Source organism: Bufo gargarizans, chromosome 2 (genome assembly GCF_014858855.1).
Source record: "Bufo gargarizans isolate SCDJY-AF-19 chromosome 2, ASM1485885v1, whole genome shotgun sequence".
NCBI classification, from domain to species: Eukaryota; Metazoa; Chordata; class Amphibia; order Anura; family Bufonidae; genus Bufo; species Bufo gargarizans.
In genome coordinates, this window is record NC_058081.1 from 224,216,232 (window position 1) to 224,288,320 (window position 72,089).

Sequence of the window (72,089 nt, forward strand, 5' to 3'; positions counted from 1 at the left end):
TCCAATTGAACTCATTGATCTACATAGATTATGTTTTGTGGGTGCAGGGCACAATCTTTTTACACTGCCCTGAGCCCAGTGACAGAGAAAAATAACTTTTATCCGTCTGTTAGTTAGGTGGGCGGCGGCGGCCATTTTATGCAAGCTCAGTGCAACAGCACTGCATATGTGCTTTTGTGACATTCAAATCCAAGTTTGAAATATTGCAATAATAATCTGTGTTTGCAGCATTAGTCAATGTGCAATTTAAGCTAGAAATACAGCTATAATTTTCTGGGTTTTAAAAAATACCCATGTTTGGCAATAACCTTCATCTTGGGCCTCTGCCGCATTAGTCAGTGTGCAATTTAAGCTAGAAATACAGCTATAATTTTCTAAGTTTAAAAAAAACACCCTTTTTGGGCACAATACTCAATTTTACAGCCCTTGCTGCATCTGTACGTGTGAAATTCAAGCGTTATATACTGCTGTCATATTCTGTTATTAAAAAAAACACCCATTTTGGGCAAAATACTTAATATTGCAGCCTTTGCTGCATCTGTGATTGTTAAAAACAAGCTTGAAATACTTCAATAATTTTCTGGGTTTTAAAAAAACATCCATGTTTGGCAAGTGTGTGATAATGGGTGAAATCTCATAGCAGCTCTCGGACTAGCTGATTTGACGCACATCCCTTGCCTGGCGCATGTGCTGAACTTGGTGGTGCAGAGATTCCTAAAAAATTACCCCGATATGTCAGAGCTGCTGCATAAAGTGCGGGCTGTCTGTGGGCGCTTTTGGCGTTCTCACCCTGCTGCTGCTTGCCTGTCAGCGCTGCAGCATAACTTTGGTTTTCCCTCTCACCGCCTCATATACTGGGCCTAAATATCTGACAATGGACTGTTACAGTGGTGGCTGACGTGAAGCCTGATTCTCTTCTATGACATGCAGACTGATTATCTGCTGACATGAAGCCAGATTCTCTGTTACGGGACCTCTCTCCTCTGGCTGGGTGCCTGGGCCTTAATATATGACAATGGACTGTTACAGTGGTGGCTGACGTGAAGCCTGATTCTCTGCTATGACATGCAGACTGATTCTCTGCTGACATGAAGCCAGATTCTCTGTTACGGGACCTCTCTCCTATGCCTGGGTGCCTGGGCCTAAATATATGACAATGGACTGTTACAGTGGTGGCTGACGTGAAGCCTGATTCTCTTCTATGACATGCAGACTGATTCTCTGCTGACATGAAGCCAGATTCTCTCTTACGGGACCTCTCTCCTCTGCCTGGGTGCCTGGGCCTAAATATCTGACAATGGACTGTTACAGTGGTGGCTGACGTGAAGCCTGATTCTCTTCTTTGACATGCAGACTGATTCTCTGCTGACATAAAGCCAGATTCTCTGTTATGGGACCTCTCTCCTCTGGCTGGGTACCTGGACCTAAATATATGACAATGGACTGTTACAGTGGTGGCTGACGAGAAGCCTGATTCTCTGCTATGACATGCAGACTGATTCTCTGCTGACATGAAGCCAGATTCTCTGTTACGGGACCTCTCTTCTCTACCTGGGTGCCTGGGCCTAAATATATGACAATGGACTGTTGCAGTGGTGGCTGACGTGAAGCCTGATTCTCTTCTATGACATGCAGACTGATTTTCTGCTGACATGAAGCCAGATTCTCTGTTACGGGACCTCTCTCCTCTACCTGGGTGCCTGGGCCTAAATATATGACAATGGACTGTTGCAGTGGTGGCTGACGTGAAGCCTGATTCTCTTCTATGACATGCAGACTGATTTTCTGCTGACATGAAGCCAGATCCTCTGTTACGGGACCTCTCTCCTCTGCCTGGGCCTAAATATATGACAATGGACTGTTCCGATGTTGGGTGACGTGAAGCCTGATTCTCTGCTATTACATGCAGACTGATTCTCTGCTGACATGAAGCCAGATTCTCTGTTACGGGACCTCTCTCCTCTGGCTGGGTGCCTGGGCCTAAATATATGCCAATGGACTGTTACAGTGGTGGGTGACGTGAAGCCAGATTCTCTGCTATGGGACCTCTCTCCAATTGATATTGGTTAATTTTTATTTATTTTATTTTTATTTTTATTCATTTCCCTATCCACATTTGTTTGCAGGGGATTTACCTACATGTTGCTGCCTTTTGCAGCCTTCTAGCTCTTTCCTGGGCTATTTTACAGCCTTTTTAGTGCCGAAAAGTTCGGGTCCCCATTGACTTCTATGGGGTTCGGGTTCGGGACGAAGTTCGGGTCGGGTTCGGATCCCGAACCCTAACTTTTCTGGGAAGTTCGGCCGAACTTCTCGAACCCGAACATCCTGGTGTCCGCTCAACTCTACTCTTCTGTTTGCCTCCTGTTGCTTCCTCCTCCTACTCCGCTTCCTTATCCTCTACTGGCTCCTCATCCGGTCAGCCTAATACCTTCAGCACCAACTTCAGCACAGCCAGGAGTAAATGACAGCAGGCAGTTTTAAAATGTATCTGTTTGGGGACAAACCCCACAACGCGCAGGAGCTGTGGACAGGCCTTGAATAACAAACCAATGAGTGGTTGGTGCCAGTGAGCCTCAAGCCCGGCCTGGTAGTGTGTGATAATGGGTGAAATCTCATAGCAGCTCTGGGACTAGCTGATTTGACGCACATCCCTTGCCTGGCGCATGTGCTGAACTTGGTGGTGCAGAGATTCCTAAAAAATTACACCGATATGTCAGAGCTGCTGCATAAAGTGCGGGCTGTCTGTGGGCGCTTTTGGCGTTCTCACCCTGCTGCTGCTCGCCTGTCAGCGCTGCAGCATAACTTCGGCCTTCCCTCTCACCGCCTCATATGCGATGTGCCCTCAAGGTGGAACTCCACCTTGCACATGCTGGCCAGACTGTGCGCGCAGCAGCAGGCGATAATGGAGTTTCAGCTGCAGCACGCATGGGTGAGTCTCTCTGCGGAACAGCACCACTTCACCACCAATGTCTGGGCCTCCATGCAAGACCTGTGTCCCTTGTTGCGCTATTTGGAGTACTCCACCAACATGGCAAGTGCCGATAACACCGTTCTCAGCGTTACTGTCCCACTACTATGCCTCCTTGAAAAAACACTGCTGATGTGGCACAGGAGGAGGAAGAGAGATAATTTCGTAGGTTTTCCGGCCAGTCATTCACAAGTGGCTCAGAGGGTGGGTTCCTGCACCCACAAACGGCAGGTACACAATTGTCCAGCCAGGGCACAGTTCTGGAGGACTATGTGGTGGTGGAGCAGTATGTGTGCACACGCCTAAACATACTGAATGACGGGTCTTCCCCCTTCAACTTCTGGGTCTCCAAATTGGGCACATGGCCTAAGCTTGCCCTTTAAGCGTTGGAGGTTCTGGCCTGCCCTGCAGCCAGTGTATTATCTGAACTTGTGTTTAGCATGGCAGAGGACGTTATCACAGACAAGCGTAGCCACCTGTCCACAGCAAATGTGGACAAGTTCACGTTCATTAAAATGAACCAGGCATGGATCCCACAGGACTTGTCCTTACCTTGTGCAGAATAGACATGTATACCGGCCTTAACCAGCCATTGTTATACTACAGCGCAATTGCTCATTGCTGTATTTTGGATATTTCACACTAAGATGGCTGCCATATTTATACATCTGTGACATGACAGGGCTGGCTGGCTGCTGATTGGCTGCATTCATGTCAGTATGGGTGATCCCTCCTTCCCAGACTTTCTTTCTCCATGTCCTCACACGTGCAGCAGACATTTTAGGATAAATTTGATTTGTTACTACGAAGCACGAGGAAATATGCATTCCGTGCAAATCAATTTTTTTTTTCTGAAATTCGCAACGAATTCCACTTCACCAGCTTTGATTTGCTTATTTGTAGATATTATAGGTGATATATTATTTAAATTTATAAAATAATATTACATTCCATCTGGCAATATGTCCAATTATGCATATCATATACGTGATATATTCACAGGTACTTGTTTTGGATCTGGTCAGGGTACCAGGTAGGTTGATGTAGTGCTCCAAATTAGTAGAAAATTATCTTAACGTGCACTGAGAAATCAAACTCTGACACACCCAGTTGGAGTCAAAGTGAATCTCTACTTTAATTGTAAGTGTTCACACAAAATATACCCTCCCGGTGGGAGGTGACTAAATATGGTGCATTTTTATTGGTTACTGGTTTAAGCATCCAAGGGGTGAGGTTATTGATGGTAAGTATGTGTCGCTGAGGCTGCTGCTCTCAGTGATGTAAATCCCGGAGGTAAATGGCAACCAGTGATGTTAGATTGCTGAGTTTGTGGTAGCTGGAATTTGGGTCCGGGATTTAGGTGTGACTGAATAGTTTGGGTGGGAAGGTCACTCCCATACTCCATCTCATGTGTCACCACCTCACCCAGCTGGAAGCTCATTTAAAAGACACACTGTCAGTGTGTGGGTGGTGTTGGTCTGCAGAGGACTTGGGAGCATTCCTCTATACAGTGTACCAGAGAAGGGAAAAGACAAGACTCTGCACAAAGGTGACTCCTGTATTTTTGCCTGTTTAAAAATCAAACTATTATATGACACATGAGGGCTGAAGATAAGGGCTTTATGTGAGTGAACTTTGATGGGCTGAAGCCAAGCCATCCTGTTGGAACAATTTTTGTTTTTTCCCAATAAAACCCTTATGTTGCATCCAATCCTGCCGACTGCCTACTATTTTCAAAGCTAACCTCCACACTGGTAAGCAATAGCAAGCCTTCAATTGGTTAATCATACACTTCTTTTTTATCAGGCTGACTTAAGACATCAGCAAGGAGCGCAGCTCCGCAGTCCCCTCACTGACATGTACATAGAGCTTTGTAATGCACTCCTTCTTCCCTCCTATCTTCAAGATAGTGGGAAAGCTGTGTGCGTGCCTGGTGGTACACCCAGGAAGCAGGATTTTTCTGCTAAGCAGTGCCTGAGCATTGTAACGCAAGTGTATAAAACAAGCTAGTATCTATACTGTTTGAATAGTCCATAACAGTCCCCCTTTGGAAACCTGATTGTAGGCTATCCCTAAGGCTGGGTTCACACCTGAGCGTTTTACAGCGCGTTCCTACGCGCTGTAAAACGCACAACAGGCAAGAACCAATGATTCCCTATGGGAATGGTTCTCACCTGGGCGTTTTACAGCACGTACGATCGCGCTGTAAAACGCCCGACGCTCAAAAAAGTGCTTGAGCTTTTTTTTGGGCGTTTGTCGCGCGTTCCCGCACATAGATATTCGGGAACGTGCGACAATGTGTGCACGCCTGTCTCTGTATGCGCGATTGTAAACGCCCGTACAATCGCGCATACAGAGCGCTCGTTTCAGAACGCTCAGGTCTGAACCCAGCCTTAAGCCTAGCGAATCCACTGTGCATACCCTTTGTATTCTCTTTACCTACAGTGGAAACAACTTATCTCTAATAGTTGAGCTCCCGGTTTCAAGGCTTATGGTAGTACCCCGGGATTCATCTTACCCTATATCTGCAGGCATAATAGCTGGGAGGGGGAACCGTGTTGAATGGTGTTTACTTTTGTTCTTCCTCATCGTAAAGAAGCATGATAGTTTGCGCATCAGTTTTCTTCATTCTTTTTGAAAGGCGGGTCACACAAGTAAGAACAAGCTTAATTACCATATATATCACCAATTGTATTAGGGCTATCTGTAATATTCCTTGGACAATTATCATGAGCCAACGCCCGTGTTAAGAAAGGAGAAGGCATCAGACCACCATATATCTTTATCAGCTTTCTGTGCGTCCAGCCATTTATCCCTTAGATCCGCCATTTTCTCTAGACCCACCTTAACTTGCAAATTACCCTTCGGGTCTATGCAATGGCAACAAGCGGGTCCCACAACCTGGCACATACCTCCATCTTTAGCTGTAACATAGTCTAGAACTAATGTGTGTTGGTTGGTGACAATGATCAACTGGTTCTGCACGATGTTCGAGATATTCATAAGTCTCATCACTTCCGATATTTGATCATCTAGATAATCTGTTGCTACCACCAAATGATCCCACATCTGCACTACCATTGGATATATGAAAAGGGTACTGAGAACTTTATTGGTAATGCTCATTTCTACAACATGTGGCTTACCGTTTAGTCTGGGAGATGAAAGATGTCTTGAGAAGATCATGGCCTATTCTGTTGACTGATCCCATCCTGACAAAATTGATAGCACCATATCCTATGGTGACTGCCAGGAGATCTAGAAATTTAAAGGATCACCTTGTACGCAGCCTGTTTGTAAAACAGAATCGGCCATTATTTCCAGGAATAGGAAAGCCAAAGTGGGGTTTTGTCCCTTTCTGGAAATGTATAGCGTGCCCAAACATGGAGAGGGCAACCTCTTTTGATGACACAACCAATACGAAAACCTTTAAAATAACACAGTGCCTCACATGCACTAGTACAGCAGTCGTGTATTATGCCAAATGTTCCTGTCCAAAAATTTATGTGGGTTTAACCACAAGAGAACTGAAGGTGAGGGTGCGAGAACACGTCAGAGACATAATGGCAGCAACAGATGAAGAAGATCTGTGCAATTTAAAACCAGTTGCAAGACATTTTAAGACATATCACGACTGCAATCCTGTGCATTTGAAGGTACGGGCGATTGATTGTGTCATGAAAAATATCAGAGGAGGTAACATAACTAAAAGATTGGGACAACTTGAGTGTAAATGGATTTGGAAATTGAATACGCTGCATCCAGGTGGTTTGAATGAATCGACTGGTTTCTCCTCCTTCTTGTAGGTATGATGGATCACATGGGTCTCCACACCCAAAAGGGGCATTTTGTGTGATTTTAATTTTATTTTAATCACTTTTTACCCCTGATCTTCTAGGGTCATCACTGGTCTGACTTTGATTCCCCACCTTGCATTCCTCAGTCCGCAATGCGCATGCGCCCTGGGGAATGTGATGTGGTGATAAATAAGTAGACAATAGGGACAGAGTAATTAAAATGTTCCATTATGGCACATACCTGGTATATGTGTTGGTATCCCCCCCCCACCTTTTTGGGTACCTTCCTGAACAACACAATGTGTTTTCTCTTTTTTTCTTCTTTTCCCCTTTCCCCCCCACCCCCCTTTTCCTTCTGCCCTTTTCCCACCTCCCTTTCCCCATTTCCCCTCCCTTCTTTTCCCTTCCCCCTCCCCTCCCCTTTCCTTTTTTATGAATTTTGTATAGGCAATATATATTTTTATACACTGTAATCACTTTTGATGTATATATTTTCTAATAGATTATGACTTTTATACACCTTAATGATTGTTTATGCATATTGCATACATGTATTGTTTAACAGATCATGAATTGATCATAAAGCACAATGCACTTTAATAATACCATAGGATCAATTTATATTATGTTACTTATGGTATATGCACATGAGTTTATCTATATATCCACAGTATGGAATAGGTTATAGGATTGAGATGCTGCTATATAAAATTGGGAAAAGCGGTCACGATAGGTGTTATTATTTCAAGGGGAGATATGGGATCTCATCATTTATTCATTTATTTTATTTTATTTATTTTTTCGTGTGCTGTCTGGTATTTGCAATGTGAATTATATCAGAATATAATGCGTATACCCTTGGATCCATATGTAGGTGGCCATAATGGATATACTCCAGTAAATTCCTCTGTCTAATATGTTTTTGTACCTCCTGATTAAGCGAGTATGCCAATATAATTGGTTCGATAGATGGCCGAATATTTAGGAAGGGAGGATGACGCCACGGGACCGCGACCTAGTGTGCGCGTTCAAGTGACGTCATCCGGATCACGTGACCAGAGAGGATCATGTGATCCTGGGCGGTTGCGCGCTCCCTCAGATGCCGGCAGTAAGGATGAACATAAGACAAGTTCCGGCCCAATATAATGACGGTCGAACCAATGATCAATTGGTATGTAATGATTGGCTGATATCTGTATTTAAACCAGGTCCTCCAGTGATGACGCTACCCCCAGACGAAGGTACGCCGAAACGCGCGTTGGGGTTGGCGCCATCCTGGAGGAGACGCAGTATGGGTAAATGTCCTATTGTCCTTCTTTGATGAATTTTCATATGCATTTTTTGTGAATTATCATGTTGAAGGGATAGGGACTTCGTCCACTGTATGCCTCCTCCAGTGATGCTGCTTTTTTATCTCCTGCACTTTTTTTCATATTTTTTTTCTCTTTTAATCATGTATGTCATTGTATTATAATGTTTTTTGTAATAAAGAATTAATGAATACCAGCGGTCTGGCATTTGTCTATGTAGGTTTTGTAGAACTAATGTGTGTTGGTTGGTGACAATGATCAACTGGTTCTGCACGATGTTCGAGATATTCATAAGTCTCATCACTTCCGATATTTGATCATCTAGATAATCTGTTGCTACCACCAAATGATCCCACATCTGCACTACCATTGGATATATGAAAAGGGTACTGAGAACTTTATTGGGAATGCTCATTTCTACAACATGTGGCTTACCGTTTAGTCTGGGTGTGTTTTCTTTGGCCCTACGGTACAAGGTGTGTTTAGGAATAGCATTTATGTCAATTTTACTGTAGAGTCTGGAACTATAAAGGTGGCAGGAGTAAGCCTGGCAATGGTGCACAGTCCTGTGACATTCTCATATAACCATTTGTACGGTTTGTGTCCACAAATTAAGTATATGTCCTCTGGAACTGCCACTACTGTGATATTGAATAATTGGGTAATTAATTTGGCCAGCTCATATGTTTTTAACTGATCTTCGGTATTGTTAGCTAATGTGCCTGTCAGAAGATCCTACACCAATACACTGCACGTGGCTCTTTGTTTTTGAGTCATTGCAACCTGAGTGTATGTGTGAACTAAATGTCATGCCTTTGGTTTGTACTTGGAGACAATAACAGTGTGTCCAGCTACAAATACATGTGACATTAGCCCAGTATCCCTCTTGCCAGGGGGTAGAACGTAGAACTATGATCTATCGAGGGCACTGATCTGGTTATCATGAGCCATGGGGCATCTTCCAACCCTGCGACAGGCCCTGTCCTTGTCTTTCCTGGATTTCACTTGGTACATGCTAGTGAGAAAGATAGTAGAGGTAGACAGGTCAATCAGTTCAGAAAGGTCCAGGGGTATTGCAAAATAAGACATACTGGCTGAGCTCACAGGACTGTGGGTACAGATCCAACAGTCTCATTCAACCCCTGAACTCAAATTTGATGGTGCCATATCAGTGAATTGTCCCATTCATCGCCCAGTGGCGTGAACACTGCGGATATGCCTCTAGTCAAAGTCATAATAAGTAGGTGGATCCTCGTGGCTTATTGTTCCGGGGTAGTCAGAACAGCCTTTACTCTTTTACAATGTGAGGCGTGGATCCAGGTGGATCTCCCTTCGAGTTTCATGGAAGTTGGGGCAGTCAACAGCACTTGGTAGGGTCCCTCGTATTGTGATTTGAGTGTGCTTCTGACATGTTTCTTGACTACCACCCACTCTCCAGGTTTCAGTGTGGCTCCATTCTAGGGAGAATGGATCTAGAATTGAAGAGAACTTGTGCATGTATGTTACACAAGTGTTTGCTCAATGCTATCACATATTTTGCAACAGATTCATAATGCATTTGTAGCTGTTGTGGAAAATACTGTCCCATTCTTGGCCCTGTCCTAAATAGCATCTTGTATGGGGTAAGCTTGTGTGGGGACCTTGGTGTGTGCCTAACTGAAAAGAGTGTTATAGGCAAGCACTGAACCCAATTAAGTCCTGTGTCCTTGGTCATCTTCAGCATTTTTTATTTCAATCTTATAACTTTGCCGCTGCTTTGGGGTTGGTAAGGTGTGTGAAACGTTAGGTGTGACCCTACCATCTTACAGACCTCTTGAGTTAGACTAGCAGTGAATACTGGCCCTGATCACTCTCAATGACCTCAGGTACCCCGAACCTACAAACAGCTTCCTGCATTAGTTTCTTAGCAGTGGTGGTTGCTGTCTGGTTTCGGACAGGGTAGACTTCTGGCCACCCAGAGAACAAGTCTATAACTACTAGCACATATTGAGACCCTTGACACATTGGCATCTGGATGTGGTTGATTTGGATCCTTTGGAATGGGTACAGGGCTCTGGAAAGGCACTTGGTGGGCGTGGGATCAGTCCTGCCTGGCTTGCACTCAGCACAAATGAGACAAGACTGGGTATGTCTTACCAGGACTGGGGTGATTCCTGGGGCCATATTTTGTCAATTAATTCTTTCATGATGGTTTTGGATTGGTGGGTGGGCCCATGGGCCACTGAGGCTATTAAGGGATAGAGGGCTCTTGGTATGCACAATCTCTTTCCTTGTGTCCAGAGTCCAGATTCTTCTTCAAGGGCTGATTCTTTCAACCAGGTTTCCTTTTCCATGGGAGTGGCCTGTTTCTGCATTTGTTTTAGTAGGTCCCATGTGACTTCTTTTTGTTCCAGGTCTTCCTGTGCTACCATAAACTGGTCTGACTAGACTATTTTTCTTCCACTGCTGCTTTCTTGGCTGTTTGGTCAGCTATAGCGTTTCCTCTTGCCTCAGAGGTGTCAGCTCGAGTATGGGCCTTTACCTTGATCACTTCCACTTGGGTGTGCAGGAGTACTGCTGCCAGTTAGAGCCTCTACTGCTGAAGCATTCTTGATTGGAGTAATATGGAAATCCCGGGATTACATCACAGCCACAGGAGCCCCAAAGTCATGAACCATTCTAAAGGCACATCTAGAGTCAGTGTAGATATTGGCGGTAGTGTCTTTTGCCATAAAGCAGGCTTCAGTGAGGGCAATGAGTTCAGCCTCCTGTGCTGACTGGTCTTGGCACAATTGTCTTGCACACAGCACCTCATGGGACCGCCATGCCTGTATGGAACTTTCCTTTTTCATCGGCATACCATGAGCCGTCCACAAAGAGAGTCCAATGTGGGTTTGTCAGAGGAGTGTCTTGGACTGATGGTGGTGTCCCTACTTCAGCTTAAATCATTGTGATGCAATCATGATCTTGTTCCTTGCAAAGAAAGTTGGTTGATGCCCATAGTTCATCTTCCTGAAGATCCTCTTCAGCATGTAGATCAATAAAATCTCCAGTATGGAAGAGGAAGGAGTGCAGCAGGGTTAAGGATGTGGCATCTCTGAATGGTGACATTATCTTGCAGGAGCAGACTACACTGGAGCCGGAGGTGGCGCTGTGCAGTGAGGTGTTTAGGTTGAGTCTGATAAAGGATGGCAGAAATGTCATGGGGAGCCAGAATAGTGAGGGGGTGACCAAGCACAATGTCAGATGTGACTTCCAGAAGTGAGCTGTCAGCATGGACAGCTCTGACACAGGGAGGGGCGGCTCTGGCTACGTGGTCAAGGCGCTTAGAATAGTAACCCAGGGGTCTATTACAGCCACCATGAGTTTGAGTAAGGACTCCAGTTGCGTGGCCCTGACTTTCCATGATATACAGTCGGAAAGGAAGGTTGTAGTTGGGGATGCCAATCTGGAAAGGAGTAGTAGCAATCAAATAGGGGCAGCATTTGGACTGAAGCATCAGGGATACAGGGTCTGCAGTAGGAGATGAGTCCCAGAAAGGTTTGCAGATGATGAGGGGTGTCCGGGAATTGGATGTCAGAGATGGTATTTTTCCTGGCATTAGTGAGGTGCTTGCTACCTTGACAGACACAATGACCTGGGAAGACAACTTTGGGGAGATACAGCTGCAATTTGGCTTGTGAGACTCAACAGCCAGCAGAAGCCAGGAATTGGAGAAGGGAAACAGACATAGGTAGGCAGACTTGCCGAGAAAAGACACAGAGGAGTAGGTCATCCAAATATTGCAGGAGTTCCACTTCCGGGTGGTCGGACTGCCAGGGTTGCAGAGCAGACAACATGAGAAGCAGGAAGGGTTGTTTTCGCCACTTTGAAGCATAACAGTCCAGGTTAGACAAACACAGAAATAACTGCAGCTCTCACCTCCTTGTGGAGCACGGATAATCAGACCTGGACTCAGTCTGGAGCAAAATGTGAAAATAATACGGATTCCAGATCTTCACAATAAAATGGCTTCTTTATTCAACTTCCTTAAAATCAGACATCAAAAATAGGACAGAATGCTGTGACGCGTTTCGGGCTGTAGTATATTAGCCCTTCATCAAGACAAACTAACAAACTAAAAATCTCCATTTTATGCACAGTACAGATACGCCTCTCCTATCAGATTGGATGACCTCCATCCCCTGGAGCGTATACCAGGTGTCCATTAAATACTAATCATGAAGGAAGTCATTCCAATCAGGTGGGATGGGATCCCTAAACAGAAAAAACACATCATTTATATTATAAAGTTAAATCATGTTTCCTATTCAATCCCTTAGGTACACAGGTTCCAAAATTGAACATACAATACGTTTCTCGGCTATATAGTTTTTGTCTGTGATCTCCCCCTCTAACTGGAATGGTAACTCTTTCTACACCTTGTACATGAAACGCAGAGGTATCGCCTTTGTGGACTATCGCAAAGTGTGATGTGGCTGCTGAGACATTGCGCGATGAATTATGTGGGATGTCACTCAGATGTTTTCGAATTTGCACTTTAAGCTGATTAATCATACATCCAACATATTGCAGCGCGCACACTTGGCATGTAATGACATAAACCACATATTCCGTATTACAATTAATATATTGCTGCAGTTTATGTATGCTGCCATTGGATGTGGATGCAATGTCCTTGCTTGCTGACATATGCAAGCAACAAATACATTTTTTACTTCCACATTTAAAGTTTCCCTTAATAGTTAGCCACATCGGTTCACACGATGCATTTTCCACAAATTGACTAGGGCTCACTTTTTGCCCAATAGTCGGAGCCTTCTTCGCAATGCACCTAATACCTGCCTCTGCGATATCCCCCCAACCTTCATCAAAGCCTATCACTGGAAAATGTTTGTGCAGAATGTTGCAGATTTGGGGATATTTGACACTGTTTGTAACAAAAGTTACAGGTTCACTCGAATTTAGGGTGCGAGTTTGAACATTTCTTCTCATATTCTTCTTCTTTTTATTCGCATTCTCCATTCAAGTGAATCTCTATCTACCGATGTTGCATATTCCATCGCCTTCGAATATTTTCTCTCGAATATCCCCTGGTCTGCAACCTTACAGAGATGTCAGATGCTTCTTTCGAAAAAAGGTTCAAGGATGAGCAGTTTTGCCGTGCCCTTAACATTTCTCCTCTAGGGATGTTCTTGGCTACATGTGGGAGATGGCAGGATGATGCATGGAGTAAAGTGTTCCCTGCTGTATCTTTACGGTGCGTACATGTACAAACTTTTTGGTTCTCTTGATCACCCCTCAATGTAAGGTCCATTGCTAATATACTACAGCCCGAAACGCGTCACAGCATTCTGTGCTATTTTTTATGTCTGATTTTAAGAAAGTTGAATAAAGAAGCCATTTTATTTTGAAGAGCTGGAATCCGTATTATTTTCACATAACAGTCCAGGTGTACTGTTTGCCAGCATGAGGGAACAGAAAAGAATGCATTGACCAGATAAATGATGGTGAAAGTAGTGGCGGTGGGTGGGATGCCAGTGAGGAGGGGGTGCGGGTTAGGGACAATAAGTGGCTCGAGGACAGTGGCCTCGTTGACAGCTCAGAGATCCTGAACCATGCGGCAAATAGGAAGTTGTCTCTTCTCCCTCTTCCTCCGGACAGGATAAAGGGGCAAGTTACAGGGAGAGGTAGTGATTTTGATTGCCCCATTCTGCAGGAGGGCCTGCACTTGGAGTGTAGTAGCATCCTGTTGTGAGATAGAAAACGGATATTGCACTTTGTATGGCAGGACCTTGGGGTCCTTCAGGGTCACAGTGACTGGAGGGACATTAAGGCGTCCAATATTCTAGGGTCCTTTGGCCCAGACGGTATCGGGGATGAGATGCAATATGGTTTGCAGCGTATCCCCTTGCTCATATGAATCAGTGACCTGAAGAATTGTTAATGAGGAGGCAAGTCTCTTCTGGGTATAGGGCTGTACCGAGGGTAACCGTCCCATCGTCTCTGAACTGTATGTTAGCTTGGATTTTCTGAAGAAGAGAGCCTAACAGATTAAAGGGACATGTTTGGCTGACAACAAATTGCAACATGACTCCTGCTGGAAGGTGGAGCCAGGGGATTTTGGTCCAGGAGAATCCAGGGGAAGTGACTGAGAGTGGTGGCTTGGTAACAGAGTTATGCTGCACGACCCCTTCTAGTCCAGAACCCAGTAGGCCAGGAAGGAGATATGGCAATCTCACATAAAACACTGCGGGCTGCACCAGTGTCTACAAGGAATGAGAATTCCTTCCCTTCCACCTCAAGGGGGACTCGAGGGGTGGGACCGACAGGAGGGGGGGAGACTGCCATACATGGAGTGTCCCCTCCCCGCACTGGTTTGCCAGCGTCCTATTGAGATGAGGGAGGCGGCATGTCTCACTGTTGCTGTTGATTGGTTGGCCACAGATTTCCACTACGGCAGTTCCATTTGATGTGTCCGGACTTGCCACACCCATAACAGACACGAGGTGGCGGGTGTTTTCCACCATCTTCTCCTGACATTACGACTATCACAGTCGCTCAAATTTTCTAACTGTTGCTTTCCAAGCCCTTTGTAATTTGCTCCAAGATTTCTAGGGTCAGGGATTTCCACTCAGGACAACAGGTCACAAGGACTTTGTTTATCTCTGGTCGCAGACCATTGACAAACGAGCGGGCCAGGAGTCTGAGGTGTACAGGTTCATTCTGGCTGAAACCCATGTCCTTGTAATTCTGCTTGACTCTCTGTACAGATCTCTCAACAGTTTCCATTTTCTCCTGAGCCATGTCCTGCAATGTGGTAGATTGATCAGCTAACTTTGCTTTTGCCCATTTGTGTAGCCTCTATATGAAGTATTCCCCAGACTCATGATCCCGAGGGTTGAAGGTCTGACCCATTAGGATAGGGGTGGAAATATGGTCCATAATTAGTAAAGAATACTCCCCTGTCTTGTTTTCCACAATACTCTGTAAGTCTGACCATGTACATCCATACATTTGAAGTACCTGTGACAGTTTCCTAGAAAAATGGCATGGGATGGGTTTCTGGATCTGGCAGCCGGTTCACTATTGTGAATAACTGCTGCGGGGTAAAGGACAAATATTTTGGAGGTCCGTGTTGTCAAGTAAGAGCTAGGGCTTCCTTTACAACTTCAAAATTGCCCCTTTCTAAAGTTTTCCTTTGTAATTCATTAATCTGTTCCTGGAGCAGAGTTGGTCTGGGCAGGCTCAAGGGTTGGATGCCAGAGCCACTATAGTCTATTGGGGTGGTCGCTTAGGGGTCTGTATGTTTGAGTCTACAGGGCCAACAACACTGTCCGGATTCTCCTGTTCAGCTACTTCTGACTGCCCCCCTATCATGATTGAGGCAGGAGGTGGATTACTAGGGGCCATAAACGTGTAGTCTGGATTTATCATGGGATATAACAGAGCCACTGGTGAGATTACAGGGGCGACGGGAGGATCAGGGCTGAAGGAAATTAATGGTCCAGCCGTGGGCGTCGGCTGGGAATAAGATGGTGCCGTAGCAGGGACTGGGAGCACACGCTTGGGGCTTACAGGGGCGTGACTATGTGTGCGTGGAGCACCACAGGAAAAACACGTCTTTCAGGAGGTGGGATTTTTCTGACAACATACATTACAGACCCACTTATTTTCTTCTCTGCGCCATTATAGGGTGGTGGCTGCCCCAGCCCAACAAGATTACCAGATTTACAATAATATCTGCCATTAGCTTCATCAAGGTTTTGCTCTCCTCTCTTCTGTTCAAATTCCTTGCTACAGTCCAGCCACACTTGGACTGTATCCACTAACTTCTCATCTTCTAATCTACTTTTCTTTTCTGTCCGCAAAGTTTGCCATGTTGTACAACACAAAGTACCACCTTTAAATATGCCATATCCTTTCTCTAGCTTGCTCAGACTTTTCACAAATCGTTTTCCTCTCTTGTCCACCACATACTGCTCAGGTGATCAGTAACCCTTTGGGACACTTGCGTTATGTCCCATCGTCTCTCGCACCTACTGGAGCTGTCTAGAGACCTCTGTATAGAGTAATCTCTGGACCTGATGAAGCTTTGAGTCCCAGACAAGCACACTCTGGGCTTCTGCGGACCGCTCTCCCCCTTCTGTGATTGAGTCAGACAACCAGACTGCACTCTCATTCAGGCAAATAGGAGTACTCTCTGTGTCTCAGTCAGTGATACTTGTCAACAGAGTATTCACCTTTTTATAAACACAGTACATCAAGACTTTAAAACACATAGGGTTCTTACTTTCATGCCCTCGAGGACGCTCCAAGCTGACAAGGCACCCCTCCATTAGACAGACACGGATGGACTATACCAAAGGACACATGGAGGCAAGATAACACGTTGTCCTTAGTGAGGTCCTCCTCATCTCGTCATCGGAAGTATTGGATCAAGGGGTCATGTCTTTCGGGCCCCGCGTTGGGCGCCAACTGTTTTGGCTCTGGTCAGGGTAGAAAATTACCTTAACATGCACAGATAAATCAAACTCTGAGACACCCAGTTGGAGTTAATGTGAATCTTAATTGTAACTGGTCACACAGAATGTACCCTCCCGGTGGGAGGTGACTAAAGGTGGTGCATTTTTATTGATTACTGGGAAGCAATAGCAAGAATTTAATGGGTTAATCTTACACTTCTTTTTCATCAGGCTGACTTAAGAAATCAGCTAGGAGCTCAGCTCCGCAGCCCCCTCACTTACATGTACATAGGGCTTTGGAATATGCTCCTTCCCCCTCCTATCTTCAGATAGTGGGAAAGCTGTGCCTGGAAGCAGGAATTTTCCTACTAAGCGGTGTCTGAGCAGTGATACACAAGTGTATAAAACAAGCAAGTATCAATACTGTTTCAATAGTCCATAACACGTTTACACTGCTGTGTGACACAGCTATGGCTAAATGTGTAAAAAAGTTTAATACAGAGTGCTGTATCTTTTGCAAATTGCATAATTACTTTTCTGAAATCTTAAAAAGGGATTGAGGCATTGGATCCTCAAATGAAAAGCATTCAAATGCAATCACACTTCCCCAAACAGAATATAATTTAACTAATGCCAACTTAGTTTAATGAATATAGCATATTAAATACATTTTGCTTCCAGTTTGATGTGCTGCATGAATATTTAGTTTAATTGAAACCCTAAAGTATCAAGTGATTGATTTTGGAAAATGTAAAGTACATGAATAAAATATTATCATGTTTATTGTATGTTTTCTTGGTATCTCTTCTACAAATGCCATTTATAGATTTATGTCACTCATCATTAGTACAGATATATTTTAGCATTTAACACATTCCTGATTCCTCTAGGGATTTAACAGAGGAGACATTCTTTGATTCATGTTGGACAGATGATCTAATCAATACAAAAGCATTGAGCAAAAGCCACTTCTCCAGAACACTTTTTAATTGAGGAGAACTAGCAGCGACAATCCTAATTCTACTGACAGAAAATTACCAAGGCTATTTTATTATTTTAATATGTTGCTTGACAAATATTCAGAGTGTATAAATGTTCTTGCTATCATATGTATTATAGATAGAGTTAAGCGGACACCTGGATGTTCGGGTTCGACAGGTTCGGCCGAACTTCACAAAAAAGTTCGAGTTTGGGAACTTGACCCGAACATGACCGTGAACCCGAATCCCATTGAAGTCAATGGGGACCCGAACTCTTGAGCACTAAAATGGCTGTAAAAATGTCATGGAAAAAGCTAGAAGGCTGCAAATGAAATCAAAATGTGGTTAAGAGCGTGACAAGTGCTCTGCAAACAAATGTGGATAGGGAAATGACTTTAAATAAAATAAAATATGTAAAAAAAAAAATATAATAATCTTGATCTATGGAGTAGGAGGTTGAGGAGGCAGTGGATGTGGCGGTGTAGGTAGAAGCAGCGGTGGAGGAGGAGGAGGTAGCCTACACTGCTTTTTTGTTTAAAATATATTTTTGTTTTTAAATTAGGGTACAACCCAAAACAAGACGTTGCTAAGACGTTCCAGTCATGCTAAACACACGTTCAGACAATACACTGGCTGCAGGATAGGCCAGCACCTCCAAGGGGTAAAGGGCAAGCTCAGGCCATGTGCCCAATTCGGAGACCCAGAAGTTGCAGGGGCTGACCACTGTCAGTCAGTTCGTGTAGACGTGTGCAAACTTACTGCACCACCATGTTGCACGCCCCCGTGATGTTCACAATCCAATTTGATATCTGCTCTATCAACTTTCAATGTTCTTTTCTGCGCCTACCATAGTGATCACGGGTGGCGGGGAATCAGGGTTCCAGGCCAGCGAGGGAGCCTGAGAAAGGGATGCCACATCCAAGGGAGGTCAATGGATGAATTTAAATGTAATCTAGCGGAAATGTGGGACAGATTATTGAAGCATAAGCTTCCAAGTTAAGGAGGGAGTGCGCGGCAATTACCCACTCCCGACTCGGGGAGGTAGTAATGATAAATAACAATACAGGACTCTTACGATGCCCTGTTATTGGAATGATTAATAAAAAAATAAAAAAAATAAAAAAAAAATTATAGTTAGCCAGGAGAGGCCCTGATTCCACTTTGTTGACTCTAGATAACTTCTGCCTGTCCCTGTGATGTCCACAATCCATTTGGATATCTTCTCTATTAACTTTCCATGTTTTTTTATGAGCCTAACATGGTGATCATGGTTATCGTCGAAACAGGGTTCCACGCCAGAGAGGGAGCATGAGAAAGGGAGACCTCATCCAAGGGAGGTCAAATGATACAATGGGATGGAGCGGAAATGTGGGACAAGTTATTATAGCAGAAGGATCAAATGAAAGGGTCAATTAAAGACAAATTTTAGAAAGTCCCTATCACCTATGCAGAGCAGGGGTTTTTCATCGCCAGAAATGGGTTAATGTCACTCACCAATGGAACAGATTATTTAAAAAAAAGTTGGTCTCTGTCACCTATGCAGAGCAGGGGTTTATTCACGGCAAAAATTTTAAAATGTGACCCAAGAATGTAACAGAAAAATTAGTGAAATTTATTAAGCTGTCAACTAGGTAGATTAGTGGTATATCACATCCAAAAATTGGTGAATTACACCCTGAAAATGTAACAGACAAATTAGTGAAATATTTTTACCTGTCTACTAGGTAGAGCAGAGGTATAGCACACCCAAAAATTGGTGAATTTCACCAGAAAATGTAACAGACAAATTAGTGAAATGACATAAAATAAAATATATATTTTTTTATATATGTATATATTTTTTATTAGGGTACCAGCATGCGCTTCTACTCGCGCATCTTACGATCACGCTCCAGTGAGGGAATTAAGGACTGTGCATTGTCCTTGTAATGCGGATCCAGTAGCGTGGCCACCCAGTAATCAGCACAAGTTAGAATATGGGCAACTCGGTGGTCATTGCGGAGACACTGCAGCATGTAATCGCTCATGTGTGCAAGGCTGCCCAGAGGCAATGAAAAGCTGTCCTCTGTGGGAGGTGTATCGTCTGTGTCCTCTGTATCCCCCCATCCACGCACCAGTGATGGCTATGAGCTGGTCTGGGTGCCACCCTGCTGTGAACATGTTTCCTCCTCCTCCATCTTCTCCTAATCATCCTCCACCTCATCGTCCTCCAGAACTGTGCCCTGGCTGGACAATTGTGTACCTGGCATTTTTGGGTGCAGGACCCTACCCTCTGAGCCACTTGTGAATGGCTGGAAACCCTATGAAATGATCCCTCTTCCTCCTCCTCCTCCTCCTCCTCCTCCTGTGCCACATCCTCTTCCATCATCGCCAGCAGCCTTTTTTCAAGGAGACATAGAAGTGTGATAGTAAAGCTGAGAACGGCATCACTGGCCATGTTGGTGGAGAACTCGAAACAGCGCAACAAGAACACAGGTCTTGCATGGTGGCCCAGACATTAGTGGTGAAGTGGTGCTGCTCCCGCAGAGCGACTCACCCGTGCTTGCTGCAACTGAAACTCCACTATGTCCTGCTGCTGCTCGCACAGTCTGGCCAGAATGACCTCGCATATGAGGCGGTGAGCGGGAAGGCCGAAGTTAGGCTGCAGCGCTGACAGGCGAGCAGCAGCAGGGTGAGAACGCCGAAAGCGCACACAGACGGCCCGCACTTTTTGCAGCAACTCTGACATATTGGGGTAATTTTTTAGGGATCTCTGCACCACCAAATTCAGCGCAAGTAATGTGCGTCAAATCGGCTAGCCCCAGAGCTGTTACGAGATTTCACCCATTATCGCACACCACCAGGCCGGGCTTGAGGCTCACTGGCACCAACCACTTATTGGTCTGTTGTTCAAGGCCCTTGCACAGCTCCTGTGCGGTATGGGGTTTGTCCCCCAAACAGATAAGTTTTAAAACTGCCTGCTGTCTTTTACCCCTGGCTGTGCTGAAGTTGGTGCTGAAGGTGTTACGCTGAACAGATGAAGAGCCTGTAGAGGATGAGGAAGCGGAGTTGGAGGAGGAAGCAACAGGAGGCTAACTGAAGCACCCTTCAATCCTCGGTGTTGGAAGGACATGCGCCAAACTGCTATCCGCCTCAGGCCCAGCCTCCACTGCATTTACCCAGTGTGCTGTTAGGGAGATATGACGTCCCTGACCTTGCCTACTGGTCTATGTATTCGTAGTGAGGTGCACCTTGCCACAGATGGCGTTGCACAGTGCACACCTGATTTTGTCCCCCACTTGATTGTGCAGGGAAGGGATGGCATGCCTGGAAAAGTAGTGAAGGATGGGCACGACGTACTGTGGGACAGCCACCGCTATAAGGTTTTTAGGGGACGGCCGCTCCGCTTTTGCACCCTGCTCCCTCTTCTGCTGTGCTGGTGGCTCTGCGCGACCACCGCCTCTTCCTCTCAACTACGCGGATCTTATGGTCCTCCACATCATCTTCCACCCAGTCTTCACCCCTGCCCTTCTTGTTGCACACTTTTGAAAGCCCCAGCAGTTCGCACCTGTGTTTCATCATCATCTGAGACGTGCTGCGATGGTCCTCCCATGTACTCATCTTAAAAGATAAGTGGTTAGGCATCTCTTTCACAGGCAGGGCTAGGTGGATGGCCCTGGGAAATCCTGCTAACAGAGTAATCAATAAGCAGAAGAGACTGCTGCATGACTTGGGGCTCAGACTGCTTGGCTGATTTGCAAGGGGGTGAGGTAAAAGACTGATGGACATCGGCTGCAGGTGCCAACTCTGATCTTTCAGCAGGAGACTGGGTGGGAGACAATATGAAGATACTGGAGGCACTGTCAGCAACCCAATATACAGTGGGATGCGAAAGTTTGGGCAACCTTGTTAATCGTCATGATTTTGATGTATAAATCGTTGGTTGTTACGATAAACAATGTCAGTTAAATATATCATATAGGAGACACACACAGTGATATTTCAGAAGTGAAATGAAGTTTATTGGAATTACAGAAAGTGTGCTATAATTGTTTAAACATAATTAGGCAGGTGCATAAATTTGGGCACCACAAAAAAGAAATGAAATCAATATTTAGTAGATCCTCCTTTTGCAGAAATTACAGCCTCTAAACGCTTCCTGCAGGTTCCAATGAGAGTCTGGATTCTGGTTGAAGGTATTTTGGACCATTCCTCTTTACAAAACATCTTTAGTTCATTCAGGTTTGATGGCTTCTGAGCATGGGCAGCCCTCTTCAAGTCACACCACAGATTTTCAATTATATTCAGGTCTGGGGACTGAGATGGCCATTCCAGAACGTTGTACTTGTTCCTCTGCATAAATGCCTTAGTGGATTTTGAGCAGTGCTTAGGGTTGTTGTCTTGTTGAAAGATCCAGCCCCGGCACAGCTTCAGCTTTGTCACTGATTCCTGGACATTGGTCTCCAGAATCTGCTGATACTGAGTGGAATCCATGCGTCCCTCAACTTTGACAAGATTCCCAGTCCCTGCACTGGCCACACAGTCCCACAGCATGATGGAACCACCACCATATTTTACTGTAGGTAGCAGGTGTTTTTCTTGGAATGCTGTGGTATTTTTCCTCCATGCATAACACCCCTTGTTATGGCCAAATAACTCAATTTTAGTTTCATCAGTCCACAGCACCTTATTCCAAAATGAAGCTGGCTTGTCCAAATGTGCTTTATCCCACCTCAAGCGGCACTTTTTGTGCTGTGGGCGAAGAAAAGGCTTCCTCTGCATCACTCTCGCATACAGCATCTCCTTGTGTAAAGTGTGCCGAATGGTTGAACGATGCACAGTGACTCCATCTGCAGCAACATGATGTTGTAGGTCTTTGGTACTGGTCTGTGGGTTGACTCTGACTGTTCTCACCATTCGTCGCTTCTGTCTATCCGAGATTTTTCTTGGTCTGCCACTTCGAGCCTTAACTTGAACTGAGCCTGTGGTATTCCATTTCCTCAATATGTTCCTAACTATGGAAACAGACAGCTGAAGTCTCTGAGACAGCTTTCTGTATCCTTCCCCTAAACCATGATGGTGAACAATCTTCATCTTCAGGTCATTTGAGAGTTGTTTTGAGACCCCCATGTTGCTACTCTTCAGAGGGAAACTTACAATTGACCCCCTTAAATAATCTTTCTCATAATTGGATTCACCTGTGTATGTAGGTCGGGGGTCACTGAGCTTACCAAGCCAATTTGAGTTCCAATAATTAGTTTTAAAGGTTTTGGAATCAATAAAATGACAACAGCGCCCAAATTTATGCACCTGCCTAATTTTGTTTAAACAATTATAGCACACTTTATGTAAATCCAATAAACATTATTTCACTTCTCAAATATCACTGTGTGTGTCTCCTATATGATATATTTAACTGACATTTTTTATTGTAACAAACCAACGATTTATGCAGGAAAATCATGACGATTAACAAGGTTGCCCAAACTTTTGCATCCCACTGTACTTTCACCTGTACTTGTTCTGGCCTCACCATTCATAGAGCCGCATTAGGCCTACTCGCACCTGAGGAGGATGTGTCACTTGTGCATGTAGCTGGCACAGATCAACCACGTCCTCTCCCTGCAATAGGAGCTTTATCAGGAGCATCACGACCGGGGCCATGTCCCTTATTTTACGCTCTCCTCATATTGCCCAAATTTAGGATCTTGCCCTAAATGGGTGTTTTTTTTAATAGCAGAAAAGAACAACAGTATCTAAAGGGTGTATCTCACACGTATGGATGCAGACTAGGCCACAAATTAAGATGCTTGCCCAAAATGGGTGTTTATTTAATACCAGAATAGCACAGCAGTATGTAAAGAGTGCATCTCACAATGACAGATTCAGCAAAGGCTGCAAAATTACGATTTTTGCCCTAAATGGGTGTTTTGTTTTTTTAAATAGCAGAATAGAACAATGCTACTTCAAGGGTGTATCTCACACTTACAGATGTAGACTAGGCCGCAATTTAAGATTTTTGCCCAAAATTGGTGTTTTTCTAATATCAGAATAGAGCCAGAGTATATAAATGGTGTATCTCACACGTACAGATGCAGAATAGGCCGCAATTTTAGATTTTTGCCCAAAATAAGTGTTTTTCTAATAGCAGAATAGAACAACAGTATCTAAATGGTGTATCTCACATGTAGAGATGCAGACTAGGCCATAATTCGAGTTTTTTTTACTAAATGGGTGTTTTTTAATAGCAGAATAGAACAACACTATCTAAAGGGTGTATCTCACACGTACAGATGCAAACTAGGCCGCATTCAAGCTTGGATTTGAATGTCACAAAAGCACAGATGCAGTGCACTGAGCTTGCATAAAATGGCCGCCGCCGGCCACCTAACTAACAGACGGTTAAAAGTTATTTTTATCTGTCACTGGGCTCAGGGCAGGGTAAAAAGATTGTACACTGCACCCACACAACAAAATCTATGTAGATCGCTGAGTTCAATTGGAGTTCTGATTAAGATTCTGTCCTATTCTCTCCCTCACAGCAGCAGCATCCTATCCCTACACTAAGCACAGCAGAGTGACGTGAAGCACTACGTGACTCCAGCTTCTATAGAGGCTGGGCCATATTCTGCACTGGCCAATCACAGCCATGCCATTAGTAGGCATGGCTGTAATGGCTTCTAAGGGCACAGAGTTAAACGCTTGTTGATTGGCTGCTCTGCAGCCTTTCAATAAGTGCCAAGAAATTGCCGAACAGCGAACCTGAACCCAAACTTTTACTGAAATGTTCGGGTTTGGGTCCAGGGTCCAAAAATCCTAAAGTTCGGTTTGAACTCAAACCTTACAGTTCGGGCTTGCTCAACCCTAATTATAGAGTAATTTTCTTGTAAGGACAAAAGAGTAAGAAGGGATTTTTCTTTCTCCTTACCTCTTTTTTTGGCACAGAACTGTATTTTGGACTTTTCTGGAATTTGAATCTGGATTTTGCACTGCCTTCACCAAGTCTACGAACACATGGCATGACAAGGGCGGGGTCATTGGCCCCAGGTAATTAATCAATATTTACCGTATTTTTGGTCCTATAATATGCACCGGCCCATAAAATGCACTTAGGTTTTTGAGTAGGAAAATAAGAAAAAAAATATTTTGAACCAAAATGTGTGCTTTTGGTGGGTTTTGAACTAATTGTGGTCCGTGGAAGACAATATTATGGGGAATCTGTGAATGACACTGTTATGGAAGGGATCTGTGGATGACACTTATGGGGTTCTGTGTATGACACTGTTATGGGGATCTGTGGATGACACTGTTATGGGGGCATCTATGGATGGTACTGTTATGGGGGCATCTATGGATGGTACTATCATGGGGGATCTGTGAATGACACTTTTATGGAGGGGATCTGTAGGTGACACTGTTATGAGGATCTGTGGATGACACTGTTATGGGGGGAATTTGTGGATGACACTGCATCTTATGCTATACAGGTCCTTCTCAAAAAATTAGCATATTGTGATAAAGTTCATTATTTTCTGTAATGTACTGATAAACATTAGACTTTCATATATTTTAGATTCATTACACACCAACTGACGTAGTTCAAGCCTTTTATAGTTTTAATATTGATGATTTTGGCATACAGCTCATGAAAACCCAAAATTCCTATCTCAAAAAATTAGCATATCATGAAAAGGTTCTCTAAACGAGCTATTAACCTAATCATCTGAATCAACTAATTAACTCTAAACACCTGCAAAAGATTCCTGAGGCTTTTAAAAACTCCCAGCCTGGTTCATTACTCAAAACCGTAATCATGGGTAAGACTGCCGACCTGACTGCTGTCCAGAAGGCCATCATTGACACCCTCAAGCAAGAGGGTAAGACACAGAAAGAAATTTCTGAACGAATAGGCTGTTCCCAGAGTGCTGTATCAAGGCACCTCAGTGAGAAGTCTGTGGGAAGGAAAAAGTGTGGCAGAAAACGCTGCACAACGAGAAGAGGTGACAGGACCCTGAGGAAGATTGTAGAGAAGGACCGATTCCAGACCTTGGGGGAGCAGCGGAAGCAGTGGACTGAATCTGGAGAAGAAACATCCAAAGCCACCGTGTACAGGCGTGTGCAGGAAATGGGCTGCAGGTGCCGCATTCCCCAGGTCAAGCCACTTTTGAACCAGAAACAGCGGCAGAAGCGCCTGACCTGGGCTACAGAGAAGCAGCACTGGACTGTTGCATGTCATTCGGAAATCAAGGTGCCAGAGTCTGGAGGAAGACTGGGGAGAGGGAAATGCCAAAATGCCTGAAGTCCAGTGTCAAGTACCCACAGTCAGTGATGGTCTGGGGTGCCATGTCAGCTGCTGGTGTTGGTCCACTGTGTTTTATCAAGGGCAGGGTCAATGCAGCTAGCTATCAGGAGATTTTGGAGCACTTCATGCTTCCATCTGCTGAAAAGCTTTATGGAGATGAAGATTTCATTTTTCAGCACGACCTGGCACCTGCTCACAGTGCCAAAAGCACTGGTAAATGGTTTACTGACCATGGTATTACTGTGCTCAATTGGCCTGCCAACTCTCCTGACCTGAACCCCATAGAGAATCTGTGGGATATTGGGAAGAGAAAGTTGAGAGACGCAAGACCCAACACTCTGGATGAGCTTAAGGCCGCTATCGAAGCATCCTGGGCCTCCATAACACCTCAGCAGTGCCACAGGCTGATTGCCTCCATGCCACGCCGCATTAAAGCAGTCATTTCTACAAAAGGATTCCCGACCAAGTATTGAGTGCATAACTGAACATAATTATTTGAAGGTTGACTTTTTTTGTATTAAAAACACTTTTCTTTTATTGGTGGGATGAAATATGCTAATTTTTTGGGATAGGAAATTTGGGTTTTCATGAGCTGTATGCCAAAATCATCAATATTAAAACAATAAAAGGCTTGAACTACTTCAGTTGGTGTGTAATGAATCTAAAATATATGAAAGTCTAATGTTTATCAGTACATTACAGAAAATAATGAACTTTATCACAATATGCTAATTTTTTTAGAAGGACCTGTATATGTGTCATCCACAGATCCCCCCCATAACAGTGTGCCTGTGTAAATAGTGAATGACCTCCAATACAGGGGGCGGCCCCATGCAATCACTCCTGTCCTATTCATACAGTTGCAACAAAAAGTATGTGAACCCTTTGGAATGATATGGATTTCTGCACAAATTGGTCATAAAATGTGATCTGATCTTCATCTAAATCACAACAATAGACAACCACAGTCTGCTTAAACTAATAACACACAAATAATTAAATGTTACCATGTTTTTATTGAACACACCATGTAAACATTCACAGTGCAGTTGGAAAAAGTATGTGAACCCTTGAATTTAATAACTGGTTGAACCTCCTTTGGCAGCAATAACTTCAACAAAATGTTTCCTGTAGTTGCAGATCAGACGTGCACAATGGTCAGGGGTAATTCTTGACCATTCCTCTTTACAAAACTGTTTCAGCTCAGCAATATTCTTTGGATGTCTGGTGTAAATCGCTTTCTTTCATGCCACAGCATCTCAATCGGGTTGAGGTCAGGACTCTGACTGGGCCACTCCAGAAGGCGTATTTTCTTCTGTTTAAGCCATTCTGTTGTTGATTTACTTCTATACTTTGAGTCGTTGTCCTGTTGCAACATCCATCTTCTGTTGAGCTTCAGCTGGTGGACAGATGGCCTTCAGTTCTCATGCAAAATGTCTTGATAAACTTGGGAATTAATTTTTACTTCGATGATAGCAATCCGTCCAGGCCCTGACGCAGCAAAGCAGCCCCAAACAATGATGCCCACACCACCATACTTCACAGTTGGGATGAGGTTTTGATGTTGGTGTGCTGTGCCTCTTTTTCTCCACACATAGTGTTGTGTGTTTCTTCCAAACAACTCAACTTTGGTTTCACTGTCCACAGAATATTTTGCCAGTACTGCTGTGGAACATCCAGGTGCTCTTGTGCAAACTGTAAGCGTGTAGCAATGTTTTTTTTGGGCAGCAGTGGCTTCCTCTGTGATATCCTCCCATGAAATCCATTCTTGCTTAGTGTTTTACGTACCGTAGATTCGCTAACAGGGATGTTAGCAAATGCCAGAGACTTTTGTAAGTCTTTAGCTGACACTCTAGGATTCTTCTTCACCTGATTGAGCAGTCTGCGCTGTGCTCTTGCAGTCATCTTTACCGGATGGCCACTCATAGGGAGAGTAGCAGCAGTGCTGAACTTTCTCCATTTATGGACAATTTGTCTTACCTTGGACTGATGAACAGCAAGGCTTTTGGAGACACTTTTATAACCCTTTCCAGCTTTATGCAAGTCAATAATTCTTAATCGTAGGTCTTCTGAGAGCTCTTTTGTGCGAGGCATCATTCACATCAGGCAATGCTTCTTGTGAGAAGAAAACCCAGAACTAGTGTGTGTTTTTTATAGGGCAGGGCAGCTGTAAACAACACCTCCAATCTCATCTCATTGATTGGACTCCAGTTGGCTGACACCTCACTCCAATTAGCTCTTGGAGATGTCATTAGTCTAGAGGTTCACATACTTTTTCCACCTGCACTGTGAATGTTTACATGGTGTGTTCAATAAAAACATGGTAACATTTAATTCTTTGTGTGTTATTAGTCTAAGCGGACTGTGATCGTCTATTGTTGTGACTTAGATGAAGATCAGATCACATTGTATGACCAATTTGTGCAGAAATTCATATCATTCCAAATGGTTCACATACTTTTTCTTGCAACTGTAGGTAGCCTGTAGGCATGGAAGCTTTGTTAAACTGTAGAAATCCTCTGAAGCACTATCGCAATCCACGTAGTAGAAACTCCAGTAGCAGGCATTTCTATAGTTTAACAAAGTTCTTATGCCTACAGGTTACATATAAATACTACAGTCAGCGGGGCTCGGTGCAATAGAATACAGTGACTGCACCGGGCCCCGCTGCCATTCCAATATCAGTTGCCGGCTCCCAGCCCCTCCTCCCTCCCCGCTGACACATCCCCGGCCGTGCTGTGCAGCATCCCGGCTGGCGATGTATCAGTGTTAAATGGCAGCATTCGCCCCAAAAAACACTTCCATTTCCCCCCCACTTTGGGGGGGGGGGGGGAGTGCGTCTTATAGGGTGAAAAATACAGTACTCCTAGAAACTGGCTTAAAGGGGTTGTCTGGGTTCAGAGCTGAACCCGGACATATCCATAATTTCACCAAGGTAGCCCCCCTGATGTTATCATCGGAGCATTTCCGATACCCTCCCTTGCCCTGCACTGGATCGCGCAGGTCAAGGGCTCTTATTTACAACAACACTATGCCGGGCGGAGGCTTCCGTCCAGCAGTGTGTTGTCACGGTCTGGAGTGGAGGAAACTCCCCACTGTACAATGTAGGAAGGATAACAGTAGCAACTAGGCCAGGAAGCAAGGAAAAGGGAAGCAGGTCACCTCCTATTGCATCCATAATCCTCTCCCTAACTCCTAACCATATGAGTGGACCCTGATGGTGGGACGGCTCATACCCTGGATGCCTAATATCCTAAGTCGCCCTGGAAATCCCTCACATAGGAGCAGGGGAGAGACGACCTGTTCATTCACAACACGGAGGAACAGGAGTCTCAAAATGCCTAGAAGCAGGGAAAAGGAAAGACCATACTTAGCAAGAGGATCGGCAGGTAAGAACAACAAGACAACTCACTTACCTGCCAAAGCCTCCACAACCGGAACCCGTGCATCAGTTCAGGAGCCCGAACACACAGCAGGTGCAGGTCACACAACCCACACAGGAATCCAGCATACCAACTCTGCCAGAGCCCCTCATGCACACACAGTGCATGCAGCACCAAGCAGCGCTGCAAACAGGCATCAACATACAGGGCAAACATCAAGCATACATGTAGAGACAAACACCAACAACAGCCCAGACATGTAACAACCATGAAGACGGACAACACACACTGAACATAAACCCACAAAACCACTGCCCCCAGCCTGCAAGCCACAGGTATATACCAAGCTTGTGGCCACACCCAGGACACACCATAATCCCCACTAGCTAGAAGATTAACCCTTAGCTCACCAAACAGCAGGGAGACACACCTTAAAGGGAATTGCACATGCAAACCGAAAACTACACGTTGCCACCAGAAATGAGTCTGCACGGCAACAAACAGCAATAAGACCGTGACATGTGTTTGGTGACATCGCCAGTTCTGATGGGTGGGCTTTAGCACTGCCCTAGCCATTTTACAGGCTAGGGCAGCATTAAAGCCCGCCCATCAGTGCCAGTGATGTCACCGGGCTCTCTGCTGGGTGGAAGCCTCCGCCTGGCAGCCCTATGTAGAGCCCGGTTTGTCACCGGAACTCCATAAAATGCCTTTGCCCTGTGCAATTTAGTGCAGGGCAAAGGAGAGCATCAGAGCATGAACTTTTCCGATTGTCATGTCGGGGTGAAAATGGGGATATGTCCGGGTTCAACTCTGAAACCAGACAACCCTCTGAACCTGGACAACCATTTTAAGGCCCCTTTCACACGGGCGAGATTTCCGCGAAAAAGTGCAATGCGTGAAGTAAACGCATTGCACCCGCACTGAATCTGGACCTATTCATTTCTATGGGGCTGTGCAGATGAGCAGTGATTTTCACGCATCACTTGTGCGTTGCGCGAAAATCGCAGCATGCTCCTATTTGTGCGTTTTCCACACAATGCAGGCCCCATAGAAGTGAATGGGGCTACGTGAAAATCACAAGCATTCACAAGAAAGAGCGGATGCGGTGCAATTTTCACACGCGGTTGCTAGGAGACGATCGGGATGGAGACCTGATCATTATTATTTTTCCTTATAACATGGTTATAAGAGAAAATAATAGCATTCTTAATACAGAATGCATAGTACAATAGGGCTGGAGGGGTTAAAAAAATAAATAAAATTAACTCACCTTAATCCACTTGTTCTCTTCTGTCTTCATCTTTGCTGTTTGCAGGAAAAGGACCTGTGGTGACGCCACTATGCTCATCACATGGTCTGTCACATGATCCATCACCATGGTAAAAGATCATGTGATGGACCATGTGATGAGCGCAGTGACGTCATCAAAGGTCCCATTCCTCAAAGAAGAAGACAGAAGAGAAGCCGATAAATAAATGCCTGCGCCAGTGCCTTAGCATTGGGCAAGCCAGGAAAAGGAATGAAATGCACCATTTTGCTAAAACGGTCCACCACCACCAGAATCACAGTCTTCCCCGAGGAACGAGGCAGGTCCGTAATTAAGTCCATGGACAGATGTGTCCAAGGACGGGAAGGAATGGGTAACGGAAGAAGAGTACCTGATGGGCATGAATGAGGGACTTTGGCACGAGCGCAGGTCTCACAAGCTGCCACAAAACCCTCAACCGACTTACGAAGCGCCGGCCACCAGAATCTCCGAGCGATGAGATCCACTGTGGCTCTTGCCCCCGGGTGCCCAGCAAGGACAGTATCGTGGTGCTCCTTAAAAATCTTGTGTCTTAAAGCGAGAGGCACAAACAACCTCCCAGGAGGACAAAGATCAGGAGCCTCTGACTGGGCTACCTGAACCTCTGCCTCCAATTCAGGATAAAGAGCAGAGACCACCACACCTTCAGCCAAAATGGGATCCGGGTCTTCAAAATTCCCACCTCCCGGAAAACAACGTGACAGAGCATCCGCCTTCACATTCTTAACCCCAGGGCGGAACGTGACCACAAAATTAAACCTTGAAAAGAACAAAGACCATCTGCCCTGTCTCGTGTTCAGACGCTTGGCTGACTCCAAGTAGGCCAGATTCTTATGGTCAGTAAAAACGGTAATAAGGTGTCTGGCTCCCTCTAGCCAATGGCGCCATTCCTCAAAAGCTAACTTGATGGCCAACAACTCCCTATCTCCCACATCGTAATTTCTCTCTCGTAATTTCTCTTTCTTCGAGAAAAAGGCACACGGTCGCCATTTGGCAGGAGAGGGACCCTGAGACAAGACCGCACCCACACTCACCTCAGAAGCGTCCACTTCAACTATGAAGGGCAGAGAGATATCAGGTTGTACCAAGATGGGAGCGGAAGCAAAACTCTCCTTGATACTAGAAAAGGCCTTACGCGCCTCTACCGACCAGGAGGAAAAATCTACCCCTTTCTAGTCATATCAGTGAGTGGTTTAACAACAGAGGAATAATTCAAAATAAACTTCCTGTAATAATTGGCAAAACCCAAAAAATGCATCAGCGCCTTCTGATTATCAGGAAGCTCCCACTCAAGCACAGCGCATACCTTCTCGGGGTCCATGCGAAAACCAGAAAACGAGAGAAGAAACCCCAGAAATTGAATTTCTGGAACCGCAAACACACATTTTTCCAGTTTAGCGTACAATTTATTCTCCCGCAGGATGAGCAAGACCTGACGTAGGTGGACCTTATGAGTTTTGAAATCAGGAGAAAAAATCTAAATGTCATCTAGATACACTAATACAAATTTCCCCATTACATGATAAAAAATGCTGTTCACAAAATGCTGAAAGACGGCTGGAGCATTCATCAAACCAAAAGGCATAACCAAATTCTCAAAATGGCCCTCAGGGGTATTGAAGGCCGTCTTCCATTCGTCTCCTTCTCTGACCAGGTTGTATGCCCCTCTTAGATCCAACTTGGAAAAAACTTTAGCCCCAACAATCTGGTTAAACAGGTCTGGGATAAGAGGAAGCGGATAAGGGTCACGAATTGTGATACTGTTCAGCTCCCTGAAATCCAGAGATGGTCTTAAAGAATAGAGTTGAGCGAACACCTGGATGTTCGGGTTCGAGAAGTTCGGTCGAACTTCCCGGAAATGTTCGGGTTCGGGATCTGAACCTGACCCGTACTTCGTCCCGAACCCCATTGAAGTTAATGGGGACCCGCACTAAAAAGGCTGTAAAAAAGCCCAGGAAAGAGCTAGAGGGCTGCAAAAGGCAGCAAAATGTAGTTAAATCCCCTGCAAACAAATGTGAATAAGGGAAATGAATAAAAATAAAAATAATATAAATAAAAATTAACCAATATCAATTGGAGAGAGGTCCCATAGCAGAGAATCAGGCTTCATGTCAGCAGAGAATCAGTCTTCATGTCATAGCAGAGAATCAGGCTTCACGTCAGCCAAAACTGGAACAGTTCACTGTCATATATTTAGGGCCCGGCACCCAGACAGAGGAGAGAGGTCCCATATAAGAGATTCAGGCTTCATGTCAGCAGAGAATTAGTCTTCATGTCATAGCAGAGAATCAGGCTTCACGTCAGCCAAAACTGGAACAGTGTATTGTCATATATTTAGGCCCCGGCACCCAGACAGAGAAGAGAGGTCCCATAGCAGAGATTCAGGCTTCATGTCAGCAGAGAATCAGTCTTCATGTCATAGCAGAGAATCAGGCTTCACGTCAGCCAAAACTGGAACAGTCCATTGTCAGATATTTAGGCCCCGGCACCCAGGCAGAGGAGAGAGGTCCCATAGCAGAGATTCAGGCTTCATGTCATAGCAGAGAATCATGCTTCACGTCACCCAACACTGGAACAGGCCACTGTCAGATATTTTTAGGCCCCGGCACCCAGACAGAGGAGAGGTTCATTCAACTTTGGGTTGCCCCGCAATATACTGGTAAAATGAAAATAAAAAGAGGATTGAATGAGGAAGTGCCGTGGAGTACAATAATATATGGTTAAGAAGAGGTAGTTAATGTCTAATCTGCACAAAAGATGGACAGGTCCTGTGGGATCCATGCCTGGTTCACATTGGCTGTAGACAGGCGGCTGCGTTTGTTCGTAATGACGCCCCCTGCCGTGCTGAATACACGTTCAGACAAAACGCTGGCCGTCGGGCAGGCCAGCACCTCCAAGGCATAAAAGGCTAGCTCTGGCCACGTGGACAATTTGGAGACCCAGAAGATGAATGGGGCCGAAGCATCAGTCAGTACGTGGAGGGGTGTGCACAGGTACTGTTCCACCATGTTAGTGAAATGTTGCCTCCTGCTAACACGTTCCGTATCAGGTGGTGGTGCAGTTAGCTGTGGCGTGTTGACAAAACTTTTCCACATCTTTGCCATGCTAACCCTGCCCTCAGAGGAGCTGGCCGTGACACAGCTATGTTGGCGACCTCTTGCTCCTCCTCTGCCTTCGCCTTGGGCTTCCACTTGTTCCCCTGTGACATTTGGGAATGCTCTCAGTAGCGCGTCTACCAATGTGCGCTTGTACTTGCGCATCTTCCTATCACGCTCCAGTGCAGGAAGTAAGGTGGGCACATTGTCTTTGTAGCGTGGATCCAGCAGGGTGGCAACCCAGTAGTCTGCACATGTTAAAATGTGGGCAACTCTGCTGTCGTTGCGCAGGCACTGCAGCATGTAGTCACTCATGTGTGCCAGGCTGCCCAGAGGTAAGGACAAGCTGTCCTCTGTGGGAGGCGTATCGTCATTGTCCTGCGTTTCCCCCCAGCCACGCACCAGTGATGGGCCCGAGCTGCGTTGGATGCCACCCCGCTGTGACCATGCTTCATCCTCATCCTCCTCCACCTCCTCCTCATCCTCGTCCTCCGGTAGTGGGCCCTGGCTGGCCACATTTGTACCTGGCCTCTGCTGTTGCAAAAAACCTCCCTCTGAGTCACTTCGAAGAGACTGGCCTGAAAGTGCTAAAAATGACCCCTCTTCCTCCTCCTCCTCCTCCTCCTCCTCCTGGGCCACCTCCTCTTCCATCATCGCCCTAAGTGTTTTCTCAAGGACACATAGAAGTGGTATTGTAACGCTGATAACGGCGTCATCGCCACTGGCTATGTTGGTGGAGTACTCGAAACAGCGCAACAGGGCACACAGGTCTCGCATGGAGGCCCAGTCATTGGTGGTGAAGTGGTGCTGTTCCGCAGTGCGACTGACCCGTGCGTTCTGCAGCTGAAACTCCACTTTGGCCTGCTGCTGCTTGCACAGTCTGTCCAGCATGTGCAAGGTGGAGTTCCACCTGGTGGGCACGTCGCATATGAGGCGGTGAGCGGGAAGGCCGAAGTTACGCTGTAGCGCAGACAGGCGAGCAGCGGCAGGATGTGAACACTGGAAGCGTGAACAGACGGCCCGCACTTTATGCAGCAGCTCTGACATGTCAGGGTAGTTGTGAATGAACTTCTGCACCACCAAATTCAGCAAATGCGCCAGGCAACGGATGTGCGTCAAACCGGCTAGTCTCAGAGCTGCAACGAGATTTCACCCATTATCACACACCACCAGGCCAGGCTTGAGGCTCACCGGCAGCAACCACTCGTCGGTCTGTTGTTCTATACCCCGCCACAACTCCTGTGCGGTGTGGGGCCTGTCCCCCAAACATATGAGTTTCAGAATGGCCTGCTGACGTTTACCCCGGGCTGTGCTGAAGTTGGTGGTGAAGGTGTGTGGCTGACTGGATGAGCAGGTGGAAGAAGAGGAGGAGGAGGAAGCTGAACAGGAGGCAAAAAATGTTGCCCTGCGATCCTTGGCGGCGGAAGAACGCGCGCCAAACAGCTCTCCGCCTGGGGCCCAGCCGCCACTACATTTACCCAGTGTGCAGTTAGGGAGATATAGCGTCCCTGCCCGTGCTTACTGGTCCACGTATCTGTGGTTAGGTGGACCATGCCACAGATGGCGTTGCGCAGTGCACACTTGATTTTATCGGATACTTGGTTGTGCAGGGAAGGCACGGCTCTCTTGGAGAAGTAGTGGCGGCTGGGAACAACATACTGTGGGACAGCAAGCGACATGAGCTGTTTGAAGCTGTCTGTGTCCACCAGCCTAAATGACAGCATTTCATAGGCCAGTAGTTTAGAAATGCTGGCATTCAGGGCCAGGGATCGAGGGTGGCTAGGTGGGAATTTACGCTTTCTCTCAAATGTTTGTGAGATGGAGAGCTGAACGCTGCCATGTGACATGGTTGAGATGCTTGGTGATGGAGGTGGTGGTGTTGGTGGTACATCCTCTGTTTGCTGGACGGCAGGTGCCACCGTTCCTCCAGAGGCGGAGGAAGAGGCCGAGGTGGCAGCAGCAGATGAGGCTGAGGCGGCAGCAGCAGAAGAGGTAGCAGGGGGAGCCTGAGTGACTTCCTTGTTTTTAAGGTGTTTACTCCACTCCAGTTCATGCTTTGCATGCAGGTGCCTGGTCATGCAGGCTGTGCTAAGGTTCAGAACGTTAATGCCTCGCTTCAGGCTCTGATGGCACAGCAAACCACTTGGGTCTTGTCGTCAGCACATTGTTTGAAGAAGTGCCATGCCAGGGAACTCCTTGAAGATGCCTTTGGGGTGCTTGGTCCCAGGTGGCGGCGGTCAGTAGCAGGCGGAGTCTCTTGGCGGCGGGTGTTCTGCTTTTGCCCACTGCTCCCTCTTTTGCTACGCTGTTGGCTCGGTCTCACCACTGCCTCTTCCTCTGAACTGTGAAAGTCAGTGGCACGACCTTCATTCCATGTGGGGTCTAGGACCTCATCGTCCCCTGCATCATCTTCCACCCAGTCTTGTTCCCTGACCTCCTGTTTAGTCTGCACACTGCATAAAGACGCAGCAGTTGGCACCTGTGTTTCGTCATCATCAGAGACGTGCTGAGGTGGTATTCCCATGTCCTCATCATCAGGAAACCTAAGTGGTTGTGCGTCAGTGCATTCTATGTCTTTCACCGCTGGGAAAGTGCTAGGTGAATGCCTTTGGGAAACCCTGCCAGCGGAGTCTTCAAACAGCATAAGAGACTGCTGCATAACTTGAGGCTCAGACAGTTTCCCTGGTATCCATGGAGGTGATGTGACAGACTGATGGGCTTGGTTTTCAGGCGCCATCTGTGCGCTTTCTGCAGAAGACTGGGTGGGAGATAATGTGAACGTGCTGGATTCACTGTCGGCCACCCAATTGACTAATGCCTGTACCTGCTCAGGCCTTACCATCCTTAGAACGGCATTGGGCCCCACCAAATATCGCTGTAAATTATGGCGGCTACTGGGACCTGAGGTAGTTGGTACACTAGGACGTGTGGCTGTGGCAGAACGGTCACGTCCTCTCCAAGCACCAGAGGGTCAACTAACACCACCACTACCATGTCCGCGTCCGCGTCCCTTACTAGATGTTTTCCTCATTGTTACCGTTCACCACAATAAGAAAAATATTATTCGGCCCAATGTATTGAATTCAAATTCAGACCTTTTTTTTTACAGACACCTAACACTATCTGGCTATCTATTTAGGTACCGTATTACACTAATAAAGGCACAGCAGTAACAACAGATTTAGCTGAATATAAATTTGAGGCCTATTATTTAGGCGCTGGGTGACAGGTATACGTTTACAGACAGAATTAGACTTGGAATTGCACAGTAGCGTGTGTGTGAAGTTATTGAGAATGACCCTATCAGCACCTTGAATCTAATATACCCTTTTAGGGATAGATTTAAAGTAGGCCTGATACAGCAGAAACCACTAATTTAGAGAATTGCTAAGTTGGGAATTGTATTTCAACCCAGAACAAAAACTGTGCTTTGACGGACCCAAAATAACTTGACCAGCCTCAGCAATAACCACAGATTTAGATGAATATAAATTTGAGGCCTATTATTTATGCGCTGGGTGGCAGGTATACGTTTACAGACAGAATTAGACTTGGAAATGCACAGTAGCATGTGTGTGAAAAATATATCCTTTGCCAGACAGCAGACAGTATTACAATTGGCTGGGCACAGCTGAAACACTAGATTTAGGGTACTGCTATTTTGGCAATTGTATTTCACCCCTTAATAAAATAGCCAGCACAGCCAAGCCCCTGATGTAGGATATAGCCAAAAAATAACCACACTATTGATGGTTAAATGCACTTGGTGACAGCTTGCCCCTGATGTAGGATATAGCAAAAAAATAACCACACTATTGATGGTTAAATGCACTTGGTGACAGCTTGCCCCTGATGTAGGATATAGCCAAAAAATAACCACACTATTGATGGTTAAATGCACTTGGTGACAGCTTGCCCCTGATGTAGGATATAGCCAAAAAATAACCACACTATTGAGGGTTAAATGCACTTGGTGACAGCTTGCCCCTGATGTAGGATATAGCCAAAAAATAACCACACTATTGATGGTTAAATGCACTTGGTGACAGCTTGCCCCTGATGTAGGATATAGCCAAAAAATAACAAACACTATTGATGGTTAAATGCACTTGGTGACAGCTTGCACCTGATGTAGGATATAGCCAAAAAATAACCACACTATTGATGGTTAAATGCACTTGGTGACAGCTTGCCCCTGATGTAGGATATAGCAACAAACAAAAACACAATATTGATGGTTAAATGTACTTGGTGGCAGCTTGTGCTGGCGCACCACAAGACACAAAATGGCCGCCGATCACCCCAGAAAAAAGTGACTGAAAAACGCTCTGGGCAGCCTAAAAACAGTGAGCAATTGAATAGCAGCAGTTCAATGATCCACAGCTGTAAATCGATCACTGACTTAAGTGTTTTGGAGGAGTTAATCACTGCCTAATCTCGCCCTAACAGTCGCAGCTGCAACCTCTCCCTACACTGTTCAGAGCAGAGTGACGTGCGGCGCTACGTGACTCCAGCTTAAATAGAGGCTGGGTCACATGCTGCACTGGCCATTCACAGCCATGCCAATAGTAGGCATGGCTGTGATGGCCTCTTGGGGCAAGTAGCATGACGCTTGTTGATTGGCTGCTTTGCAGCCTTTCAAAAAGTGCCAAGAAAGCGACGAACACCGAACCCGAACCCAGACTTTTACGAAAATGTTTGGGTTTGGGTCCGTGTCACAGACACCCCAAAATTCGGTACGAACCCGAGCTATACAGTTCGGGTTCGCTCATCCCTAATCCAGGCCCCTTGAATTCCTTTATTGTACTCACCATCACCACCTCCTCAGGCAGAGAGTTCCATAGTCTCACTTCTCTTACCGTAAAGAATCCTCTTCTATGTTTGTGTAGAAACCTTCTTTCCTCCAGACGCAGAGGATGTCCCCTCGTCACAGTTACAGTCCTGGGGAAAAACAGATGATGGGATAGATCTCTGTACTGACCCCTGATATATTTATACATAGTAATTAGATCTCCCCTCAGTCGTCTTTTTTCTAAAGTGAATAACCCTAATTTTGATAATCTTTCAGGGTACTGTAGTTGCCCCGTTCCAGTTATTACTTTACTTGCCCTCCTCTGGACCCTCTCCAGCTCTGCTATGTCTGATAAGATTTTGATTAATCACAGATGGAAAAGCTGAAGGCATTGGAAAAAATGACAGAACAACAGAGATCAGCAGCAATTCTAGCTGTGGTGTTTCTATATTTGTCCAAGAAAGCTGTGTTTGTTTGTGCTTCAAGTTTTACGATGAAACAAAGAAAAGAATGTGGCTTGTATGGAAGACATAAATCATTCAGTGGAGTGTGAATGGGTGTGGCTTTAAGTTGTAGTTGAGTGGAATATGTGTGAAGAATTATGGATTAGAGTTGTGTGTGCAGTCTGTACTGCAGAAATAAGGGCATGGTTATGAGCTGTTTGTGAAAATGAACAAATGATGCTGCAGCAAGAAATGCACACATGAAAATGTTAATGTGTATGGCGTGCAATAATTGTTTTTATGTAATATGCACATTGGGGATCTTTATTTTATTTTTCTTGGAAGATTTTGTGTTTTTATTGGAGCTAAAAGTGTTTTTTTAAATCAAATTCAATTAAATGTTTCCTTTGGCCCCTTCATGTGTTCATGTCTGTGTTGTCAGATCTGTTCATTCCGATGTTTGTAGTTATATGTTAAATGTTGGGCTAACATCAGAGATCTGTCCTCATGCACAGTTGAGACATACTGACGAAGAGAGGGAGGATCACACCGTCCGACTGGAAGGGGTGGACTTTGATGACTTAGAGGAGAGGGAGGAGGACAGAGTGGACGTCACAGACAACGAGTGCCCTTGTGTCCATCCCCTAGTTACAAGACACCCCCATGAAAGATAAGAAGTCTTGTGTTTCAGCCTTAAATTCCACATTAGGAAAAGCTTTGTACTTCTGTAAACCAAAATGCAGAATAACATCAAACAGGATTGGTGATTCAGTGGTGCAAACCACAGGTTGTGTTCCTAGGGCATTGCCCCAGCCCTGATGCCAAACGCCTCATTGAAGTGAGGAAAAAGTAAGTTTTCCACCCTATAATGATCCTGGGAGATGGATCTGCAGAGTCGGCAGGAGCCAGAACCCAGAAGAGAGAGAGATGCGCTGTGTGTGGTACTCCTCGTCCACACCACATGAGAGGATTGTATTCTGTGTTGACCATGCCAGGATGACTGCTCATCCCCACAGACAACAATATTTTTGTCATGAGGACGACACAAAGACAGGGGAGGGGGAAAAGTTAGACCAAGATTAGGAAACAGGCAATCCAGTATCGGCTGTTCTTTTAAACATTTTAACAGATTCAAGTCTGGCCCCAATGATACTCTGGGTGATAAAGTAAATAAATAAAGTAGTACAGTTTTTGATTGACTCTGGAGCAGCCAAGACAGTTGTGCACAGCAAACATGTCCTCCTCTGACTTAATCTCAGGGACACCAGAATAATTACAATCACAATTCACTGCAGAACGGCAATTAAGACGTATTCTTTTTCCTATTTCTACACCCCAAAAATAGAAATATAACGTTCACAATTCACCGCAGAATGGCTAATGGGACGTAAGTATATTTCCTTTTTATACACCACGTAAATGGCTGTAGTACAATGTAACCACCGCTGAACGGCACTTATGATATATATTTTTTTCTTTTTTCTTTTCTATTAATACACCCCCACCCAAAAAAAAGGAAAACAATGTAAAATCAAGACAGGCCGGCTAATAGGACGTATGTATCTATTCTATTAATACACCATGTAAATGGCTGTAGTACAATGCAACTTACCAAAGAACGGCAATTATGACCTTTCTTTTTTCCTTTTTTTATTTTCCTATTAATGTACCCTCCCAAAATAAGTAAAACAATGTAAAATCATTGCAGAATGGCTAATAGGAAATACATATATTTCCTATTAATATACCCCGTAAATGGCTGTATCACACTGAACTTGCACCCCAATTACAAGCAAGGTTTGCTGGAATTAGTGATGTATCACATAGTGCAAACTACCTAAAAGCAGCAGTATAACACCAATTTAGATCCCCAATTAGTGTACCAAGGTGTCCTATTGCACCCTGTTCTCATTTTATAGTATAGAGTATGCCTCCCTATTCTTTCCCTATACCTTGAATAATATTTCCCTGAACTTCTACACTGCCTGTCCCAAAAAAAAGTTGCCACCAAAAAAAGGTCACACACTCTTATATTTCGTTGGACCGCTTTTAGCTTTGATTATGGCCTGCATTCGCTGTGGCATTGTTTGGATCAGCTTCTGCAATGTCACAAGATTTATTTCCATCCAGTGTTGCATTAATTTTTCACCAAGGTCTTGCTTGCATTGATGATTGTAGAGTTTGATTGCTGAGGAAAGCCTTCTCCAGCACATCCCAAAGATTCTCAATGGGGTTAAGGTCTGGACTCTGTGCTGGCCAATCCATGTGTGAAAATGATGTCTCATGCTCCCTGAACCACTCTTGCACAATTTGAGCCTGATGAATCCTGGTATTGTCATGTTGTAATATGCCCGTGCCATCAGGGAAGAAAAAAATTCATTGTTGGAATGACCTGGTCATTCAATATGTTCAGGTAGTCAGCTGACCTCATTCTGGGAACACATACTGTTGATGAACCTAGACCTGACCAACTGCAGCGACCCCAGATCATAGCACTGCCCCCACAGGCTTGTACCGTAGGCACTAGGCATGATGGGTGCATCATTTAATCTGCCTCTCTTCTTACCCTGATGCGCCCATCACTTTGGAACAGGGTAAATCTAGACTCATCAGACCACATGACCTTCTTCCATTGCTCCAGAGTCCAATCTTTATGCTCCCTAGCTAATTGAAACCTTTTATTCTGGTTTGCCTCACTGATTAGTGGCTTTCTTATGGCTACACAGCTGTTCAGTCCCAATCCCTTGAGTTCCCTTCGCATTGTGCATGTGGAAATGCTCTTACTTTCACTATTAAACATAGCCCTGCTGTTGTTTTTCTTCAATTTGATTTCACCAAACGTTTAAGTGATCACCGATCATGATCATTCAGGATTTTTTTTTCCTGCCACATTTTTTCCTCAAATATGATGGGTCCCCACTATCCTTCCAGTTTTCAATAATGCATTGAACAGTTCTTAACCCAATTTTAGTAGTTTCTACAATCTCCTTAGATTTTTTCTGTGCTTGATGCATGCCAATGGTTTGTTTTTTCAGCACAATGAGGTATTTCCTAGCACTGTCCCTATTGCCTGCTGACGTGTCTCCCTGCACTAAGCACACTGGAAAATAGCAGAATCCAAGATGGTTAAGGGTATTTATAGGGCTGTGACATCACAGGGGCTGGCTGCTGAATGGCTGCATGCATGACATTTTGGCTGATCCCTCGTTCCCAGAGTTATTTGCTCCATGTCCTAACACGTGCAGCAGCCATTTTAGGAAAAAATGTGATTTGTTACCACGAAGCATGAGGAAATTCAGATTCAATGAAAATCGCATTTTTCCTGAAATTCGGGTCGAATTGCACTACATCAACTTTGATTTTCTCATCTCAAGAGAAAACCTATAAAGAGTTTTTTTCAGAGAGACAGAGAGAGACCAAGAAAGAGCATAGCATGCTTTTCTGTATTTCTCAGCAACATTTATGCATTGTATGGGGGGTACTCTTTCTCATTTTGCAGAGCACCTAGTATGCATAGTATGTGTGCAGAGTAGTCTAGACCAGGCAATGCCCCTCTGGGTTTCTGGGAAAGATATTCAAATTAGATTTCCGAAGACTATCTGATGAAGTATGTGCTAATTTTCATATGTTTATACCAGAAATGTTGACTGGCTTACAATACACCTCATGCATAATCAGTACCTTCCACAAGAAGAAATAGTACCCCAACCTAGGCCTCTAAGGCAGCCAAGAAAAGTGTTTTTTTTTTTTTTCTTTTTGCTTAGCTGTGCTAAAGGGTAATTACCAAGCAAGTGTTGCGTTATTAGAAAGTTGTTGTTTTTTTTGTGAAAAGAGAGTACTTTGCATATATTTTTTCTAGACAAACAATAGATGCAAGCACAATAATCAATAAATTTAAACTTCTTATGAGAGATCACCGATTGATAAGTTTGCAGCTACCACCAAAAACTTGCACAAGAAGGTATGTATAATTATAAATATAGTTGCTAAAAAAATAAGCAAATCAATTCTATCAATTTGGAACTCATCATCATTTTTTTATTTTTTTTATTTTATCAAGCCAAAACATTTTGTGATTTACGGTATTTCATGCAACACAAGAGAGATCCACATATCAAAAATATGTAATTCAGCTTTCTTTCCAAAAGAATTAGAGAAGCTGAGTGTTTTACAACCACCATATAGCCTTTCAATCATTGCTCATTCTTCTAAACAGACCACCTAGGATAAATAAGGCAGTAGCTAAACCAGTCTCACAACTGCAACCAGCTGCTCCAGAACAAATTCCTTTTATCAGGACAAAGCAAACAGAATCAGCATTTTCAGTTGAGAAGCCTCGGAGGCCTCTTGCTGGATACTTTTTCTATTATGGAGATCACTTAGTATATTTAACTATTGTAGACTAGACAATGCTCCTCTTTGTTTCTGGGAAAAATACATGCAAACTAATATGTCTAACATCAGCTTGAATTAGAAAAAGATTACTTTATCTTTTTTGTGATGAAAGCTAATTTGCATATCTTTGGGTTTTTGGTAAACAATTTTAAGTAGTTTTTCTGACAAAAGGGATAAGAAAGGTAAGGCCTGGGCTACACTACAACGTTTTGTAGAACAACTGATTGATTTTAACTATTGATTGACAGCTGAAGTCCACAATATTACATTCAACTGAATACATTCATTTGAACTACAGCTGTAGTTAAATAGTTAAAATCAATTAGTCTTGCTACAAAAGTAGCAGTGTAGCCCAGGCCTAATTATTTCTGATACCAGATGATTTTAGAAATGCTTATTTGCATATGTTTCCAAGAAACCAATAAGAGTGTTGCCTAGCTTACAGTAGTTGTTAAGTATATTAACTGGTCTCCATAATAGAATGAGTACCCACCCAGAGGTCCCCAGTAGGCTTCTAAACTAGAAATGCTGATTCTATCTGATCACTTACTCTGATAAAAGGACTTTGTCCTGATGCAGCTAGTTACAGAAATGTGGCCTACAGTACTTAGATGTTTTGCTACAAAAGCATGTTTTAAAAGCTGCACAATGATTCCTTTAGTTTAGGAAAGAATGCTGAATTACACGTTTTTCACATGCAGATGTCTCTTTTTCTGAAGTATTTGGGCTTGCTATAAATAAGAATGAGCAAATCCATTTTGGCATTAATTTTAGATGAACCACAGAAAGACACCCAAAATGATATTCAACTGAAATTGCAACAAAACAACTTAAATACCCCACCCAGAATTATGCTTCTCTCAATGAAGCATGCAGTCTAGTTTGCTTTCCAAAAAAGGCAAGAAAACCAGAATGTATAAAGAAAAACCTATCTTGTTTGGCTGATTGACCTTGGGGGCTGGGTACTGTTCGGGGCACTATTTATCATTAATGCAACCAAAATAATATGCATGATGATTGTTGTATGTCAGGCAACAGTACTCTTTGGTTCTAGGAAGAATATATGCAAATTTGAATATCTTAATTAGTCTGGCATGAGCTAAGTTTAGTTTTCTATTTAGAAAAAAAGCTAGCAACTAGCTTGTTTGGCAAAAATGAATTGAATGAATGCTAGCAGAATCAAGATATGCAAATTTGCATCTAGTCTTCCCATAAGCGATATGTGTGTGAATATATATATATATATATATATATATATAATCCAAGAGAATCCACGGCACTTTCTTGCGTAAAATACATGTAATTTATTCACCAAACAGCAACATTTCGGTTCACACACTGGAACCTTTTTCGAGCAGTGATACAAAAAGGGGAGGTGCACATAGTGTATATATAGCATGTTACATATCGATTAATCAATAAACATCAAGTATAAAGCATTAGTGTTGATCACGAATATTCAAATTTTGATTTTTTATTGCAAATATAGGTACTTCGAAAATTCACTAATATTTAGAGTATAGTGATATATATTCATAATTTTGAATATTCAATATTTTATTTTATTTTTTATCAGTACACATGATCCCTCCCTGCTTCTAGCTTGTGGGCCAATGAAAAGGCTGCAGTATATTTGACTTTAGGAGTAGTGTTGTTTGCGAATTTTCATAATGCTAATTTTTGTAATTTTTCAACTTACAACTATTAGACAATGAAGATTATAGCACGATATTAGCTAAATTGCTCTATATTCGTTTATTTTTTATCGAATATTCACTATATTGCTATAACTTTGTTTTTCAAATATTCATAATATTGTAAAACAAGAATATATAGCAATATAGCGAATATAAAAAAAACGAATATAGAGCAATTTAGCTAATATAGTGCTATAATCTTCTTTGTCTAATAGTTGTAAGTTGAAAAATTTTCAATAAAATTCGCATAACGAAAATTTGCATATTACACGATCATTACCTTGCAGATTTTTCGAGCAAAAAAATCGTAGAATATAAAGAATATTCGAATTTGCGAATATTTAACGAATATTCTACAAAATATTCGCGAAATATTGTGAATTCGAATATGACCCCTGACTCTCATCACTATAAAGCATGATCAACTTCATAAATTCATCTGTAAAAAAACTAATAAACATGGTTTAAAAACAAATGTGATATATGTGCAATCTGTGCATGACAAAAATATATATCCCAAAAGTATTTTGGACATAGAACGGCTCTAAGTTACATTTCATACTAATTAAACATTCAACAATACCCAGGTGATTATATGCATACATGATAAAAAACAATAGGTATTTTTGAAGTTTTGGATCGCTTCATCAGCCACTGGCACCCGCTATTGGGTTACACTGCTGTGCTGTTCGCACTTGTTGGATATCATATATATATATATATATATAAATATATACACACACACACCATATTTTTCACCCTATAAGATGTAAGACACACCTAGGTTTTAGAGGAGCATAATAAGAAAAAATAAATATTTTGAACTAAAGATATGTTAAAATAATATTAACACAACATTATGGATGGGATCTGCTGCTGACACAATATTATGGAGGGAATATGTTGTGACGTATTGTTATGGGGGGAAACTGCTGTGATGCACTGTTTAAACAGTTTTTAAAAATATAAATAAATTATAAAAATTCTAATTATCCCCCTTTCCATTAAATTTAAATACAAGTACATAAACACACACAAAAATAAACATCATGGGAATTTTCGCATGTGAAAACACCTGTACAATTAAAATATAAAAATATTTATCTCATATAGCAAACGGCAAAACACTATAAAAATCAAAATGGCCAATTAGCCTTTTTTTAGCCCTTTCAGCTCACAAAAAAATTGAATGATCAAAAAATGTTAAGTGATCAAAAAATCACACACATCCCAAAATGGTATTAATGTAAAGAACAGAGCAACCCCCCCCCCCCCCCCCCAAAAAATGAGCCCTCACATAGCTCTTTACACATAAAAATAAAAAAGTTATGGGGGTAAGAATACGGTGATGCAAAGAAAAAAAAGTTTCTTCCAAAGTTTTTTCCTTCAGTATTAAAACATAATAAAACTATACATGTGGGGGTATCGTTGTAATTATACTTACCCAGAGAATACAAGTAACAGCTCATTTTTACCACATAAAAAACAGTGTAAAAACAAAACCCATAAAACTGTGGCAAAATTGTGGGGGGGTTTAAGACATTTCCGGCTTCCCAGTACATTGTATGCAACCAAACATAGTGCTATTAAGTACAATTTTATTGGCACAAAAAATCCCCCATATAGCTAATGTTAATGGGAAAAATAAAGTTTTTGCTTTGAGAAGGTTGGGAGTAAAACATGAAAATGAAAAAATTGAAAATTCCCCGGTCATTACGGAGTTAAAGCAAAATGGGGGAATGTTTTCATGAGCCTGAAAGGGAGTCTAAATCGCTGTGTTACTAGTATATGCTCTGCACACAGTTTTTGCCAAGCAGATCCGTGTTTCTGAGCATGAGGCCCCTTTCCATGCACCCCTGCTGAGTCACTGGGATACTCCCACTTTCCTTGATTGACAGGGCCAGATATCATCAGCATCCTCCCATCTGAGTCGATATTCCCACAATTGTAATCCATCATCAGTGCATGTTTCTGCTTGCTCCACAGCACAGATAACTACTGTGCATGTGCCAATAGTGGAATGTATTGATCACAGTAGGAGGAGAGAGGATACTGATGATACCTGGTCCCTGTGCACATCCATACACAGAGCGAAGGTGAACCAAGGGGCTAGAGCCACCCTTCAGTGCACTTAGACTCTCATTTGTATGTACATTAGAAGAACGATTTCTTGTAAATGTCAAAATCAACATAAATAACAAAGGTATGCTTTTAATCAGCAGGATCAACCCTAGTATAAGATTTTATGCCTTTTAATAGGATGGATCTTGCTGACATATACTCTATAACCTCATTTACTTATGCTGAACACTGCATACTGAAGATGACAGGATCCTCAAATACAGTAAATGCAGACTAATTTATTTTAAGATGCTATGATCATTTTACATCTTGTGCTCAGTCATTTGCTCTTGAGAGCGGCAATTCTCATTTTGATTCATGTGCTTCAAAATCTTCTATAGGAAATGCCAAAACTGTTGTTACTACTTAGATGACTCATTAGCAATGTCTTTAGTCAAATTAATGAGAAAGGTGTGTTGAACATGAATGGTCGTTATGCAACGATTAAATATATTCCTAATTAAAATCATTTTCTCCCATCACTAGTTGTTATTAATTTCCAGGTTACAATGAAAGAGGATATTGCTCTTTTCATTCTGAATAACAGACATAATTCTTGCAATGCTGACATTTAAAATAAAAAAAAAATATGTTCCTTTCAATGTATGACGATAAGATAAGAAAAGTAATTGTATCACATCAAGTTCACCCCCTAACCATGTCTACATATCAGTAACCTTATATCTATTTACAAGGCATATTAAATGAATATTTACATTTAATATTGCACCAAGAAGGTTTTCATCCCCGGAGATAAAGAATAAACATTAAAGTTAACTCATTGCGTGTCTGGATCAATATGATAATTATTTCCTTTTTAGACATTCAGAAATGAAATATGCTCCTTTTATAGCAGGCTCTTATAAATGTATGTTATACTCGTATATCCATTGAAGGAGCTTGCCAAGTCTAGTCTGTGTAGAAGCATCCATGTTAATTACGTTATTAAAAGGGTTCTCCAGGAATAAAAAGAAAAAAATTAAAATTACTTAAATATTATTTTAAAATAAATATATTCACAATTACCTTTCATTACTTATAATTGCTAATTTTGTCTAGGTAGCAATCATTAGAGAAATAAAATGGCCACCGTCCTATCAGTACACACAAAATCTGTCCTAATCGCACAGGAGGACATGTTACTTCACCACAATGAGTAATAGTGCGGCCTCATCCTCCTCTCTGCTCTGCTTGACAAGAATCATGATTCTGAATACAGGTGAATCTCTGTGGGAATGGAGATGATGAGGAGACATGAGAGGAGGGTGAGGTGTGGATAATGAGCAGCAGCACTTGTTTACAGTCTCCATCACCACAGCCCAACATTGCCAAAGTATGTCCTGTCCATCCTCTCTGTACTTCATGTCTCCTTATGAACTCCATTCCTACAGAGATTTAGCTTAAGATCTTATCATCTATATTCAGGATCATAATTCCTGACAAGTAGAGCAGAGAGAAGGATGAGGCAGCTCTTTACCTCAGTGTTGTGAAGTAACTTGTCCTGCTGTGTGATCAGGACAGCTTTTGTGTGAACTAATAGGACGGCGGACATTTTGTTTCCCATGATGATTGCTCCCCAGACAAAATGAGCCATTATAAATAATGAAAGGTATTTGAGAATATATTTATAATAAAGTAATATTTAAGTATTTTAATTTTCTTAATTTTCGGGAGAACTCCTTTGCTTATCCCTGTAACTTGCAGAAGGGAACTAAAATTTTCATTTTTAACAATATCCAAAATCATAATAAATCCCAAACATATGAACGTTTACCCAATCAAATCAGTGTATTAATTTGTTGCAAAACTATATCAGTTGTTTAATCATTGGTACTATATGATGAGTTAACACTTTTCAAATATGTGCAACTTACAATATACAGTTGCAATAAAAAGTATGTGAACCCTTTGGAATTATATGGATTTCTGCACAAATTGGTCAGAAAATGTGATCTGATCTTCATCTAAGTCACAACAATAGACAATCACAGTCTGCTAAAACTAATAACACACAAAGAATTAAATGTTACCATGTTTTTTATTGAACACACCATGTAAACATTCACAGTGCAGGTGGAAAAAGTATGTGAACCCTTGAATTTAATAACTGGTTGAACCTCCTTTGGCAGCAATAACTTCAACCAAATGTTTCCTGTAGTTGCAGATCAGACGTGCACAACAGTCAGGAGTAATTCTTGACCATTCCTCTTTACAGAACTGTTTCAGTTCAGCAATATTATTGGGATGTCTGGTGTGAATCGCTTTCTTGAGGTCATGCCACAGTATCTCAATCGGGTTGAGGTCAGGACTCTGACTGGGCCACTCCAGAAGGCATATTTTCTTCTGCTTAAGCCATTTTGTTGTTCATTTACTTCTATGCTTTGGGTCGTTGTCCTGTTGCAACATCCATCTTCTGTTGAGCTTCAGCTGGTGGGCAGATGGCCTTAAGTTCTCCTGCAATATGTCTTGATAAACTTGGGAATTCATTTTTCCTTCGATGATAGCAATCCGTCCAGGCGCTGAAGCAGCAAAGCAGCCCCAAACAATGATGCCCCCACCACCATACTTCACAGTTGGGATGAGGTTTTGATGTTGGTGTGCTGTGCCTCTTTTTCTCCACACATAGTGTTGTGTGTTTCTTCCAAACAACTCAACTTTGGTTTCATCTGTCCACAGAATATTTTGCCAGTACTGCTGTGGAACATCCAAGTGATCTTGTGCAAACTGTAAATGTGCAGCAACGTTTTTTTTTTTTACAGCAGTGGCTTCCTCTGTGGTATCCTCCCATGAAATCCATTCTTGTTTAGTGTTTTACGTATCGTAGATTCGCTAACAGGGATGTTAGCATATGCCAGAGACTTTTGTAAGTCTTTAGCTGACACTCTAGGATTCTTCTTGACCTCATTAAGTAGTCTACACGTTGCTCTTGTGGTCATCTTTACAGGACGGTCACTTCTAGGGGGAGTAGCAGCAGTGCTGAACTTTCTGAATTTATAGACAACTTGTCTTACTGTGGACTTATGAATAGCAAGGCTTTTGGAGATACGTTTATAACCATTTCCAGCTTTATGAAAGTCAACAATTCTTAACCGTAGGGCTTCTGAGAGCTCTTTTGTGCAAGGCATCATTCACATCAGGCAATGCTTCTTGTGAAAAGCAAACCCAGAACTGGTGTGTGTTTTTTATAGGGCAGGGCAGCTGTAACCAACACCTCCAATCTCATCTCATTGATACACTGCATCTATTATACCTCATATGTCAGTACACTGCTGTATATACTACATATCTTAGCACACTGCATCTATTGTACCTTGTAGTTCATGGGCTTATGGTGGCTCACTGTTGCCTTGCTGCACTGAGGTCCTGGGTTTGAATCCAACCAAGAACAATATCTGCATGGAGTTTGTATGTTCTCCCTGTGTTTGCGTGGGTTTCCTCTGGATTCTCTTGTTTCCTCCCACACTCCAAAGACATACTGATAGGGACCTTAGATTGTGAGCCCCATTGGGGACAGTTGGATGCTAATGTCTGTAAAGCGCTGAAGAGTATGTCAGCACTAAATAAGTGAGTATAATAAATAAATGTATCAGTACACTGCTATATATACTATATAATTGAACACACCACATCTACTATACCTTGCACCTCACATATCAGTGTACTGCTGGGTATACTACATACCTTTATACACTGCATCTATTATATTGTATAATAGATTCAGTGTGTATTGTTATATATTATGGGTATTGCGTGAGGTACATGGTGTAGTGGTGGATGTAACTGTCTGTGGTACTATACAACTACTAACAAAAGGGTAAGGATGTTTGGCTTGTGAGTGAAATTTCAGGATGAACCTAAAATGCACACCTTTATAGATTACCTTAATGTGACCTTCTGTAAACTTTTGAATGCACATGTCAAACTGTTCATTGCTTCAGTACTTTTTGCACAACTTGCTGTTCTCTAACAAGGAGCTTATCAGCAAATTTCACAACAGATGTTTGATCCATTAATCGCCCAATAAATTACCTGGTTCAATTAGAATTGGTATTTAAACAGTCATCCTCAGCATGCTGTTCACATTTTGACCAAGGCGACTCCTAACAATTGATTAACAGTAACTCACTATTGCAAGACTTCAAGCAGGATATTCTCAGATGGAAGTGGCCACTTAGCTTAGAGTGTCACCAGCAGGTTTCAACAGAGATACAGAGAGATTGGAAGAGTCACAGAAAGGCATAGAAGTGGACATCCTTTGGCCACATTCTACACTGATTATTGTGAACATTGCTCTTGAGAACCATATTATGAATGCCACACAACCCTGGGCACATTTAAGGGAGGTAAGAGGCTCCCAAGTGTCACTTCAGACCATTCAAAACCGTTTACATGAGCGGGGTGGCTAAATGACCTGCAAGGGTACCTGACCACAGGCATCATTGTCCAAATCAAATTTCTCCAAACTTCACTCATCTCTTATAAAAATAAAAAAGAGAAATTTCAAGAAAACTGCTTATCTCTAATATACAAAAAGTGTATTTTTTTTATTTTATCTTGCACCCCACATCTCAGTATATGTGAAAAAATTAAAGGAGGACACATCTATAATATTAATGTTAAGGATGTTTCTGCAGTAAGTCACCGATAATAAGTCAACGATAAGGGTACACTTATTTGTGTCCTGCAACATTTCATGCCACTACTCTTTGTATTATTTCATGTAATGTATTCAATGGTGTAGCAATGCTACATGCTTTGACTGCGACAATCGCAAAAAATCCACCCAAGTCAGATGTTTTTGTGATTTGCTTTTGCACAACACATGTTGCTCTGTACCTGTACCCATGCACAATATAGTATGTGTGCAACATATAGGCTTTATTAATACATATCAATTTTTCTTTCTGTTCACATCAACAGGATCTACCTGGAACCTGCTAGAGAACTTACAGTAAATATTTAGAAATTATACTAGCCTTATGTCTAAGGCAAGATTTTTTTTTTTTTTTTTAATATCTCATATTAAGCCTGAAAATGTTTCAAAAAGGTATTTGAATTTATACAAAAAAAATCATTTTTTTCTGCAACCTGAATGCTAGATTACCTTTTACTCATAAAATAAATATGATATCATTAACAACATTCCAGGTGCTGCCACAAGTCATTTTGAGGGAGAAAATTGATTGGGTATCTGTTCCAGAATAAAAAATGAGCTGTGTGCCTTGAATGTTGACAGGCAAGGTGATATGAACCCAGTCTTATCTCTGTGTTATTGCTCTTGCCAGTCAGTATCTCACTATTAAGATAAAGCCAGTTACCCTGCCGTGTTAAGCCGTTGATTGAAAGGCTGATAATGGCATCTGGATTTTTCACAACTGCAATATTGTGCTGGCTAGAGAAGAAGATGGATTAGTTTAATGGAAATTGATGTTTTTTCTTTTTTGCTATAAATAGCAAAAATGTTACTTTTGAATGTTTCTTTGTCATCACAACTACATCTTAAGACCTCTTTATCTTGTGAAATACTCCAGTAAAGAGGGCATCTATTGTTTAGATTTTTATTTTTATGTTGTTATACTGTTCTTTCTGATGTTGGAAAAAAGAAAAGGCAATAAAGATACATGATAAAACAGGTATTGAGCACTGATACTTCTTACCTGCTATGTTTACTGAACAACTCCTGTATCCACATGCATAGTAGTGGAAATGACCATTGACTATATGATCTTCACAAAGTGGATTTTGGCTATCAATATAAAAAATAAAATATGAAATACAAGTACTGGAAATATATGTGCTTTTTATTTCAGTGCATACATTAAATGACTAGGGGCGTAGATATAAGGGACTCAGCGGTCTATTTTACACCAGGCAACTAAGTCAGGGGAACCCACAATTGCCAATGATGCCCCACCAATTATGTATCGCCGTCTTCAGGATGACATTAAAGTTAAGTGCTGCAGCAGAGCACAAGACCAATGTCTCTCTGCCCCACCTTTCCATCAGATAGGCTTCAGGCCTAGTGTCTTCAGCCTATAAAAGCCAAGCACAGCAGGCGGAATGATATAATAATCATAGTGTTGTCTCAGTCGGGCTGCATACAGCTCAATGATCAGGCCAGAAGAGGCCTGCACTGCATTGCTGACAGCTGCATGGAGGTAAATATTTGAGTTTATTGCTTTTTATTTGGAACCATCTTGTTGGGTGACCATGGAGGGGAGGAAGGAGCACTATGAGGGCATCTACTGGTACACATTTTAAGGAGATATGTTTTGCACTGGCACGCATTATAAGTAAGGATTTTTCTACTGGCACACATTATAAGGGGAATTATTACTATTGTGGGAACATAATTACTAGTATGGGCACAATAGGCACATTATTACTATTGGGGGCACTGTTAACACTAACTATACTCTGGCAGATAATTATTTCTATTGGTGGGGCTTTAGGGAGCACTATTACTGTGGTGGGCATCCTGGCAAAGCATCAGATTAGCACAATTATTTTTGGGGGACATTATGTTTACACTATTAGGCTGGGTTCACATGGGCCTTGCTGGTGGTGTGCGGGAAACGATGCGGGTGCGTTGCAGAAAAATGCACGATTTTTCCCCGCGAGTGCAAAGCGTTTTAATGTGTTTTTGCACGCGCGTGAGAAAAATTGGCATGCTTGGTACCCAGACCCAAACCCGGACTTCTTCACAGAAGTTCAGGTTTGGTTTAGGTGTTGTGTAGATTTTATTATTTTACCTAATAACATGGTTATAAGGGAAAATAATAGCATTCTTAATATAGAATGCTTAGTAAAATAGGGATGGAGGGGTTAAAAAATAAATAATAATTTAACCCACCTCATCCACTTGTTCGCGCAGCCTGGCTTCTCTTCTGTCTTCTTCTTCGATTAGCTGGGAGAAAAGGACCTTTGGTGATGTCACTGCGCACATCACATGGTCCATCACATGATCCATCACCATGTTATAAGAGAAAATAATAATGATCGGGTCCCCATCCCAATAGTTTCCTATCAACCATGCATGAAAATCGCACAGCATCCGCACTTGCTTGCGGATGCTTGCAATTTTCACGAAGCCCCATTCTCTTCTATGGGGCCGGCGTTGCATGAGAAATGCACAATATAGAGCATTCTGCGATTTTCACACAATGCACAAGTGATGCGTGAAAATCACTGCTCATGTGCACAGCCCCATAGAAATGAATGGGTCCGGATTCAGTGTGGGTGCAATGCGTTCACCTCACGCATTGCACCCATGCGGAAAGCTCGCCCGTGTGAAAGAGGCCTTAGAGTTAGGCCTCATGCACATGAACATGACGTTTTTTGTGGTCCGCAAAATGCGGATCCGCAAAAAACGGAAGCCACCTGTGTGCCTTTTCGCAATTTGCGGAACGGAACAGGCGGCCCATTGCAGAAATGCCTATTCTTGTCCACAAAACGGTTAGAATGGTTTTCCGATGCCATGTTGCATTTGAAGAGACTCTGAACTACCCCTACAGTGGAAACTCCCAAAATGTGACCCCATTTTGGAAATTAAACCTCTCAATGAGTTTATTGAGAGGTGTATTGAGTAGTTTGACTCAAAAGGCTTTTTAAAGAATTTAGAAACACTTGGCTTTGAAAATAAAAATTATCCCCAGATTTTTCATTTTCACATCAGGTAATAGGAGCACAAAGGACAACAGAGCTTGTTTTTCCCTGAATATGGCAACACCCCATATGTGGTTGTAAACTGCTGTTTTGGCACACTGCAGATTTCAGAAGAGAAAGAGCACCTTCTGTATTTCATGCAACAAAAGCAGCCACCAACAAGAATTTTATTGCCAGCACAGTATCTCAGCAGCTTTCAGCTGCTGAGCAATTGTACATAATTTTTTTTCAGCGCATTCTATATTTCTCTGGTGTAAAGATAAGCAAATTGATGATTCGCAATGAACTGTGTTTGCTATGAATTTCACAAAAAATGTGTCAGCAAAAAAACCTTTTCAGGTTCACTTCTAGTGAATTAAGTAACAAGTAACACAGTGAATTGTCATTTTACTGCACATGTTGGCAGGAAAACCCATTACTTTGGAAGAAGAAGTATGGTCACATGGCGCTAGGAGCAAATTGGGGGGGGGGGGGAGGGAAAGCTTATCCTGATTGGCTCAGAGGCTAAAAAACTGCCTTCTCAGCCAATCAGGGGTAGCAGAAGGTAAATACTTATGCAGAGCGAGCAGATAGTGCATGCAATGTCTGACAGAAAACAATCTTATACAGTATACAGAGGTACAAGCAATCATCTCTTCTAGTGTTACAAGGACAGTTTACAGACAGAATAGAAATAAATAATTGTTTAGATGTTGTAGAAATATTAAATGGTTGAAATCCGCTTGCATCAAACTTTGCGTAAGGACAGGCAAATCTCTCAATCACAGTCAGACAAAGGTGTTTTCAAGTTGAGTTCTGCTGAGCAACTGCCCTGCTCCCGCCCAGTCTGTACACTTTTATTGTTTACTCACAAAAGGTGTAACAATAGAAAAGGGGCTGGCCCATCACCCGACCACTTACTTCATGTAACAAGGATGCAGGAAGTGATGACACACAGGAAGTGATCACATAGGAAGACAAGACACCATCATTTAGAATATCATAGCCAGCTAACAAACACTTGTATCCTATAACCACTGGAGTTACCTTTATCCAGCCTTGCTCAGTGATCAATGCCAGATAAAGTTACTATGATCCTCATGCATGTTTATTTACAGGACAATGTCATTATCTCCAGTGGCTGATCAGGCGCACTAGAGACAACAAACGCACGTTCCTTTCATATATTGTTCTCTTAACAAATGCATCCACGGCAAGCCAATAAATCCATGTCTTGTGTGGGGGCCCTAGCCGGCGTCCATACATCAGCCAACAAAACACTGCTCTGCTGAACACATCAGTCTCCCCCGGCCCACAGCCCAGTGCTTAGCACATGGACCATTCGCCGACGGAGACCTCTGCGCCCAGCAGCTGTGACAGGACATACACAGGAAGATATCCACTCCAATGGTTTATGAGAGACATGATGACAATACACAATATATTAGAAACACATCCTAATAAAATTTCCACAACAGTCCCTCCTCTTTGTCATATGCTCCCCAGTTTCCCTCGATTAATCTCAATCTTCTTCTTCGAAAAAAACAGTCTTGTCTATGAAAAGTCCTGAATCCATAAAACAAAACAGATGATGGAAAACAATAAGTCAATCTTGACACGTAGCTCAAAAACAAATCTTGACTCGGAGAGTCTTTTTTTTTGGGAGCTGACTCGGGAGGTGGTGTTTCGCGCTGGTCGCCGGCTGGTTTGGAATCCTCTGCATCTGGTCCATGGTTTGGTCTTCAGGGCATTTCGTCTGTTCGGGCATCGGTAACTCAGTCGATTAGACATCAGGGACATCTCACTCCAGGGTATAGAAGGAATGGAAACAAAAAAACATTTCCTTTCTCCCAAATCCAGCGGAAAACCAGTGAGCCCCAAGACCTCCCAAAGCTTTAAAAAGGATTCCAACCCTCACTAGTCATAGCTCTGCCTCTGCCCTGCTCCTGTCAGTATGGGCCTGACCCTTGTCAATGGTGTCTGCTAGCCAGGCATAACCGTCATCTAATTCACAGAAACCCTCCTCTGGACGCTCTACTGATGTTTCTCGGTGATCTCTCTCACTGCCTCAACAGTTTCATTGAACATCTCATCCACTATGGACGAGAAATTGTTCAATCGCTTCATAAGTCCCGTCCTGCCAGAAAGCAAATTCCTTACAGCTCTCCCCGCCCTTCTTACCTCCTTATACACCATCAGTTTCTCCCAATCAGCTGCAACGTAAGATACAGGGACAAGCTTCACCAGGACACATGAACCTCTGGCATTAGGGGGAATTACCTTATAAGCGGCTAACCCACATAGGAAATAGTATGGACCCGTCAACTCCACACAAGAACTTCTGGCAGTCACGGGCTTCCAGTAATAACTGAATAGACCGAGGGATCGCTCCCTGAGTCTGAACGTCACACTCTTATTTCCAGCAGATATAATCTGGTCTATGGGTGTTTTTAAAGAGATCGGGGGTTTCATTAGTAAGGTTGACCGTTATACTTTCCTCACAACTGGAGGATCCCACAATATTATGAGCTGCACCACATCTATGGGTCGCCTAGCTGCCCAGACACCCATACAGGATTAACAAACGAGGAGCAGGAGCCAGAGCTATTATTAAACCTATAGCTGATATTACCCTCTAGAAATGGAAAATCTTTGCTATCAACAAATGTCTCCTTGTGGCCCTGGCTAGTTTGATGTGCGTTTCCCTCCCTAAAAATGAAACTAAACAAATTAACAAAATTGATACTCTTCATTCTTTGACTTAGTTGAGCAGCTTCTTGCAGTAACCAGTGTGGATCCAGTTGTCTTGTCCCTCAAACTTCAGAGAGGTTGGCGTCATTAGCAGCACCTTTCCTCGGATGCTTCTTTAGCATGACCCAAGCACTTGGTTGACTAGAATGAACACTGTTTATTGAGTCTGCGTCTGTGAGAGACTCCCAAACTTGGTGGTGGACATCGGGTTATAACCCGTGGGGCTGCCTGGGGGCATACCTGATGGAAGAAAGGGTTACAGCGGAACATTCAGGCCATGGATTGGCTGTGATTTTTACCTTCTTTGCAAAAATATGACCCAAGTACCGTCAAAGAAAAGGCAGTCGTGAGAGTTCTCAACGTAATTCTCTACTAGGTTAGAAAATTGATTGACAGTTGAGAGGTTAGAATGGTTAGTAAAAAGTTTGAAAATTGTTTTTTTCTGCACCACTCCCCCCCCCCCTTCTCATCGTCCTTAACACCAGGATGAAGAGAAGCTGGATTCAACATGTCTCAAGGTTAGATGGAGAGATGAGGGAGGGATGAGACAGAGATAGAGAGGGAGAAAAAAAAAGAGAAAAGCGCTTCTCTTGGACTCTGTAGCTTTAGCTGGACGGGAGTACATGACAGTGTTAGTTTGCACAGTCTGGGACTTTTGAATGCCTTGTTGCTGGAGATCGATGGATTCGTGCAGCCACAGTTCTGCTTTCTGGAGGGAACCATGGCTTTGGAGTCTAGTAGGGAATTCACGGACAAACTTTTTCCCAATCCAGACCTCAAAGGTCTCTTCTTTGGGGATGGTCCTCTCTGTATCTACAGTCCATTGGTGCCAATCTTTGAGGGGCTTAACAACTCCTCCTCCATAGATGGATTTCATGTACTGCTTGGCTGTCCTATACTCAGAAGTGGTACCTTTCTGTTCCCTAGATTTCCCTACACCCATGCTCGAGCCTTCTAAAAGTCGGTGCGTCCACCTAGAGTGTCCCGCAACACACGCCTGGACTGTCCCGCCACACACGCCTGGACGGCTGCTACTCGCCTCTGAGTTGCCCTAGGGTTTCTGGCACCGACACACCGACTCCCTAGTTAGACCTCAGGAAAAGGAGTAGCAGTGTGAGAGAAAGGGCTCTCGCCGACACACGGCGGCCCTCAGAGTCTCCTAATGAGATATACCAGCCTCACTTTTGGCTCTGAATAGTGACCTGACCACAGGATAGGGCTTCCAATTGACCTGGAGTGGAATGTGCGCACAGGAAACACACAGTACTCCTGTGGGGATGGGGTACACACAGAGAACACACAGTACCTTCTGTGGGGATGAGGGGCGCACAGGAAAGAAACACACAGTACTCCTGTGGAGAAAGGGGTTATTCACACAGCTATTGGTATGCCCGGGTGATATATATCACCTTGTCTCCTTAAAAAAAGCTCATCAACTCACTTTCCTTTGCCTATATTATTCTATATAGTCAAGCTGAACAGCACACAAAGCCCTTTTTGCAATGACTGATCAAAAACATCTCGCTCAGCAGCAACCCTTGAATTCAGACAGTAGTTCCCACACAATATCACAAGACCCCAGTACTCCCAACCAAATCTACAGAGAAGAGAGAGACAGAGAAAGAAAAAGAGAAAAAGAAAGAGAAAAGCGCCAAAATATGAAAAAGTAAAAACTGAATAATAGACTAAAAATAAAAATGGGTTAGTAAAAAGGAAAAAAAAACTGAAAAAAAACTTGATTACATCAATAAAAACCTAAACAAATTAAAAATGGGTTAGTAAAAGAAAATGTAGAAAACTTCAGTTACAGGAAGTCTTGCTATTTACATTGAGATTCAGTAAATGTTAACTTAAAACCAAACCTCACACCTCAAAAAAAACTTTGGAAAATATACAACTCTATAGGACTGAATTAACAAATCAATGTCTTGGAGGGTTCACCTGAAACCGTGAGCATGAGAATTTCTACCCACCCAGTCAATGAAATGTTAATTTGCCCAGCCCCAAACCAGCTTCAGATTCATTTTTACCAAAGAAACAGGATTTAACATTACAAGGTCCCTAAACCGTTTTAGTTTTTTTTAGGGGAAGGGAAAAATCTATTTAAATTAGGTCTTAGAGTTAAAATGGTTTATAAAGACCTTAATTTGCCCTTCTCTGGCATGCAAAAATTTGAAACTCTACTGAATTCCAGGAACCGATCTCTTTCCTCTCTGAGCTTCACATTTTCACATTTTAACCGTTCATATTGGGATTTAAAATCTGCTTCATTGATCAATGACCTTGGCTGTCCCTGGGTTCTCTGCCCTTGCAAAGAACCATGTCTGGGACCATTACCCCACCTTGCTGAATAAATCACTTAACTTCTAGGTGTAGTTCTGGGATACTTAACATACCTGTGTCTGTTGCCATTAGCAACGTTACAATATCGTGCAATGTGCCCGTATTCCCATTGCACAAAAAAACTGGTACCAATTTCTAGGAGTTGTCCCAATACTTTTGGCACAGAACTACAAGCACCTCTTTTCTACACTGTAGTACCCGTATTAATTATGCCAAACAAGTCTACAATTCAGTGTAACAGCCACAGCTATACAAACATTAAGCAGAATCATCAACTATAGGACAATTTCACCGCTAAACTGCCACTAATGTTCACACAATGATTCCTGTATCAGACTGGTCACTGAGCTATACCATAACCGAACACTCAACTGATATCCAGCACAAAACTTACCAACACAAAATCAAACTTTACATAGAAAGGTTACAAAAAGACAAGATAACTATTCTGGACAAAACTGACATTTGAGGCAAAAACAACCAAATTCCTTTCCATGGACACCAAAACTAAAAATGAACCAACTCAAACTTAAATGAATTCCTTGTTAAAACCTGCAGCACCAAACTAACCAAGATGACCGACAAAACCTCATGTCTTCACACACACAAAGGACATCAAAGATGGCCGACAAACCCACATAGTCTTCACACACACAAAGGAAAATAAAATGGCATCTACAATATCCAGCAATAGGAAAACCAAACTAAACAAAACAGTTTCTATATTCCCTGTTCCCCACCCCCGAAACCAGAGCAAACCTCCACTCTGCGGGTGATTTACAGGCTAACAATATAAAACGACACTTTAAATGCTGTCTCTAATGTACTGCTCAGCACACACATACTCAGATACACCAAACACTGCACAACGGAAAAGCACTTACCTTATCCTTACTAGTGATGAGCGGCAGGGGTCATATTCGAATTCGCGATATTTCGCGAATATTTTTTAGAATATTCGAAAATTCGCGATTTTTTTTTTCTTGAAAAAAATCGGCAAGGTAATTATTGTGTAATATGCGAATTTTCGTATTAGATTTATTTTTTTTGCAAATTTTTCAATTTACAACTATTAGACAAAGAAGATTATAGCACTATATTAGCTAAATTGCTCTATATTAGATTTTTTGAATATTCGCGATATTGCTATAACAGTTTTTTTGAATATTCGTAATATATAGCAATATAGCGAATATTCAAAAAAAATGAATATAGAGCAATTTAGCTAATATAGTGTTATAATCTTTTTTTTATAGTTGTAATTTTTTTCCAATCTGAACTTCAGATGAGAAAAAAAATTACAACTATTAGACAAAGAAGATTATAGCACTATATTAGCTAAATTGCTCTATATTCGTTTTTTTCGAATATTCGCTATATTGCTATAACTTCGTTTTTTCGACTATTTGTAATATTCTAAAACAAGAATATATAGCAATATAGCGAATATTCGAAAAAACGAATATAGAGCAATTTAGCTAATATAGTGCTATAATCTTCTTTGTCTAAAAGTTGAAAAATTTGCAATAAAAATTTAAATCCGAAAATTTGAATTCAAGAAAAAAATAAGTGCATTTTCGAATATGACCCCTGCCGCTCATCACTACTCCTAAAGTCAAGTATATTGCAGCCTTCTTATTGTCCCACAAGCTAGAAGCAGGAAGGGATCATGTGTACTGATTTAAAAAAAAAAAAAAATCGGAAAGAAAAAAAAATTCTGAAAAAAATGAAAAAAAATCGGAAAAAAGCGAATATTCAAAAATGAGAATATATATAACTATATTCGAAATATTCGCGAATTTTCGAAGTACCTATATTCGAGATAAAAATTCGAAATTCGAATATTCGTGATCAACACTAATCCTTACACAAATAGAGCGAAAAACGTTCTTTTAATAAGCAGAAATTTTCTCTGATGCAGAAGACAAAACTACAGTTTACTTTTCTCTCTCATTTTACCTGCTGTGCAAAGAAAAAATCTGTTGAATCCTTCCAAGCTCGCCATCTGTTGTAGAAATATTAAATGGTTGAAATCCGCTCGCATCAAACTTTGTGTAAGGACAGGCAAATCTCTCAACCACAGTCAGACAAAGGTGTTTTCAAGTTGAGTTTTGTTGAGCAACTACCCCTCCCCCTGCCCAGTCTGTTTCTTTTATTTACTCACAAAAGGTGTAACAATAGAAAAGGGGCTAGCCCATCACCCGACCACTTACTTCATGTAACAAGGATACAGGAAGTGATGCCATACAGGAAATGATGACATAGGAAGACAAGACACCATAATTTAGAATAACATAGCCAGCTAACAAACACATGTATCCTATAACCACTGGAGTTACCTTTATCCAGCCTTGCTCAGTGCTCAATGCCAGATAAAGTTACTATGATCCTCATGCATGTTTATTGACAGGACAACGTCATTATCTCCAGTGGCTGATCAGGCGCACTAGAGACGACAAACGCACGTTCCTTCCATATATTGTTCTAACAAATGCATCCACGCCAAGCCAATAAATCCGCATCTTGTGTGGGGGCCCTAGCCGGCGTCCATACATCAGCCAACAAAACACTGCTCTGCTGAACACATCAGTCTCCCCCGGCCCACAGCCCAGTGCTTAGCACATGGACCATTCGCCGACGGAGACCTCTGCGCCCAGCAGCTGTGACAGGACATACACAGGAAGATATCCACTCCAATAGTTTACCCTGACACTGAGAGACATGATGATACACAATATATTAAATACACATCCTAATAAAATTTCCACAACAGTAGAATACTACGCTCTGTTTAGGGAGTGACGGACTGAAGGGCTGGGTGGGGCACAGTCAGTGTTTAATAATGCAGCTGCTGCAGAAACTCATGCGATAATTTTTGTGCGTAAAATAAACAGCCATCTACAAGAAAAAAACTCTTTTTTTTTTTCATTTCAACAGGGACAGCTGTTTTTTTTGTTTTTTTTTCTACAACCTCGTTTCTATATATGATTATTGTCAACACAGCACTCCGATTCTGCTGCTCAGCAATTCCAGATTTTTATTTCAGTGCATTATATCTGTCTGCTGTTATTAAACTATCTGGTGTTATTTTTTATTATATATAATGCATTTTACAGCAATAACACCATTGTTATACAAGTGAGAACTTAGATACAAATTACGTCATAAGAAATCATTTTTCAATCTGTTCAGAATTTTTATACATTGGTGTTGTGGGCAGGAGATTAATTGCATTATAACTTTTCAACTGCTGCAGAACCCCATTGCATTACGAAACTAGTCACCTACAAGGAAACAATATTAATTTCTTCTCATTTGAGCAAACAGCTATTTAAAACAAAAAACTCAAGTTTCAATACATTATTATTGCTGGCACAATGCCCCAATAGTATTCTGCTGCTGAGCAATTGCACTTTTTTTTTTTCAATGCATTATATCTGTCCGGTGTTATTAAATGTGTTGCATTATATAGCAAAAACATTTTCTGGCAATAACAGCATTGTTAAACAAGTGAACGCAGGCAGAGCAGGGAATCAACATGGGGCCAAGGAGCCCACCATGATATTTCACAGTCTGATAAAAATGCCAGGGAGAATGAGGACTCCGATGATGATTTGGTGTTGGCCAGGACCCGAGAGCTGGATTGGGGTGCTGAGGGGGAGGTAACATCTGGTGACAAGGGCGATGGCAACATACAGCCAGAGCCTCCCAAAGAACTGCCAGGCTCGGATCTGCTATGGGAAGAGGTTATGCCACTGATATTGTGGGTGCAGAAGGCCAAAAATGTGGCAGAGCTAAGGCAAGCTCAGCTGCTGCTAGGTCAGCATGAGCGTCTGCCATCTGGCAGTTTTTCTCTGTGCTACTAGGAGACAACAGCATTGCCCAGGCACCATAACTCTATTGAATCACTTGAAGCGGCAGCACTTGATCCAATGGGAAAACAGAGGTGGGCGCCAGCTAGTGCAAAAAAGAGCTTCCTCCTTCTACTGGTCTCCTTGGTGCAAAAAGAGCTTCCTCCTTCTACTGGTCTCCTTGGTGCAAAAAGAGCTTCCTCCTTCTACTGATCTTGTTTGTAGTAGCCAGACTGCATCCACATGCAGTATGATGTCCTTGTCATCATCAAATCAGTTACTGCTTCTCCTGATCAGAGTCCTCCTCCTCTGCTCTGCCATCAGCCATTGCAAATGCAATGCATGGCCAGGAAACAACTTTACACACCCAGAAATCTGATTGTGCATAAGCCTAATTCCTACCTAGCCAAGATGCTGGGGGTGCAGCCATTGCCATATCATTTAGTAGAGTATGCTGCCTTTAAGGAGTTGATGTTGTGTGCTCAGTCTCACTAGGAGATACCTAACCGGCTTTATTTCTCACAAAAAAAAAACATTCCTGCCTTGTGGCAGAGAATTTGGGCCAAAAGAGAACTGGCTCCTCAGGCACACTGGTCAGAGTGGCAGGCTGTCTGCTTGCTGGCTAATGCAGCCTGCCACTCTGACCAGTTTGCCCGAGGAGCCAGTTCTCTTTGGCCCACATTCTCTGCCACAAGGCAGGAATATTTTTTTTTGTGAGAAATAAAGCCGTATCATTCAGATGAAGCAGTTTGAAGATTACTGGATAGCTTTGATTTTAGACCCTTGCTAATAAAGATTCCAGGTTTCCTTTCAACTGAAAGGGAAGCCAAATTACATTATTATCAGGAAATGCCACTGTTGACTCAGCTTTCTGCAGCTTTCAATGAGCAGACACCTACTGAAAGCATGTCTAAAAGGGAGGCCCTCCCCACTCTTCACATAGTCACCCACCTCCTGTCCTCTCCACTGTCACAAGGAGCAAAAGGCGCAGCAGCAGCAGCCAGTTCAGTCTCCTCAATATGATGTAACAGTTTTTTTCATGTGCCACACCAGGCTAAGACTAATCAGCAAATGGGTATTTTTTTATCACCTTAATACCCAGGTTTAGTCCTACCTGGACTCTGTCCTGTCTCATCACATACCCTTCTGTGACTGATGGACTTGTGAGTAGGACGATTACAACACTGGCCCTAACTGTCCCACTATGCTATTGGTCTTCTTTCTTGCTCAGCCTATGCTGTCATCACAGAGATAGTTTTCAGTACAGCAGGGGGCATGGTAACACCCAAAAGCACCAAGTTGTCCTCTTCCAAAGCATCACTTTTGTCAAAATGAACCAGGCATGGCCTCATGCAGGCCTCATCCACACTCATCTGGATAAGGCCAATGAATAGATCCAGCTTAGCTGATAGTACCCTATCTTGCCACTGTTGCTGTCTGCCTGCATGTCTACCATAATGTCCTGTACAGCTGCTGCTGCCATCATGTACCGCTGCTGTCTGATAATCCAGTGCACTGAATTTACTGCACTGCTTATCAGACATGTGTCACGGCCATGGCTATGACCGTGACTCTTCAACCGCATGCGATTGTCAGCGGTTTGGTTTTGTTGTCAATCACAGGCGAGGGCAGTGGTATCTGCCTCACCTGTGGTTGCCGCTGACAACGCTATGTATGTGGCAGCTTTCCTGCTGTGCATGCGGTTGCACCTAGCAACCTCTATGTTAGGTGTGTGTGTATTGTGTTCACTGTGTTGTTTGTCTGTGTGCACTCTGTGTAGTGTGTTGTGTGCACTGACACTTTTCCTGCACTGTGGTTGCCCGTGGCAACGTTAAGTTTGTCTGTACATGTGGTGGCAGTGTCCTGGCCTCTTGGCTATCTCCCAGGACACGGTTGCCACCCATGTCGTTGCCAGCGGCAACAACCACAGTGTGTTGGTACTGTTGGACACTTTTCCTTTAAGTGGTGTTTCCCTTCTCTGGTGCTGGAAGGGTTAACTCCCTTCCCAGTGTGTGTGTGAGGCACTGGGTGTGTCTGACCCTTGGGTGTGGCCTCTTAGGCCTATAAAGCCTCTCACTTTACCATGGCTCAGTAGGTTGCTTCAGTCATGCTTTGCTGTAGCATCCTCCTGTGATTTCCTCCTTCTTGTAAGGGCCACCCTTCCGGTCATAGGGTTAAGTTTGTGTGATGTTCAGTTTATGTTTTCCTTTACTATTCTGTGCAGCTATGGATCTGGGTTCCTGTGTGTGGATGTGTGTGTGCTGAGTTATATTTTTATTGCTTGTGGACTCCAGCTTGCCTGCACACGGACCCAGTCAGCAAGGCTGTGGTAGGTGGCTGGAACTAGTGCAGCACCTGCCATATCCATAGGCCTGTTGATGTTCCCTTCTTCATGCTGCTTGGCCAGTGAAACTCCTGCTCCTCCGTGTTTAGGAGGAGTGGGTTGTCTTACTCTGTTCTCTAGTTCAGGGCCGACTTGAGGGCTTGTAGGGACTATAAGGTTCCAGCGTATGAGCCCTCCTACCATCAAGGTCGGCTCATACTGACAGGAGACAGGGTCAGCGTTAGGGACGCAATAGGAGGTGACCTGCTCCCTAATTCTGTGGTCCTGGCCAAGGACGACCGGACATCCACCATCATCGCACGGCTGAGGATTTCCCCCATCCTCACCCGTGACAACATGTCACTATACATGAGAATGTTTTAAGAAGATGGCAATAAAAAGAAGCTGTTAACTGGATGCTGGCTAATGCTGAAAGCTTGTTGCAACTGAATACTACCTTACTCCAGGAGTAATGCCAAGTCCAGAGCAGCAGATTGGTTTTAATTTGGGTGCTGCAACACATTCAGCATTATTTTTTGTTTTGTTTTTCTCAGCAGTTTTTTAAGCTAAAACCAGGAGTGGATTTTCAAAAAGAGGAGAAGAAATACCTGCCCTTAATACTTTTGCGCCTTTTATGATCCACACCTCAATTTGATTTAAAAAACATATGCATTTGTTTCCAGATTCTTGTATCATAGTCTAGTCTCTTGCTATTGTATCCATATATTCTGGGACCTCTGATTCTAAAGTTTTTGCTGCTAGTGTAGTAATTGAGTTTTTTTTTTTTTTTTGTAGATTTTGCACTCTGTTTGCTCTTTGTCTTTGCTGTCTTGCTGGGCTATATCGCAGAGCATTGTCAGTCTAGCAGTGTATTTAGTTCTGCTTACTGTCATTTACAACTCTCTACCTAAATCATATTACTATCTTTTATCTGTTCCATTGCCAACTTCTATCCTCTACTTTGGTTGCCATTATTATTCAGTTCTTAAAAATAATTGATTTATTCCTCATATAAACCCTTCACCAGACCGAATGTCTTATCAGATAAATAGCATTATATTACATAAATAGTGCATATACAGTAAAAATTATCATTATCAAATATGAGAATGAAAATAAGACAAACATGTAATAAAAACCTAATAGAGTTAGAAGAGTTAGAAACGTATTATTCAAAATATGATGTAGCCAAGATAAGTCACTGGTGGACAGTATAAATACAAAACAATAGATAAAAAAATTGGGTATGAATATGTCCCTGATGGTAGCAAGGAGCGCTATGGAAATCCCAGTTAAAAATGGAGTCTAATTAATCGTAATTGACTTGGTTAGTCAGTCCATTGGATGTCCCGCATGTCCCAGGATTAAGGGAATAAATGGACACGTGTATGTGTAGCACACTTGTTATAAGATGTGAAAGGGAACCTGTCACCAGTTTTATGGTGTCCTAACTAAGGGCAACATAAATAAGTGATTCTCTTAGCAACATGCTGGGTCACTTTCTTTAATTGGCCCAGTCAATCTGCCAACATCTTGTATTGAAAAGCTCCAGCTGATAATGATGAGTCATGAATATTCATGAGCTCCTGACTCTCCCCGCCCACCTGCTTCTGAATGACAGTTTGTTTCCATAGGAATCAGCAGCAGGTGGGCAGGGGAGTGGCTATAGCTCTGAATTAAATATACGCTGGACTCGATGACCTAACGCCGGACTCGAAACAGCTCATTAGAATGCGGCATGTGGCATCTTTGTGTGTATATTATGAGCTAACCATCTGTCACACCAGTAAGTGAATACATCTAAGGTACTTTTTAGTAGTTAATGATTGTATAAAATTAGTTAGATTATAATCAAATATCCACATGACAGGTTCCCTTTAAGTAATTTTCTCAGAAAAGTGGTGCGAGTGAGGAAAAGTCGCAGATTCACCTGCAAATCCCCATTGCAACCAAATCGGCTACAAAAGTACACCAAAAAGTTGCACACTTCACATCATAAAGGACCCCCATCATTTTTCTACCAGTCTGTAGTTTTATATTGCTGGAATGTTTTTAACATTTAACAATACCTATTTAGATTTTGCAATCTATGGAGTTTATCTAATTAGACACAAGGATTGAAAACTAAAACTGGCATGGTGTCCTAAAGAAATAGGCCAATTATCTCAAAGTTGTACACCCAAAATATCTAACATCCTTAAATTAATTTATTTTTTATTTTTTATTGTTTATCCAGGATTCATTATTTTATATATTTTACACGTCAAACAATAAATACAGTATGTAGTAACATAGTAACATGTAATTTTTAGGCTATTTATTGTGCATAATACTTTAAGTTCAAGTAAATATACTAACACTATAGCTCCTCTCTAATACATTCACTAATAATGAATTACTGCTTCTGATTATATTTCCTGAACTAGGTAGTCTGAAAAGGATAGTATTTTCTTATTGAGCTAAATTATTAAATGTTGCTAATATTAGATTTGCAATTACTTTATGTTCTTACTCATTTTGGAAGCTTTTTAAGTCAATTTACTTTCGTACATGAATACTTTACGTAATTGCTGCTTGTCAAATCAGACATTTTAGGTGGTTGAATAGACTCAAATTAAAAGTAACCTTGGTAAACTTTGTGAACAGTAGCTATCTTAGTACAAACAGGTGGGGTAGGTAGAAGTATGAAATAATTTGATTTTCCTGTTCTAATTTATACAATTTGGGGTTGCTATATTTTATTGTATTTGACTATTTTTGTTTCTTTTATTTTTTACCACACATATTTTAGAAAATGTCTTAAAATTGTTCCATTATATACTCCATACTTCCATAATATATATTAAATATTACAAATATAGCATAGATCATAGTCCATCAGATTACACCTTCCATCCAAAGAGAGGATGCTCCAATTATGTGAATTATTTATGAACATGTCTCATGAAAGCAGAGTATTGCATAGTCTATCATCCTCCTAGATGGGATGTCAAACTTGCATTATGTTAAATTGATTTATAGTGCAGATCACATGCTACAGAAGGACTCTAGTTTTTCCATACAGTTTTTTTTTTGTACAGTATATGAGGCCCAAATGTGTTTTGCACATAGAAGGGTTGAACTATGAGTTTTATAGACAATTTTGCTTGACATATTTGCTTGATATTGGTGTTCCACTCATACTTTTACTTATTATCATCACAATGTAATGGTAAATATACCATATCAATATACCAAATTGCATAATTGGCCTAACAACACAATTTGGAACATTATAGTAATCATGATTTATAATAATAATCTTTAGTTATATAGCACCATTGTTTTGTGCATCGCTCTACTATAAGGGAGTTCATGTACAATCATAGTCGTAAAGAACATAGCAGCTAGAGATGGCCTTGCGGTTCTCCCAGTGGTCGTTTCGCGGTAAACATTTCTAGTTCGAGATTCGCAAAAACATGAGAACATATGGCGATATTTGCACGCACCATATTTTTAGCATAGCGCCGAACTTTGACACATCCATCAGGTGGGACAGGACATCCAATTGAGATGTATTTGCAAATGGACCCCCCCCCCAACCCTATAACCAAACTAATTGCAACGGGTGTGATATACCTGTTGCCCCCCCAAAAAACAGCTTGAGGGCTGCGATATACCTTCTTCCACAAAATCCTGATTGAGGTGTGCTATGTACCTGTTTCCGCCAAATACTGATTGAGGGGTGCTATATACATGTTTCCGCCAAATACTGATTGAGGAGTACCATATACCTTCTTACACAAAATACTGATTGAGGGGTACTATTGCACCTTCCTTCACCAAATACTGATTGAGAGCTGCGATACACCTGTTTCCACAAAGTACCGATTGAGGGGTGCCATATACCTGTTTCCGCCAAATACTGATTGAGGGGTGCTATATACCTGTTTCCGCAAAATACTGATTGAGGGGTGCAATATACCTTCTTCCACAAAATACTAATTGAGGGGTGCTATTGCTATATACCTTCTTCCACCAAATACTAATTGAGGGCTGCAATACACCTGTTTCCATAAAATACTGATTGAGGTGTGCTATATACCTGTTTAAACCAAATACTGATTGAGGGGTGCTATATACCTTCTTCCACAAAATCCTGATTGAGGGGTGCTATATACCTGTTTCCGCCATATACTGATTTAGGGGTGCTATATAACTGTTTCCGCAAAATACTGATTAAGGCGTGATATATACCTTTTACCACAAAATACAGATTGAGGGTTCTATTGCTATATGCAGTCCTGATCAAAAGTTTAAGACCACTTGAAAAATGGCAAAAAGTCATTTAGCATGGCTGGATCTTTTCTTTTCAATTCTCTTTTTATTGGTTTTATAGTAAAGTCCATAACTAATACGGAATAACAATTGAACAATTGTGATACAAGATACAAAATCAGAGAGAAACTGTAATGATACAACATCTGAGTATAAGTTGAACAATCACAAAGTACAGGTAGATGCATATCATTCTAATATAAAAGTATCTTGCACGTAATATTAAATAAAGCATCTAATTTCTTAATAGGAGTTTTATGAAAGGCAGAGGGGGAGGGGGTAGGAGGAGAGAAGGGGAGAGAGGGGAGTTGAGATGGAAGGGGGGCAGGGTTTGGGTTTTGTGTTTCAGTTCAGTCTGGAGTAGTTTGAGACAATGAAGCAATCTGATGTAATACCTGAGAAGTTTACCGGAACGTAATCCAGTCATGCCAGTGTCACCACCAGACATCTGAGAAGCTCTGACAGATGCCTTTCAGAACCTCCTCCTTGAGCTTCCTTTGTTTTGCTTTCAGTTCCTCATCTCGTTAGCCTCTCTTAGCTGTCATGTAGTTGTACTGATTGCATCCCTTTAAATTCCTCCCCATAGTGCATCAGTTTGCGGTTTATATTACTTCCTGGAGTGTGTGTGTATGCTGATCCTACTTCCCAGTCTTCTACAAGATAAGTGTTGTGCATTCATTTGTGTTTTTCTGTTTGCTGGATCCCAGGTGACCCTGAATCCCTCCATATCTAGTGTAGGGAGCTGGTGGTCATGTCCCCTCACTATTATAGGGTGTTCAGGTGTTATACAGTTGAGGTACGAGGATATGCGATCATCTACCTTTGGGATTTTCGCATAGGCTGAGCAGTCAGGGAGAGTGCCAGGTCTGATGCAGGGGTCTCCCTTTTTGTTCCTTAGTTCTGGATCCAGTGAGTCGTATATACATTTTGTGTTGTCTTGTTTCCTGTACACCTTCCGTGACAGCCAGATATTTAGAAATTTAGTGTGAGAGCGTAGTTCCCACGCTGATAGTTCTTCCTTCAGGAAGATTAAATAAACTTTTTGTAACCATTGAGCTATGCTAGGGGCTTTCTGTTGATTCCACTGTTGTGGGATTAGAGATTTCGCAGCGGCCATGAGGTGTTGGAAAAGGATTCTTTTCTCAGGAGGGATTCCTTCAAGTTGAGGAGGATGGAGACTGAGGTGGGGTCTGAGGTCAAAGAACATATTTGTTTGGTCAGATTCAATACCTCTGACCAGAAGGGAGTTAATACAGGGCATGACCATCACATATGGTAGTATGTGCCTTGTTCAGAGTTGTACTTCCAGCATGTGTCTAGGTCGAGGCATCCCATTTGTTTAAGCCTAACCGGGGTGCGATACCATCTAGAGACAAGCTTAAAAGAGTTTTCTTGTAGTCAAATACATCATGAGATGCCATGAGATTTCCTATAAATCTGTTTGATTTCAAGAGGAGTCCATGTGGTTGTCAGATCCTTACCCTCTGAAATGTAGTTTCTATCTGTAGGAGATCTTATAGTTTGCAGTATGGCATAAACTTTTGAGAGGAGGTGTGGCGGTGGGTTTTTAAGGGAGATCAATTCTTCAAAGGAGGGGAGAGCCCTTGGGGCGCCGGCATGACGTAGGTAAGGAGCTATAAGTTTAATTATATGCATTCTTTGTAGGTATTAAAGGGAAGTACCTTCTAGTGTATCTTCTGTAGTGTCATTATTGAGGAAGTTTATAATGCATATGTTTTGTAATTCCTGAAGGTTGAGTCTGATTCCCTTAGATTTTGGGAGGTGTATGTCTAAGGTGTCAGCGATTGACATCAGAGGAGAGAGAATGGGGCTAATATTTTTTTTATA